Source organism: Euphorbia lathyris, chromosome 10, assembly GCF_963576675.1.
Source record: "Euphorbia lathyris chromosome 10, ddEupLath1.1, whole genome shotgun sequence".
Taxonomy (NCBI): Eukaryota; Viridiplantae; Streptophyta; class Magnoliopsida; order Malpighiales; family Euphorbiaceae; genus Euphorbia; species Euphorbia lathyris.
This window is the reverse complement of record NC_088919.1, coordinates 36,457,337-36,529,425: the sequence shown is the minus strand read 5'-3', so window position 1 is coordinate 36,529,425 and position 72,089 is coordinate 36,457,337. Positions and strand designations below refer to the sequence as shown.

Genomic DNA, 72,089 nt, shown 5'->3' with positions numbered 1-72,089 from the left:
ATAAATTGAAAGAACTTTAATTGATATTTTCCTAATTAATAATATATATAATATATAATGTTATTGATAATTACATTTCCATTTGAAAAATATGTATATAATAGAAGTTAGAAAGGAAAAGAGATTCATATATAGTAAATTAAGAACTTAAAAATGAAGAATGATTAATATATGGCCACATGTTAGGACATGTGTAAATTAATTATAATATACTTAAGACATGTGTAAAAAGAATTTATTTTTATTTTTTTTGGTAGAAACAAGAAAAGAAAAAAAAACAAACAAAGAAAAACTAACATGGGATCAGCTTAGGAAAGCTAACCCCAATCCTATCCTCTAAAAGAAGAGAAGAAAGAAAGATAGGAGGGTCCGAAAGGGTAGAAACGCCTAACATCCCCTCATGACCAGCCGCCGCTAATCGATCTGCAACCCGGTTTTGCTATCTGAAAATGTGGCTGAACTTTAAGAACTCAAAGGAAGAGCAAAGCCTTTTAATAGCTTTGATAAGGTTGCGACTATTAAGACAAATAGCATGATCATCATAGATCATTTTAATGGCCTCCATGTTATCAGACTCCACAGATAACCTTTTAACCCCCAGACTCTTGGCCAGCTTGATACCAGAGAGAATACCCCAAAGCTCCGCAGAAAAGGAAGAGCCCAAACCCAGATTCTGGGTGAACCCAAACAGCCAGGCCCCCCTTGCATCTCTAAGAACACCTCCGGCGGCAATCTTTCCATTTTTAAAGCAAGAGCCATCTGTATTCAGCTTCACCACCCCATCACTCGGCTTGCTCCATCCAACAAGGTGGATATCTCTTTTCTGGGTAGATCTGGCCAGGGAATCCCCTTTGAAACTCTCAATAATAATAGAGAGTTTTTTCGAGAAGAACTCAACTAAGTTAGGAATAAAAACAGTTTTATCCCCAAAAATCTCCTCGTTCCTCCACTTCCAAATTTGGTGACAGATGATAGCAAAGAAAATGTCACCATGCTCCATATAAGCCAGTAAATTCCCACTCACACCATCAGAAAATCAGTCATTCTCAGAGTGGGCAAGGAAGGAAGAGAGGATATGGTCTGGAAGAATTTTCTTCCACACCTCTTTACTCTTAGAGCAGTCTCTAAGAGCATGGCATAAAGTTTCATCCTGGCCTCTGCATCTACTGCACGCTTTAGAATCCACCAAATGCCGTCTGTACCTATCCGAATTAGTAAGCAACCTGTCCTTAACTCCCAGCCACAGGAAACTCCTAATACGGTAAGGGATTCTAAGGGCCCAAATGGCTTTCCAAGTATCAGAGAGAGGATCTGACCTGTTTAGGGTAAAAGCCTCAAAGGCCGATTTGCAGGAATACGTACCATTATTAGTCAGGGCCCAGCAATGTCTATCCCTGTCTTCCTCTTGATTACTAATCTTTACTCCCCTAATTTTAAGAAGAGTATCCAGGCTGAAGAAGGAATCAAACTTTGACCAGATCCAGTGCCCTTCAGAGTCCACCACATCGGCTATCCTCCAATTACGGATACTACAAGGCGGGGGGAGCTACAAACTTCTAATAACGGTTTGTCTCCAATCTAGGTATCATTCCAGAAGCTGATGGACTTGCCATTACCAACCTCCAGGCCAATCCCCGAGCAGAACTCTGCAAACACGGCGCTAAGCCCTTTCCAGAGGAAAGAACAATTGACAACTCTCTCCTTAGGGCCCCCAAAGATTTTGTCTTTTCGATACTTACCACAGAGAAGACGAACCCAGAGAGAGGAGGGGCATTGCCATATTCTCCAGAGAAGCTTCATTAATAAGACTTTGTTATTGTCCTTAGCTTGTCTTATTCCAAGACCCCCCATACTTTTGGGCTGGCACACCTCCTTCCAAGGGACAAGGTGGATCTTTTTCCCCTCTCCGGATTCTCCCCAAAGGAAACGCCGGTTAATTTTGTCAAGCTCATTGAGAACAGGCTCAGGCAGTCTGCAGGCTTGCATGATATGATTAGGAGCCGCGCAATTGACAGACTGAATTAACGTCAGACGGCCTGCCAGGGAGAGAGAACTAGCTTTCCAATTAGCACATAACCCATTGGTCTTATCTAGAGTCTCTTTAAAAGAGGCTTTAGAAACTCTGTCACTATGGAGGGGGACCCCAAGGTACTTACCCAAAGAGTGAGTAAGAGGAATACCAGATAGATCACTTAGCCTTTTACAAACTCCTTTGTCCATGTTCTTAGAGCAAAGCATCCGAGATTTTTGGATATTGATCTTCTGGCCAGAAGCAGTACAGAAACAGTTAAGGATATCCATAACCACACCAACTTGCACCTCATTCCCTTCCACAAATATCATCACATCGTTAGCGAAGAACAAATGAGAAATAGGAGGGCAAAACTTGTTAATGGAAACAGGATGGAAAATCCCCTTGCTCACAGCCTCTTGGATCAGGTGAGACAACCTCTCCATAGCAATGACAAAAAGGAAGGGGCTCATAGGATCCCCTTGACGGATACCCCTGGAGGGAGAGAACTCATCAGACATATCTCCATTGATCAAAACCTGAAAAACAGGAGAAGAAATGCAATCCTCAATCAATCTCCTCCAGTTATCCGGGATGCCAGCTTTCTTTAAACTATCCATAAGGAAACTCCAGTTTAAACGGTCATAAGCCTTCTCCAGATCTAGCTTAAGCGCCACAATCCCTTTCTTACCCTTCTTCATCTTCATGGAGTGAACCATCTCCTGGGCAATAACCACATTATCCATCATTTGCCTGCCAGGAACAAAACTACCTTGATTCTGGCTAATAATCTCAGGAAGAATACGCCGGAGTCTATTAGCCACAATTTTGGTGATAGCTTTATATAACACATTGCAAAGACTAATCGGCCTCATTTGTAAAAAGGAGGAAGGTTTCTCAACTTTAGGGATCAAAACTAGGAGGGTTTTATTCACCAGACTAATATAATATATATAATATAATATATATATATATATATATTATATATATATATTATATATTATATATTATAATATATAATATATATATATATAGTGTTTTGGGGGATAGGTGGGGGTTCTGGAAAAAAAAAAGGAGAGAAAAGAAAAAGAAAAGACCCCCTTAATGTATTTTCGGCGACGAAGTCGAGGTATGTCCGATTTCATACTGTTAGTTTCCGATAATCAGAATTTAATAGACGATTTTATACTGTTTGTTTTCGATAACCAGAATTTAACAGACGATTAATTAGAGGTTTCGGTCACGGTCACGGAAAAATTAGTTGACGCTAGTTAATTATTGAATTGTCACGGTCTAAATCATTATATATTGAAAAATAATAATAATAGGAAGATGTTGAAACTAAAAATTTGTATGGATAGACTCGTAGCAGTATCACGAGTCTAACTGAACCTTAAGTCGGGATTAACGATAGTCTAATTGAACCTTAAGTCGGAATTAACGATACCGTTTAGTGTTACACGTTACAATTTTGGCGACAAACATAAATAGTCTCATATGGTGACAAACATAAATAGTTCCACAAAAGTGTTTGGTTTAAAATTTAGTTTTATATAATAATTAAGTGAGTTTAATTTGTCGAATTAAAATAAGAAGGACTAATACCGATATTTATCAGTTAGAGTCGGTATAATGTAGAATATAAAATTGTACAAGAGTTTGAATATAAAATTAGTCCAAGTAGAGTTTATTATTAATATAACGAGTATAACGATATATTCGGTCTAAAATAACTATTCCGGTAACAGATAAAAATAAGTTTCAGTTTTAAATTATATAAGTGGCTTTGACTACGTTTTATTGAATTGTTTAAAATATTTATATACTTTTGATTTCGATTATTTGAATAATAATTATTTATTATCGTGGTATTTTGAAAATTGGGTTGGAAAATGAATTTGACTATATTATGCGAATTGTTTTTGGATTGAGAAAGTTGTTGCGATTGTTGTTGTTATTATGTGATTTGGATTGAAGTCCAAATATGATTTTCATTTTGTGATATTTTGAAAGATCGATAAAATGGTTTTGTCCATCTAGGATTGCCCGGGATAGGAGTTGTAAGTTGTAAGACCATACCTAAGGGTGGTATGGCCAGAGTGCACGGCTGGTAGTCCTAACGTTAGGCAATGCGAGATATGAATGAGATATCTCGATTATTGATATGATTGATGTTATGATAAGCTACATGGGTGGAATTCGAGGATGGACACACACACAAATTTTGTATTACGTTTTGATAATGTTTGATGATTTGAATTATAATGTTTTACGATTTATTTGATTATGAGCTGGTTTGTAAAAGCGGTTTATTTGATTTGATTCGTTTTGATAAAACGTTATTCGATTTGATTCGTTTTGATAAAGTAATTTATATATATTAAATTATATAGTAATAAAGTGAAATATACAATTAAGTTATTAGTGAATCAATCAACGTGTCAATAAGGTAAAATGAGTTCATAAGTTAAGAGAACTACCTAATTAAGAGAACTACCTAAAATAGGTAGAACTACGTGGCTTTGATTCCCGATTTAAAGATTCAAAAGACGTTCGGGATACGTAGGAAGCTTGATAGAATTATCGAGTCCAAGCCAAATAATTAAATAAATTTTAGGGAGTCCGAATAAATTTTTTATATATATATTAGAATATAGGTTCGGGTTTCAGGCTGTTTGAAGTTCGTTATCCTATATTCCGTTCATACCCGATGCCGTTTAGGATCGGGTGTGACACATATCCTAACCACCATAATAATAAGGATAACGGGTGGAGACCTCGATACCAACATCCTAATCTGTCATACGATAATAACAATAACGTATTGAGGCCCCCACCCGAGTTCCACCAAGAATATAGGGAGCACGGGCTAGGGCAATCCCAAAGCGCCCCCGACGGTCGGAATGCCCAATCTCCCAACAACGTGCAAAGCCAATTGGTAACTTCCTTGTTAAAGGACATTCTAACCCGTCTTGCCAACAATGAAGTGTTTTGCAGGGATTTAAGTCACCAAGTGACTCATTTAAACCGACAACAACAGGAGAGACAGCTAGGAACTCTCCCGACCAATACCGAGCAAAACTCGCGGGCTAAGAATAGAGAATCCGGGCAAGCAATAACTCTTCTTAACAGTCACAGCTTGGATCCATCGGGCTCCGGTTCAGATATCTTGCAATAAGCACACCCGCCGAGAAAGTCGAGCTACTCCGACTATAAACGTTGTACCGGTTTGCATCCTTCAAACCTTTTGTCTATATGTATCATATATGTTTTTCAAATTATTTCTCTTCGTGTGCATCTTCTTTACTTTTTGCTCATTTCAAAACCAAAAATAAGGTTCACGCGGAGCGCCTCTTTTGGCCAGCCCCGCGTGAACCACCTTCTGCCTTACACAATGGCCGGAAACTCGGATCACGCGGAGCGCCCCTCTGGGCATGCCCCGCATATCCGAGCCACTGTCCGTAATTCCCCATTTTTACATTTCTTACGTGGAGTGTCCCCTTGGGTACGCCTCGCGTAAGAACAGACCTTGCGACGTCTTTGGAATACACGTCGTTTTAATCACGCGGAGGGCCGTGCAACCCCGCACTTACAGTTTGTTTTGCACTAACAAAACCAAAAATAAAAATAAAATAAACAAAAATAATTAAACTCATTTATTGGCTCACAAATTACCCAACACACTACCTTCTACGGACAATAATTAAAAGTTCCATTATTTGTCGTCAAAGGTAAATACATCGAAACATAAAGGATCGGTTTAATTAAGAAATTTAAGTCTTGATTTCGAAGTTATGGAATTTATGCAAAGCCAAGGTTCGTACTGAACAAAAGCATTGAGTCCTAACCCACAAGTTATCTCTATAATGAAATTTAAAAAGGCAATAAAAACGGGATTTTTGAAAATTTTACGAGAACTTGAAAGTACACAATTTAACCTGAAATTCATGTGAGGTATTTTTGAGCCTAAAAGAGTTCGTACGAGAACTCTATTTCTTTCACAACTTTTCGAGAGCTTTGACTTCACTCAACTCATAGAGTTTGCATCTAATACCGGGTTAAGTACACTTATTTTGGTAAGAAGGGTAATAGATGATAAAACGAACCCACTTAGGCTAATTCCTTTCGTAATTATTTTTCTCGTTTTCATAAACCTTTAGGAAGCCCCCTCGAGCCTATTAACCGACTTTTTTGCTAAAACCCTTTTAACATTTAACCCTTTTTCCTCTTGTTCAAATACCAATAAAATCAATCGCATCGGAATCACCCGAAATGGCCTTAACAAGTAAGCACAATAAATCTCCGAAATCATTTTTGTGCCGCTCTCAAATAAAAAGAACAAATGAAGCAGAAATAAAGAGCAAAAAGGCATTCTCAAGCTCCACCCGAGCAATTTCAAGTTATATTTTACAAGCTTGCTAAGGCCAAAATGAAAAAACGATGCGATCATCAAAATGGTGTTTGGACTCGAGTTTCTAAAAATTAACCACTAAAAAAGACACCCACATTACAACCCCCCTCTGGGTTCATTTTTAATATTGCCTAAACCATAACATAGGAGGAAAAACCCGGATGAAAATGCAAACTCAAAGTGACTTCGAGTAAGTACAAAGGAGAGCGCAAAAACACCGACCCACCAAAATTTGAGCGTAAGAGTGAAATCCCTTGGTGAGGTACAATCGAGTTCTCAAAAGATAATCAATCCCCGTTAATATTGCCTATTAAGTTTGATCATGGAGGTTTCAAATAAGTTTTGGTCACTCATTCGCTTGCGTAAGTACTTGTCAAAAACTTTTCGTAAAACTTTAGCTTCGAAATCACGCACTTGGTAAAACCAACCAGAAGTTTGTTTCTTAATTGTCTCAATCCCTTGTCTTTCGATTTCTTTTACTTGAGGACAAGTAAAACTTTAAAGTCCGAGGAGGTTGATAGGGGCATTTCGTCCCTATCTTTTAGCGTGAATAACGGTTTAATTATGGACTAAATAAGTGAGTTTAATTGCAAAAATAATGTGTTTTTAATAAAATAACAAAATAAAAATAAATTTTATGCTTTTGATTAATTTCCTTTGTTTTCAGTTAATTTCGGAAAAATAAACGTCAAGCTAACTCGGTTGTCGAGAATTGTATTTCGCAGGTACGAGCAAAGGAGTAAAATCCACCGACACACGCGGGGCGCTTCCACTTATACGCGGGGCGTACAGGAGCAATTCTTCAAATCTAAGTTTCAGAAGCTCAGGTACACGGGGTGTGTCCCAAACCACGCGGGGCGTCAAAGGCATGATTCAAGCTATTAAACCCCAGAGGCTCAACCACGCGGGGCGTGGTTATGACAACCAGTCTGAATCTGATCCACACACAGTCAATTATCAATGGAATGAGCAAACACGTAGGGCATCTGTCTATCCACGCGGGGCATGTTCATGACATCAGGCCTGAATCTGATCCTCATGCAGGAAATTATCAACGGAATGGGCAAACACGCGGGGCGCCTTCCTGTCCACGCGGGGCGTGTCATGGGAAAACTGCAGAAATAATGCAACTTGTGTATTTACGACTCTACCCCAGAGCTTGATGTATAAGTAAGAGTGATTAGCACCCATTTCAGTATTCAATTTTCTATGTATTAGAGTTCCTCACACCTTGAGAGCTTGATAATCCTCCGGTTACTCCGCCGAAGTTCCGCTCCATCCGCATTCACCAAGCTCGAGAGTTCCACCTCCAAGTCCTAAGAGACGACTTTGAGTCCAGTTAGCTAGTCTTAAGGGCCGATTCTTCTTCCCTTTCTGCTTGTTAATTAGCTTGTACTCTTTCTATGTACTAGGTTTGGTTGTATCCCGTATTTTCATATTCCATATTTATAATACATGATTTACGATTCCGTTTTCACTATACGTGTCAATGTTTATTGCTTGCTTTGATACTTATAATTGATTATTGTGTAGGTCATTTATGAGCTCTGAAATCTATTAGGAATCACATAGGTGTTGCCTCACCGGAGTTGACAAACCGAAAACCATAGGAATTGACGAGCCACGGAACTTACGGGCCCTAGTTTCTGATCCTAAGAATTAGAGTCGCCTTAAGGGGAAATCACGACTCTAGAACCTCACGGAGTTGTTCGGTCTATAAATAGTCGTCTTTGTAAGAGTAAATCATTAATCGTATGTATTTCGTGTTGTTTATCATAGGTTATAACTTATCATCACCCGTATCACTCTAAGAGGGCTTGAAATACATGAAAATTGTCTCACCCGTAGTTTAGGAGTAGTTTATAGTTGTCACCCAACCAAACTAAAGTATTCACCGCTTAGATAACGTATAAAACCGAGTAGTTTAATACTTGTAGTTATAAATCTCGTGGATTCGATACTCGGTCTTAACCGGATTATTACTTGATACGACAGGGTACACTTGCCCCTACGTAGTAGCGTCTAGTAGAGTTAGAGCACTTAGAAAGATCATATCCATAACCCTAGCACACACTTATCATTATATTTTACCGCTCTACCGGACACGCATCAGTTACGCAAAAGCTTCATCCCTCTCATCCCTCTCTATCTCCATGGCTGATTTGAACATGCAATCACTGGTGAGCTATAAACACGGTACTGATAAGTATTTATTGATTTTCATTGTTCCTTACTCTCTCTTTTCCTCATCCGATTTACTTTTGTGTATGTCGATTTCAGCAGCTGAAATAAGGATCTATTGATTTTCAGAGCTATGATTTAAAGGGTTAGATCTCTTGCTTAGATACTGATTTTATTGTATTCATTGTTAGATTCACCGCTGAAATTCTTAGGTCATTATCTTTTTTGACCTAGGGAATACAGTGCCGGTTGCTGAAGATGTTCTGATTTCTTTTTATTTGAACATAATATTTGCAGGGATAGTAAGAATGCTACATGCAAAGGCTGAGTGAAGAGATTGTCAATCAGTTTTTGCGTTTAGCATAAGGGAAGATTTCTTTAACTTATTGAGTATATATTGTTGTTGTGTTGGTTTGAACTAATTGGTTACATGTATGATGTTGTTGTGGGTGGTGCTGCTGAGATAGGTTTGCAATATATCTTCCACTTGGATTGTTATCTGAATGAGTATGTGTATGTATATGAACATAGAACTCATTGATTTAGGAAACTAGCCTGATTTTAAGTATATATATATTGTTATGTGGGTTTGAACTGAACGATTACATATATGTATGATGTTGTGGGTGATGATGAAATGATTGGTATGAACTGATTGGTTAGATATAATTGTTTAGGAAGCTATGACTCATAGAGTTTATGTATGAATGATCATTAAGCATTTGGATGATTAGGCATACTCTAAAGCTTTGAATGTTCATTGTGATTAACAATACTCTTACACCTATGAGTTATAATGATAGAAGTGATTGAGTATGTGTATGTGTATGTGTATGTGTATGTGTATGTGTATGTGTATGAAACATGTTTATGTTTGATGTTCTGTTGATGTTTATGTTTGAGGTTCTGTATTAAAGGGTAAATTTAGGCTAATTTCATGTACTGATATGGCTTGCAAATAATAAGATATCACCATACTCTTTTTTATTTGAACATGACCTATGATGATAACTAAGGAATAAGTTGTCTTCTTGTTATAGCATGTTCACTTGAATATACATGCCTGCTTGAATAAGTTGTCTACTTGTTATAGCATGTTAGGCATACTCCTAAATCTCCATTACTATGTATCATGTCACTTGGCTTGTTATGCTTATGGAAAAGTGTTTAACATGGTGATGAAGTTGTATGATTCTAACAACACAAGTTTATGACTAAGCTTGTGGTGACAGTATCATAAACTTCATCACCATGCTAACTTCATCATGAACTGTACAATCCAAGTGGCAGGTACATAGTGGTGGCTTTATGATATTACGAGAACAAGTTTTAGACATGCACGAATAAGTTGTCTATTTGTTATAACATGTTAGGCATACTCTTAATGCTGAAAATGTTATGAAACCATTAAGGATGGTGATGAGATAAGTTTACAATATACCTTCCACTTGGCCTGTTATCTGATTGAAACCATTCAGGATGTTGATGGGTTTTCGATGCTATCAGCATAACTTATGAACTTGATATTATGTTTAGGAAGGTAGTTGATCATGCATACTCTTAAAGCTGAAAATGATGAACTTGCCTGATTCTTTTCTATTTTAACATGAGTTATGCTGATGAGACATATGTTTTATGTTCTGTTTATGAAGTAACTGATTCAGGAATAGACATATGTTTCATATCAATTTAGCATGTTATGTGTTAGGAAGTAGAACTAATTCAATTTAGTAGACATAAACGAATAAGTTGACTACTTTGTTATAGCATGTTATGATCCACTTGAATATACATATATATGTCTACTTGAATAAGTTGTGTACTTTGTATTGCCTATAAAAAAAGGATAGCGTGCAAGGGGGGCATTATGATGTGACGTGCGAATAGCGTACAAGGGGGGGCGTGATGCGCAAATAGAAAGGAGATTTTGATGCTAAAGAAACACTGGAGCTGGATGGATGGAGTGGAGTACTGGAGGGGTATGGAGCCAACATTGAAGATCAGATTGATTACCAAGTACATTTGTAATCAGTAATCATTCTGTTCTTCAAGAATGGCTCTATGCCCATCCAGTAGTCCACACCATCCAGCTCAGTGTTTCTTTGGCATCCAAATCTCCTTTCTTCAAGAATGTGCAGATGGTAAACAATGATATCGGGATGATGGGGAACCATTAGAGTTAAATGGTGTCGAATACTGGAGGGGCATGGAGCCAACATTGAAGATCAGATTGATTACCAAGTACATTTGTAATCAATAATCATTTTGTTCTTCAAGATTGGCTCTATGCCTATCCAGTAGTCCACACCATCTAACTCAATGGTTGCCCAGCATCCAAATTTCCTTGCTATTCGCACATCACGCCCCCCTCCCCCCTTGTATGCTATTCGCACGTCACATCATAATGCCCCCTTGCTTGCTATTTGCACATCAACTAGCTGGGGCATAGAAACATGCCCCAAGGGACCGATATTAGGATGGTAAATTTTGGTCCTGAATATGACCTGCAAACAATAGTAATATCATGAGTGGATTTACAAATATATGAACTGATTTATGTGTGTTAGCAAGTTTATGCATGTTCTTACAACTGGAGGTGTGGAGGGGAAATCGACAGGGAAGTTCATGTCGACTATGAATACACCTCCTTCATAAGGGGTGTTTGGAGGGCCATTCATCACGGCAGTCCATTGCCGCCAATCAGGATCATATATATTGACAAGCCACCTGGGTGCCTCATATCGGAGTTGGTCAATCTGAAACTCAACATTACGACAGAGGTTCCTTACAAGTCTATCCATGCTCGAAATAACAAACTGTAAGTATAGTGTTAGGTTGCCCTGGGTGACTATTGAGAACTGGTAAACGCTTCCTATTTATAATGTGGGTGGGTAAGTGAAGGGTCTCAGAATGGAGACAGGGTAAAAGGAGATTAATTAGGTCTATCTGTATACGGTACGTAATTAATGAGCATCATCAATTGGTTTTGCAGATATCAAGACTTTGGGGATTCTAGGAGATGATGACTTAGATATGCTTCAGTTCAAGTTGGATTTGGCTTTCCAATCAACACCACCACGCCTCTGAAAGAAATTGACTACATATTGACAGATTTGGAGATGTACATTAATTGCTTTTTTTTATCTTACTACATTCAGAAATTTGTGTAGTTCAAATGTAAACAGATTATGCGTATTAGTCTCCAATAAAATTAAAATCATTGATATACAGAAATTCTTGTTCATTTCATTCTTGTTCATTTCCAGAATCATTCGAAGAAGGAGGCAAGGAGGGACATTTACGTTTAAAAAAAATATCATCTAAACAACAATAAAAATACATTAAAATAAAAGAATCTGTCATCTAAAATAAATCTTTTGACATGATTGATTAAGACCTATGCCATCTGATACAAGTTACTACGACATAAATTATTATAAAAACTGTCACCGCGAATACCAATATGCCAATTTTCCATATAGCGACTTGACATTTTTAATTATTATTATGTCATGTGATGACATTAAAAGTGACGTTAATAAATAAAAAGATGCATAGTAACAATGTTCATATGACAGTACGAAACTACGCTGATGTCATGTATAGTATCTTCAAATGACAGAACCTAACCGTCGTCTGAAGGTGCAACGGCAGCGAGCCCTATGACAGATTTATATCTCGCGGGACGACGGTTTCTAACCGTTGTCTGAAGGGGGTTTTGGCGTAGTGCTAACTAAAGAGATATTGAAACATGGTAAGAATCCATCACAAAACCAATATAACTATATATATATATATATATATATATAGTTGGAAACATATTGGAAAAAATAATTAAAGAGATATTGAAACATGGTAAGAATCCATCACAAAAAATATGTAAAAATCCATTCGAATTCCATTCATTTAACTTTAATAAATAACATTAAAACCAATATAACTATATATATATATATATATATATAGTTAATAGCTATAATAAAACAACTTATAAAATATCCAAACGAAAACAAATTATATAACGATAAAAAATATGTAAGGATCCATTCAAATTTCATTCATTTAACTTTAATAAATAACATTAAAATTAATATAACTGAAAAAATTATAACATATTTAATTTTTCATTGTAATAATAAACACAATATTTAAACCTCCAAACTACTATATAAACCAAATAAAATTTTAAAAGAAAAACATGCTTATTTCAAATTCGTAGATTTATCAAAGATTTTAGAAAACACCAGAAAAAAGAATTTTGAGGAGAGCTAGAATCTGATTGAAAAAACATCGCAACAAAGTGTGGTAAATATTTTAAAATTGCAAGATTATATAGAAAAAATATTATATAAGAACAGAAAGTAAGGACCCTTGCAAAAATGGATAAGAAAATTATTATTTCAAAAACTTCTGGACTATTGTCAAGCAATTATAAAGGTATGTTTGTTAATTTACAATTTGTAAAAATTTAAATTATTTTAAAATAAAATACTAATATCACTATATGTAAATAATATAAAAATTAAAAATATTAACATGTCAAATTTCTGTTAAAAAATTATCGACCCGCGCAAGCTTGAGCACAATACTAGTTTTCTATATTTTGAAGTGTTATTTCATTATTAAAAAAAAAAAATTTTGAGGCCTCAAAATTCTTGAGGCCTTAGGCGTCGGACTAGGGGAACTCCCCCTAAAGTCGGCCCTGGTTTGGGTCTATTAAGTGCCACATTGCGAGTTTATATTCGTCTCATATCATTTAGGATCAAGTCTTTAAATTTTCATAATTTTAAGAATTGAGTTACTTATTAGTTATTTTTGGCTTAATAGATCATTTGCCCCCTGAACTTGTCCAAAAAGCTTGATTGGCCCACTAAACTTTCAAAGTGCCCCGATAACCCCTGAGATTGTATAAAATGTTCAGTTAGCCTGCTGAACTTGCGCAAAATATAATCAATTGATCACTCAGTTACAAAAAAATAAGTTAAATGCGTACAAAAAGTGTTTTAGAGGTTTTTTAACTTAGTTGGCATCGTATGAGCAAAAATAATAAATGGGTTATTGAGTTTTAATTATCTCTATATCATAAATACTATATTAACAAATTATTAATTGTCAATTACTAGCCCGTTAATTAAAGTAATAAAAGAAAGTAAGAGTTACAGGAAAATGAAACACCATAAAGTGAAGGAAATTCAAAAGTCACAAATAAACCTATATATAAAGCATGATATATAATATTCCATCATTATGTTTGTTGGCCACCGAAAAGCAAAGATCTCATCGACTTTTAATTTTGATTATGTATTAGTTCTGTTCTTCATCTTATAATTTTTTTTCTTACTTCATTAAGTGATTCAAATTTATTTAGGAGTAGTTTTCATTGATAAACTGTACTAACAACATTTTTTTCATGAATTGGGACAATTTAGACTTTGATATCTCAAATTTAAGAAATCCGATGGAAATATAATAGACATAAACAACTGAAATCGGGAAAAACAAATGTGTAAAAAATTACAAAAAATCGTTATGTTTCTCAAGGTAATTATTCGATTTTTTTTCATATGTAGTAGTTATTTTATTCTCAATTGTATTGTTCCACGCCTCTCGCTATCTTATCTATGTTTTTTTCATTTGTCTTTTTTTCTCAAAATGACTAAATAAAGATTTTGTATATTTTCATTATTTTTTAGTATAAGTTGTTAGGTGCAATCGTTTCAATTGTTAACTCTAACTAAAATTTGATTTTTCGGCTTTATATGAACTCAATTGTTAGGTTTAATTAAAGATAGATTAATTTTTAAAATTTATAATCTGGTAAAGTCCATAGAGTTTGATTTTTTTTAATTTAGGTTTATCTAAATCATATGGATTGAATTTTTTATTTTTATGTATTTTTTGTACGAATAGGTACAAAGTTTCACACAATAGTTGTTTATTGAAGTTGGAAACATATTAAAAAAAATAATTAAAGAGGTATTCAAAGATGGTAAGAATCCATCACAAAAAAATATGTAAGAATCCATTCGAATTCCATTCATTTAACTTTAATAAATAGCATTAAAACCAATATAACTGCAAAAAAAAATTATATTTATATTTAATAGATATAATAAAACAACTTACAAAATATCCCAAAGAAAACAAATTATATAATGATAAAAAATAAAACATATAATATGGCGAAGGAGCGTGAGAAGACGAGACCTAGGGCGATTTCGGATTTGGGTGGCGCGGGCGGCCGATCGGCGAAGGAGGCGGCGGATCGAGCGGCGGGAAGGGGGCTGGACGTGGATCCAGAGCCGGATGGGAGGATGGCAGAAGAAGTAATAGGTCGAGCGGGCGAGATCGGCTTGTGCATATGGAGGGTGAGGGGCTGGATCCGGCAGCGGCTATTGATGGCGAAGGGATTCGTGATATGGAACGTGGCCGTGAGCGGATCGTGTCATCTGCGGTGCACGGGTTGGTTGGAGGCGGCAATTTGGTTGCTGGTTTGTTTGGGATGCCGATAGCGGATGAGGGTGGGCAGGAGCGGGGCTCCGGCTCGGGTACGTTTGTAGTGGGGCTTCCTGGCCCTGGTGTGGATGTGGCCTGCGCTGCAGCAGGTTTCGCCCCGGCTGGGGAGTGCGGCAGCAAAGCGCCTGGCGCTAGTGTAGCAGCAGGCAGCGGTGTCGCGGGGGAGCCGGCAGTTAGGGAGGCTGCCCAGGTGAGGGCCCCGACGGTGCCCATTGATACCAGGGCGATTAGGGAATTTGAGGTACCCCCGTTGTGTGGGGCATTGGTCCAGGGGGCTGCGGGTCAGTTTGTCTCAAGTTCTATTGCTAATCATGTTGATTTTGTCAACCCTGGAATTGGCCTGGCGAAATTTTCCTGGAGAGATAAGGTGATGGGGGTGGTCGAGGAAGAACCCATGATTGAGGATGACAGTATCGAGGATGAGTCTGAGGAATTCTTTTCCGACTCTGATGTTGAGGATGGTGAACAAGAGGACCCGATGTGTCCTGTGATCCGTCTTTCCTCTGAAGATAAACGCATCCTCAGAGCGAAATGGAAATTAGCCTTAATTGTCACTGTGCTTGGGAAAAGGATTAGCTTTAATTACTTTGCTCAGAGGATCCAGGCACAATGGGCAAAGAAAGGGAAGGTTACCATTACGGACCTGGAGAATGACTACTATGTCATTAAATTTACAAGGGCAGAAGATTTTAATGCAGTTGTTAATGGTGGACCTTATATCATTTCCAATCATATTTTGGCGCTGAGGCCATGGGTCCCAAATTTTAATCCTCATGATTGCTCTGTGAATAGGATCCTTACTTGGTTAGATTCCCAGGATTACCCATTGAATACTATAACGAAAGATTTCTGAATAAGATTGGTGGCCTTGTTGGGAAAGTTCACCATGTAGACAAAACTACCGTTGGGGCAGTGAGAGGCAAGTTTGCTAGGGTTTGCATTGACATTGATCTTGCTAAGCCTCTTCTGTCTAAATTCTGCGTTCAGAATAAGGTCTTTCATATTGAATACGAAGGTATTCACAATATCTGCTATGAGTGTGGTATGTTTGGCCATACTTATGATGGCTGTCCTAAAAGAAGGAAAGTGATTGAGGAGGTGGTGGTGCCTAACATAGGTAGAGCTGAGGAGAGTCAATGTGAAGGGAAGAATTTTGGTCCTTGGATGCTGGCCAAAAGATCGGTCAGAAGGAAGCCACGAGCAAATGCTGCTCGGAATCAATTTCTAGATATCAGTAAGGAGATGAATTCTCTCCAAATTGCTCCTGAGATCAAGGCTAGGCCACCTGACATTAAGATTGGTGCTAGTGTTGATTCAGCATCCGGTTCAGGGTCAAGGTTCGGAGTCCTGTCTCTTGAGGATGGACAGGATTCGGATTTATCTAATGAGTATATGGAGTTAAGCATGCCAGGCCTTGAATCTGCCGAGCCAGCTACCATCCTAGGTGACTCTATTAATCCTGTTTTCGACTCCAAAGCTGCTGCCAAGGGGAACTCCCAGATCATTGGCTCAACAGGAAAAGTGAAGACTAATGAGGTTAGTAATTTGAAAACTCTTGTTGATGTCCCATTTGGAAAGTCTATGGGAGCCAATTAGTTGAATATGAAGAAACCTAAGGCTAACCATAAAAAGAACCATAGTTCCTTGGATTCTTAGGATAAAAGAGGGCCTGCTGGCACCTCTTCAAGGCTCTCAGGAGCCCCGAATAAATACCTGGTCTAGGGTATGGGCATGTGGTCAGTAGTCTTCCTTCTGATGGACTTTTTTGTTTGGAATGTTAGAGGTGCGGCTAGCAAGGCTACCCGCATCCATGTTAAAGATCTAATTAAGCAATTTAATCCTTCTTGTTTTGCTCTTCTTGAAACCAAGGTTAGTGGTTCCAAAGCAGATGTGGTGGTTAGAAAGTTTAAGAATTGGAGTTGTCTCAGATCGGGGGCTACTGGTCGGGCAGGGGGGATTTGGCTTTTTTGGAAGCCAGGTCGTGTTAATATTGATATTATCAGTATGGATAATCAATTCATTCATAGTAAGGTTTGTTACCCTGGTAATAAACCTTTCTTTGTCACCTTTGTCTATGCCGATCCTGTTTTGACTAACCGAAAAAGGCTGTGGGAGATCATGTATTCTATTAGTACAAGAATGGTGGATGCTTGGATGGTGGCTGGGGACTTTAATGATATTGCCCTTATGAGTGATCAGAAAGGGGGGGGGGTAATCATTATGTCAACCGGTGCCTTAACCACAAGCAGAATATGGATTTATTCGGGCTGTCTGACCTGGGAGCCGCTGGTCACAAGTTTACTTGGAAAAGGAATAGCGTGTTTGTTCGGTTGGACAAAGTTTACGCGAATGTTGCTGCGATTTATAGATTTCCCGAGGTGAACGTGCTGAATCTCCCTTTCCGTCATTCTGACCATTGTCCTATCCTCGTTAATCTGGTTAAATGTCATCGGCTTAAAGGGAATAAACCTTTTAGGTACCTTGTTGCCTGGGAATCCCATCCTGAGTTTAAAAATTTTGTTAAAGATAATTGGCAACCTCATTCTAATGTTCTCCTTGCCGCTGAGGGGTTTAGAAAGAATGTGGTGGGATGGAATAAAAACATCTTTGGCCATATTATCAGACGAAAAAATAAACTTTTAAGAAGAATTGAAGGCATTCAACGCTGTTTGGAGATCCGTTTTGATCACAGTCTGAATTGTCATCTTAGATCTCTCCAGAATGAGTTGGAAGCTGTGCTTAGACAGGAAGAGCTTCTTTGGTTCCAGAAATCTAGAAAGGCTTGGATTATGGATGGAGACCGAAATACCAAGTTTTTCCACCTTTCGACTATTGTTAGGAGGCAGAGGAATCAAATCGATGCTATTAAAGACTTCAATGGTGATTGGGTCTATGAGGATGAAGAGATTCGTTGCCTGGCCCTTGACTTCTATAAAGACCTTTTTAAAGAGGATGAGGTGGATCTGGATAAAGCCCTCTCTGGGATTTCCTTTCCTAGGTTGGAGGAGGATGCTATTAAAGAAGCTTTCCATCCTATTGACCAGAAAGAAATTGATCTGGCTTTCTCTAGTATTGGAGCTACTAAGGCTCCGGGGATCGATGGTATTCCTACTAGTTTTTACCACAAACACTGGGAAACTGTGAAGGAAGACATTTACAGTTTTGTTAAAGGTGTTTTCGGCGGATCCAACGATATTAGGCTGGTGAATAAAACCCTCCTGGTTCTGATCCCAAAAGTTGAAAAACCTTCCTCCTTTTTGCAGATGAGGCCGATTAGTCTTTGCGATGTGTTATATAAAGCTATCACTAAAATTGTGGCTAATAGGATCCGGCGTATTCTTCCTGAGATTATAGGCCAGAATCAAGGCAGTTTTGTTCCTGGCAGGCAAATGATGGACAATGTGGTTATTGCCCAGGAGATGGTTCATTCCATGAAGATGAAGAAGGGTAAGAAAGGGATTATGGCGCTCAAACTGGATCTGGAGAAAGCTTATGACCGTTTAAACTGGAGTTTTCTTCTGGATAGTTTAAAGAGAGCTGGTATCCTGGATAGTTGGAGGAGATTGATTGAGGATTGCATTTCTTCTCCTGTTTTCCAGGTTATGATCAATGGAGATATGTCTGATGAGTTCTCTCCCTCCAGGGGAATCCGTCAAGGGGATCCTATGAGCCCCTTCCTTTTTGTTATTGTTATGGAGAGGTTGTCTCACCTGATGCAAGAGGCTGTGAGCAAGGGGATTTTACATCCTGTGGCCATCAACAAGTTTTGCCCTCCTATTACCCATCTGTTCTTCACTGACGATGTTATGATCTTTGTGGAAGGGAATGAGGAGCAAATTGGTGTGGTTATGGATATCCTTAATTGTTTCTGCGCTGCTTCTGGCCAGAAGATCAATGTCCAAAAGTCTCGGATGCTTTGCTCTAAGAACATGGATAAAAGCGTTTGTAAAAGACTAAGTGATGTATCTGGTATTCCTCTTACTCACTCATTGGGTAAGTATCTTGGGGTCCCCCTCCATAGCGACAGAGTTTCTAAAGCCTCTTTTAAAGAGACTCTAGATAAAGCTAATGGGTTGTGTGCTAGTTGGAAAGCTAATTCTCTTTCCTTGGCAGGCCGCCTAACTTTAATTCAGTCGGTCAATTGTGCGGCTCCTAATCATATCATGCAAGCCTGCAGACTGCCTGAGCCTATTCTCAATGAGCTGGACAAAATTAACCGGCGTTTCCTTTGGGGAGAATTTGGAGAGGGGAAAAAGATTCACCTTGTCCCTTGGAAGGAGGTCTGCCAGCCGAAAAGTATGGGGGGTCTTGGTATTAGACAAGCTAAGGACAATAACAAAGTCTTATTAATGAAGCTTCTCTAGAGAATGTGGCAATGCCCCTCCTCTCTTTGGGTTCGTCTTCTCTGTGTAAGTATCGAAAAGACAAAATCTTTGGGGGCCCTAAGGAGAGAGTCGTCAATTGTTCTTTCCTTTGGAAAGGGCTTAGCGCTGTGTTTGCAGAGTTCTACTCAGGGGTTGGCCTAGAGGTGTGTAATGGCAAGTCCATCAGTTTCTGGAATGATATCTGGATTGGAGACAAACCGTTATTAGAAGTGTGTAGCTCCCCCCCCCCCCCCCCGCCTAGTAATATCCGCAATTGGAGGATAGCTGATGTGGTGGACTTTGAGGGGGACTGGATTTGGTCAAAATTTGATACCTTCTTTAGCCTGGATACTCTTCTTAGAATTAAGGGAGTGAAGATTAGTAATCAAGAGGAAGACAAGGATAGGCATTGCTGGGCCCTGACTAAAAATGGAGCTTATTCCTGCAAATCGGCCTTTGAAGCTTTTACCCTCAACAGGTCTGATCCTCTCTCTGATACTTGGAAGTCCATTTGGGCCCTTAGAGTCCCTTACTGTATTAGGAGTTTCCTGTGGCTGGGAGTTAAGGACATGTTGCTTACTAATTCGGATAGGCACAGACGGCATTTGGTGGATTCAGGAGCTTGCAGTAGATGCGGAGGCCATGATGAAATTTTGTGCCATGCTCTTAGGGATTGCTCTAAGAGTAAAGAGGTGTGGAAGAAAATTCTCCCACCCCACATTCTCCCTTCCTTCCTTGCCCACTCTGAGTATGACTGGTTCTCTGATGGTGTTAGTGGGAATTTACTGGCTAACATGGAGCATGGTGACATTTTCTTTGCTATCATCTGTCACCAAATTTGGAAGTGGAGGAACGAGGAGATTTTTGGTGATAAAACTGTTTTTATTCCTAACTTATCTGAGTTTTTCTCGAAAAAACTCTCTATTATTACTGAGAGCTTCAAAGGGGATTCCCTTGCCAGATCTACCTAGAAAAGAGATGTCCACCTCGTTGGTTGGAGCAGGCCGAGAGATGGGGTGGTGAAGTTGAATACGGATGGCTCCTACCTTAACAATGGGAAGATTGCTGCCGGAGGTGATCTTAGAGATGCGGGGGGCGCCTGGCTGTCTGGGTTCACCCAGAATCTAGGGTTGGGCTCTTCCTTTTCTGCAGAGCTTTGGGGTATTCTCTCTGGTATCAAGCTTGCCAAGAGTCTGGGTGTTAAGAGGTTATCTGTGGAGTTTGATAACATGGAGGCCATCAAAATGATTTCTGATAATCATGCTATTTGTCTTAATAGCCGCAACCTTATCAAAGCTATTAAAAGGCTTTGCTCGTCCTTTGAGTTCTTAAAGTTCAGCCACATTTTCAGAGAGCAAAACCGGGTTGCGGATCGTTTGGCGGCAGCTGGTCATGAGGGGATGTAAGGCGTTACTACCCTTTCTGATCCTCCTATCTTTCTTTCTTCTCTTCTTTTAGAGGATATGATTGGGGTTAGCTTTCCTAGGCTGATCCCAGGTTAGGTGTTCTTTGTTTTTTTGTTTTTCCTTTCCTGTTTCTACCAAAAAAAAAAATATAATGATAAAAAATATGTAAGAATCCATTTAAATTTCATTCATTTAAATGAAAAAATTCGAACACATTTAATTTTTTATTGTAATAATAAACACAATATTTAAACCTCCAAACTACTATATAAACCAAATAAAATTTTAAAAGAAAAACATGCTTATTTCAAATTCGTAGATTTATCAAAGGTTTTAGAAAACACCAGAAAAAAGAATTTTGAGGAGAGCTAGAATTTAATTGAAAAAACATTGCCATAAAGTGTAGTATGTTGGTCCCGTGTGATTAGTTCCAAGGGAGGGGGTTAGGAACTAATGTAACTTTTTCGTTGTCAATTATGCTGACTTAATCAATTCTTTAAGTTACTTAACTTAGTTTATGTCACGACCCGAACCTGGCCATGACCGGCGCATAAATTAAGACTACCTTAACCTATGCTGGCCTCAAATTCAAAGTGCAAATTAATACTTGTTTAACTAATAAAGGCTTCTAACCTGATGATACAACTTAAACTGTGAAGAAGTATATACCATAAATTTATCCAAAAGTCTCCAAATCAGTATAATAGTAATATCTAACTAATAATATCCTCCTTCAACATCGAACCCAAATGTTTGCGCATCTATAGAGATCTTAATCTGAAAAATATAAAATCAACGTGGTATGAGATTTCGTCTATACGAGCGAAAATCTCAGTGAGTGATAATGATAGCACAACAGACGAGGAACAGACAGATATGCAGATAAGTTTCAAATTTGTTTTCAGAATTTGCCAAAACACGATGGTGCAGAGATATCAAATAATATTGTGATATTTGCTCAAATCAAGTAAATCGAATAATAATAATTAAATTACAGATATGATCAAAACCACGGTACAGTAACATCAGAATAATGATATTCCACATTGCCAAAGGCCAGATAACAGATATAGATGGTAGCGCTACCAGATTCAGATACAGAATGTCTTCACCGACCTTATGCATGATTCTAATACAACCGACACAAGACAAACAGATACACAGATAAAACAATAACAAATAATGCAAGCCTAATATGAAGGTCAGTGAGACATGAAAACAGATACAGATAATACTGAGCACATGTACCGGTTTCAAAGTGTGTAAATTATATCTCATAATATTTTTCAAATAACTTAAATATTCAGATGATAGAATTCAAATAAAATTTCAGATTTTCAATACAAACGGAAACAGATAAATCAATCTTAACAGAATTAAATATAACCTCAAAATAGTTTTTACCTTTCCAAATAAAATAAATGATATAAAAAAAACTAAAAGTATAAAAGGCATGTTCCCAGAAGCCTAAACTCTAATGCAGAGAATATTTGACAAATAAGTTTAAGCTCAAGAAAATGTTTATCATCTAACTAAACAATGGCTATTTTGAACAAATAACATTTTTAGGAAAATTCATCACAATTGTTTTACAGGAACGAAAATAGGAGATAAATTTCAAATCGGATCGAACTATATTTATCAAACGTTTTGATATTAATCACTAAAGGACAGAAGATGTTTTAAACGAAATACAGAAAGATGTTTTAAACGAAATACCTTTATCAAACAGATTTCATGCCAGAGATTTTAAAATCAAACAAATGGTGTCATGAACCATAATTACCACTCACCTAGAACTCCGAATAACAGGCTTGATCCGAACCTTAGGTAATTATCGATCTTCTGAATCCATCCAAAGGATATCAAATCCCTATTCCATAAACGAAGCGAACCAAATTACTCCAATTCTTTGCAACTAAACTAAATTGAACATTATAAATTTAAAGATTTTGGAAAGTGTCCTTAATCCTTAAACTTAAAATCGAATTAAGCTAATGGAGGTATGGAATTATAAAAGCAATTTAAAAGTTGTAAAATGATAATTGAAAATGGAAAAATCAAAAATACCTTTTGGTGCTATATGAATTTCCAGGAAAAAGAAAAGGAGAGGGTGGCGGCACTGTTACTTAGGAATGAAAAGAAACAACTTCTTTGTATTTTAAATGGAAGTATAGTTATGCTATAAGTGGTTGACTAGGTTAACTTAATTTAAAAAAATAAATAATTAATAGTAACTTGAATTTAGGAGGAGATAAAACTATAAATAAAACCAAATTTCTATTTTCTTAAAATAATATTTTTAATAATAAGAAAAAAAAAACAAGCATTTGAAATGCCAATTCTCACGGTGGTAGAAATCCAATAAAACCAAAAGTTATTATAATATATATAAATAACAAAAGCTAAAATTACTTAATTGACTAATTCAATTTAGCATATAATTAAATTAACATTTGATTATTACATCCCTCATTTCTAAAAAAGAAAAGAAAAAAAAAACTTTGATCCTCAAATTAAAATACTTCAAAAAAACGGGATATTACAGTTTAGGTCAGCACGGCCGAGAGATGTAAGACAGCTTTAGTCAGATTCTGACTAGAACTGTTTTACTTGTGAGTTGGGAATTAACACTTGAGGTTAGCTTCCAACTCAGCACCAAGATTACTCAGTGTCAGCTTTTACAATTTATATCCTGAGCAATTTTAATCAAGCAACACATACATATATATATACTAAGAGAGAGTTAGAAATTACTCAGCAGATTTATCCTAGTTCGACCTCTCCGCCTACGTCCAGTCCCTAGAATCCCTCCGGGCTTTTTCAATCCAATACTGAGCTCTTTAAAGGTAGAGCACAAACCGTTCACAAGGCAATTGATATGCAAGAGTACCTTCCTCTATTCGTCTACTCAACTCCTACTGAGCGCTATAACGGAACACTCAGTTTCTCTACCACTGAGTACTAAAACCGAGTACTCAGCACCACTCTCTCAACTTTACAATTGATAGAAACTTGTCCTTTCTAGATGAAGAACACTTTAGATGAATACAAATTCGATCTAGCTTTTACACAGAAATGGAAATTTGGTGTAAGATATTTTTCTTGTTTGAATGTTCTTTGTATGTATATCTTTTTCTCTGATGAAGAACACTTTAGATGAATACAAATTCGATCTAGCTTTTACACAGAAATGGAAATTTGGTGTAAGATCTTTTTCTTGTTTGAATGTGCTTTGTATGTATATCTTTTTCTCTTGTATTTTTCGGCAAAGGATCCAAGAATTGTACTTGTCCTTTTATAGTTGATTCTGAAGCTCTAATCATTTGAATCCGGAAGTATCCGTTGGATTCAAACGGATCTATTTCGTCATTTCCTTGGCCAGCATTCAGAATTGCAGGCCAATCCTGTCGTCTGAATTTATCAGGCGTCGGGCTTGTCTTCTTCCGGCAGGTTCGTCTTCTAGCGCAAGTTCGTCTTTTAGCTAACGGACAGTTGACCCATGCATCTCGAAATTGACTCTGTGCGTAATTCCAAAGCTTCTGTTATTGGTGCAGACAGTTGTCGGATCTTATCTTCTAGCAAACGGATCAATCGCGCTGTCCTGACGAACACTTAGCTTGACTTTATTGACGTTGCTTTTGTTCTTTGTTTCTGAGTCATAGTCTTACTCAACTTTCGTGGTCAGCTTCGTCTGCAAGCTTTAGTTTAGAGGAAGACTTCTCTTCTTTGATACTGAGTTGCGTTCCACTCAGCTTCATCTTCAAGCATTTGTTCTGAAGATGACTTTTCTTCTATTATGTTGAGTTGCACTCCACTCAGCTTGTGCTGTGTTCTCATGCTGACTTCGTCATGTCTTACTTTTCATTTGTGTTTTCATTTATACTTATACTCAATATTGAACAAACATATTAGTACAATTAAATCAAAGCACTTAAATTTAATTGCCTCTTAATCATGGATTAACTTAAATGATTTTGTCAAATCAAAATCATGTGGAAAGGTGTTTCAACATAGTAAATATTTAAAATTGCAAGATTATTTAGAAAAAATATTATACAAGAACATAAAGTAAGGACCCTTGCAAACATGGATAAGAAAATTATTATTTCAACAACTTCTAAACTATTGTTAAGCAATTATAAATGTATGTTTCTTAATTTACAATTTGTAAAAATTTAAATTATTTTAAAATAAAATATCAATATCACTATATGTAAATAATATAAAAATAATATTAAAATGTGAAATTTCTGTTAAAAAAATTATCCAGCCGCGCAACGCGCGGACAGAATATTAGTTTTCTATATTTTGAAGTCTTATTTAATTATTAAAAAAAAATTTTGAGGCCTCAAAATTCTTGAGGCCCTAGGCGACGGACTAGGGGAACTCCCCCTAAAGCCCGCCATGTTTTGGGTCTATTAAGTGCCACATTGTGAATTTGTATTCGTCTGATATCATTTAGGATCAAGTCTTTAAATTTTCACTATTTTAAGAATTGAGTTACTTATTAGTTATTTATGGCTTAATACATTATTTGCCACTTGAATTTGTCCAAAAAGCTTGATTGGCGCACTGAACTTTCAAAGTGTCCCGATAACCCCTGAACTTGTATAAAATGTTCAGTTAGCCATCTGAACTTACACAAAATGTTACCAATTGATCACTCAGTTGCAAAAAAAAGTAAGTTAAATGCGTACAAAAAGTGCTTTAGAGGCCTTTTGATTTAGTTGGCACTGTAGGAGCAAAAAAAAATGAGTTATTGAGTTTTAATTAACACATTATTTATTGTCAATTACTAGCCCATTAATTAAAGTAATAAAAGAAAATAAGAGTTACAGGAAAATGAAAAAGCATAAAGCGAAGGAAATTCAAAAGTCAAAAATAAACCTATATATAAAACATGATATATAGTATTCCATCATTATGTTTGTTGGCCACCGAAAATCAAAGACATCATCGACCTTTAATTTTGATTATTTCTTAGTTTTGGTCTTGATCTTATAATTTTTTTTCTTACTTCATTAAGTGATTCAGATTTATTTTGAAGCAGTTTCCATTGATAAACTGTATTAATAACATTTTTTTCAAGAATTGGGAGAATTTAGAGTTTGATATCTCAAATTGAAGAAATCCGATGGAAATATAAGGGACATAGATAACTGAAATCGGGAAAAACAAATGTATAAAAAATTACAGAAAATCGTTATGTTTCTAAAGGTAATTATTTGATTTTTTTTCATATGTAGTAGTTATTTTTTTCTCAATTGTGTTATTTCATGCCTCTCACTATCTTATCTATGTTTTTTATTTGTCTTTTTTTTTTCAAAGTGACTAAATAAAAATTTTGTATATTTTCATTCTTTTTTAGTATAAGTTGTTGGGTGTAATCGTTTCAATTGTTAACTTTAACTAAAATTTGAATTTTCGGCTTTATATGAACTCAATTGTTAGCTTTAATTGAAGTTAGATTAATTTTTAAAATTCAGAATCTGGTGAAGTCCACTGATTTTATTTTTAATTTGGGTTTATCTAACTCATATGTATTGAATTTTTTAATTTTATGCATTTTTTGTACGAATAGGTACAAAGTTTCACACAAAAGTTTTTTTATTGAAGTTGGAAACATATTGAAGAAAATAATTAAAGAGGTATTGAAACATGGTAAGAATCCATCACAAAAAAAAATATGTAAGAATCCATTCAAATTCCATTTATTTAACTTTAATAAATAGCATTAAAACCAATATAACTCGAAAAAAAAATTATATTTATATTTAATAGATATACTAAAACAACTTACAAAATATCGCAACGAAAACAAATTATATAACGATAAAAAAATATGTAAGAATCCATTCAAATTTCATTAATTTAACTCTAATAAATAGCATTAAAATTAATATAACTGAAAAAATTATAACACATTTAATTTTTCGTTGTAATAATAAACACAATATATAAATCTCCAAACTACTATATAAACCAAATAAAATTTTAAAAGAAAAACATGTTTATTTCAAATTCGTAGATTTATCAAAGTTTTAGAAAACACCAGAAAAAAGAATTTTGAGAAGAGCTAGAATTTGAATGAAAAAACATCACCACAAAGTGTAGTAAATATTTTTAAATTGCAAGATTATATAGAAAAATTATTATACAAGAACGGAAAATAAGGATTCTTCCAAACATGTCAACATGGATAAAAAAAATTATTCTTTCAACAACTTCCAAACACTATTATTAAGAAATTATAAAGATATGTTTGTTAATTTACAATTTGCAAAAATTTAAATTATTTTAAATCAAAATATTAATATAGTAAATAATACAAAAATTAAAAATATTAAAATGTCAAATTTCTGTTAAAAAAATTATCCAACCGCCCAACGCGTGGGCAGAATATTAGTTTTCTATATTTTCAAGTCTTATTTAATTATTAAAAATAATAATTTTGAGGCCTCAAAATTCTTGAGGCCCTAACCGCCGGACTAGGTGAACTCCCCCTAGAGCCCGTTCTAGTTTGGGTCTCTTAAGTGCCACATTGCGAATTTATATTCCTATGATATCATTTAGGATGAAGTCTTTAAATTTTCACATTTTTAAGAATTGAGTTACTTATTAGTTATTTTTGGCTTAATACATCATTTGCCCCCTGAAGTTGTCCAAAAAGCTTGATTGGCTCCCTAAACTTTCAAAGTGTCCCGCTAACCCCTGAACTTGTATAAAATGTTCAGTTAGCCCTCTGAACTTGCGCAAAATGTAATCAATTGATCAATCGGTTGCAAAAAAAAGTAAGTTAAATGCGAAAGCTGTATTACACGCGTTTAAAAAAAAGTAAAATGACCAAGATCGGGGATATACAGTTTTAATATTAGTGAAGACAATTTTTATAGTTAAACAGGTAATAACTTTGTTTTTAATCTATTTTTGAATTATGTAATAACATTCTAAGATGCGCGGAATACGTCTTCCGCATTTAATTTACTTTTTTTTTGCAACTGAGTGATCAATTGATTACATTTTACCACTGTTCGAAACAAAGACCGCCTAGACCGTATAGGTCCCGCCTAGTCGTTCGAAATTGAGAATCAGTCCTGATTTTCTATGATTAGTCCCTCTAGGCGTTTTATTGACTCCTAGGCGATTTTCAACCGCTTGGACTCCGCCTAGGTCGTCTGGCACCGCCTAAACGACAATGAACAAAAATATTTTTAATTGTCAATTTATTTTTTGCTTTATTATAATTCACTTTTAAGTTGTTTCAATAATATTGTTGTTGAAATGTTAATGTTTGCACAAATTTAAAGATATATGTTACAAATATACGTGTTTTTCTATATTAAGTAATTTAATATTATTATTTTTAGATAGTATAATATATATTTTAATTGAATTTATACAATAATTTGTTGATTAATAAATAAAAAAATAAAACAATAAAAAAAATACAAATCCGATTATTCCCTAATTAATCTCCGACTAATCCCCGATTAATCCTCGAGGGCTAACTGAACATTTTATACAAGTTCAGTGAGCTATCAGAATACTTTAAAAGTTCATGGAACCAATCAAGCTTTTTGACAAGTTCAGAAAACGAATAATATATTAAACCTTTATTTTTCCAAATAAAGCCCTTAAATTTTAATGATCTTAAGGATTAAGTCTATGATCTTTAATTTTACATGATTAAAGACCATAGACTTAATCCTAAAATCTTAATATTTGATAGAAACAACTAAAAAGATTATAATGAAAATGTATCCCTTAAAACTAGGGATTCTATTGATTTTTTCTATTGAAATACGGACCTAGCCCAACGGGAATCCCAACGAAGTTGACACCCCCGAAAAGACAAAGAACCAAATATCTAAATGAAGAGATGAAAAAAGTATGAAACCAGTACAAAGAATGTTTTAAGAAAATCTAAACATATCCCTACCAAGGGCATTATCTCTAGCAAGAAGGGAGCAGAAGTCTGGAAGGGTATTCCACATTTGTAAATCTGAGGCCAGGCGTCCGTAATTAGCAAGAGCGTCCGCCACTTGATTTCCATCACGGAACACATGGGAGACAACCACCTGAATATGCATCATTGAATCTAAACAATTTAACCAATCCACACGCATTGTCTAGGGAATGATCTGCGCACGGGCACAGAAAATTCGAATAACGTAAGTCGAGTCACTTTCAATCCAGAGACGAGTCCATCCACATGACCTCGCAATTGAAACTGCAAAAATAGCAGCTTACAATTCCGCCATGTATACCAAAGCACAATCAAGGGGGAAGGCAAATGACCCAAGAGGATGCCCCTGACTATTGCGAAAAACCACACCGCAACCAGCTCTACCCGAGATCACGGAGGCATCAGTGTTAGCTTTAACCTAATCAGACGGAGGGGGCTGCCATCTAACTTCAATGATTCGAGGGGCCCTATGACGACGAGCGTTTAACCCGAGATTATAGAGAATAGATAACTCCACAATAGAATTCCATACCGATCCATTGCTGATTCTATCAGAGCTACGAATTGCAGACCAAAGATAGCGTAATTCCTCATGAATGTTTGGTGGCTTGCTCTAAAAAATAACAGCATTTCTTACAGACCCGATCAACCAAACAGCGTTGACAAGCGCGGCCTGCCATAGGGAAAGGACTTGCAAACTGAACTTGTGTGAGAAGGCATGTTGCAAGAGGGTCTGTAGAGAAGAATCAAGTACAAGTCTTCTACCAAATAAAGACGATATGCTAAACCAGATTTCGGAAGCAAAGGGGCAATGAACAAGCAAATGGTCACTCATCTCATAAGCCATTAAACAGACCGGATAGCGAGATATTAGAGGAAGACCTCTAGCACGGAGCGCATCATGAGTTGGTAAAGTGCCCCAGTATGCATGCCAGCAAACCATGGAGTGTGACAGCTGAATAAAAGGTTCCAAATTGACTGAAAACCAAAGGCAAAGTCAGAGGAGCACGTAGCCAGTGATAGAATAACTTTACCGTGAAGAGGCCATTGCTCGCATGTCTCCAAAAACATAAATCATGTTCAGAGCCATTTCCATGCATATTCCGGATGTGCTGGTGCAACGGACTAGCCAGCATCGGAAGATCCCGCCAGTTGCCATTTTTCATAAAAATCTGAGATTCTATGAGTGAGCTTCAAACAGTCTGACATAGAAATCCCAAGCTGTTCAGCCAGGGGTGGCAAAATCCATTCCGAATTCTAGAATGACAACTCAGAAGATGATCCAAATGACAAAAAATAATTCTCTCGTAACTTTAGATAGGCGGTGTTGACAGACCATCAAACAAACGATCGCTGCAACCGAAACTTTGGCAAACATCCCTCAATTGCCTCTTTTGCAGAAACAGTTCTTGCAATGTCATCACTAGAGGTGCATCGCCAAGCTAAAGGTTGATCCGATCCAAATAGAAACAACGATTGTTGACATCATGGGTGTGACAGGTCACACTGTCCAGACCAAGGGCCAGGTAACTTTGGAATGCAAGCTGGCGGATGATGATCAAGCGTGGATTGGTGATATGGAGTTCTCTATTATGGATGGACAATTAGTTTATAACATCATTCTTGGGCGGCCGTTCACCTCAAAGGTTGCAGCCCTAATTTCCATCTTCCGTCTGGCAATGTACGTTCCCACCAGCAAAAGAGGAGTAATGATTAGCGGGAACTAAAAGGTGGATCAAAAGACCTACTCGGTGTCACTATCGATCCACCCATAATCCAAAGATGACGAAGGTGAGGAAGATGAACTTGTCACTACAGCTTTGGGCGACACGGAAATGTTCCTTATTGCTGATATGGAAAGCGGGTGCGGATCGCCAAAGGATTAAAACCCAAGATCAAGGAGGATGTTACGAAAGTTCTCATTGAGTCTGAAAGCACGTTTGCATGGGAGAATGAGATCCTCATAGGAGTAAGCCCAGATGTGATTACTCATAAGTTAAACATCGCTGAAGGATGCGGTTCTAGTGGCTCAGAAACGATGGAACCATGGGCCTAAAAGGCAAAGAGCTATAGAAGAAGGAATAGCAAAGCTAAAGAAGGCAGATGCAATCAAAGAGGTGATATACACCCAGTGACTGGAGAATGAAAAGTCCCACCGGTGGATCAATTTACCTCAAAGATAGGAAAAATATTGGTCACCACCAAGGGCGGGTTAAAATTATCTCAAACATGAGAAAATTACACCCTAAACTCTCTCCTCAAAGATAGGAGAATGAAAAGTCCTACCGGCGGATCAAGTTACCTCAAAGATAGGAAAAATATTGATCGCCATCAAGGGTAGTTTAATTTCCTTAGGGAAATAAAACTCAGAACCTTCTAAAGGTTCACACATTGGGGAACGGCTGGCCACCTGCCCTAAACAATCGGATAAATCCCAAGTAAACTAGGTTCTAAAAAGTTACTTGCTAAAAGATATATGCTAAGTAAAAATAGTTCTGGAAAGAAAAGGGTTCATCCAAAATAATGAAGCCTCGTCTTCATCCATAATAATGAAGCCTCGTCTTTATCCAAAATAATGAAGCCTCGTCTTCATCCAAAATAATGAAGCCTCATCTTCATCCAAAATAATGAAGCCTCGTCTTCATCATCAAAAATAATGAAGCCTCGTCTTCATCAAAGATAATGAATCCTCATCTTCATCCAAGCAATGAAGCCTCGTCTTCATCAAAAATAATGAAGCCTCATCGTCATCAAAGATAATGAAGCTTCGTCTTCATCAAAGCAATGAAGCCTCGTCTTCATCAAAAGTAATGAAGCCTCGTCTTCATCAAAGATAATGAAGCCTCATCTTCATCAAAAGCAATGAAGCCTCGTCTTCATCAAAGATAATGAAGCCTCATCTTCATCCAAGCAATGAAGCCTCATCTTCATAAAAAATAATGAAGCCTCATCTTCATCAAAGCAATGAAGCCTCATCTTCATCAAAGATAATGAAGCCTCGTCTTCATCAAAGATAATGAAGCCCCGTCTTCATCCAAGCAATGAAGCCTCGTCTTCATCAAAACAATGAAGCCTCGTCTTCATCATAGAAATAATAAAGCCTCGTCTTCATCCAAGCAATGAAGCCTCGTCTTCATCAAAGCAATGAAGTCTCGCCTTCACAAAAACGAAGTAAAGACACTTTGGAAAATGAGTAAAGGCTAAAAAGGCAAGTGTTTAGAGTGCCAAAACCCCCCACAAGACGCGCAAAAAGTCCCTAAATGGCGGATCATTCTTACTAATCCCTAAGGGCGGGTCATTTTCCTTAATATAACGGAAAAGCAACCCATTGAAGAAAAGAAGTCCCTAAGGCGAATCATAATCCTATGCGGTAGGAACAAATGGTCCCATAAAGGGCGGGTTATTCCCTTTCTAAAGGAAATATAACTCTCAAGAAGCCCTCAGAGGCTAACAATGGATACGACTGGTCACCTATCCATGAAGAATCAAAAGCCCCTAAAGGCACATCATATCCATATATGATCCCACACAGGGCGGACCTTGTTTATAAGATCCCGCATAAGGAAGCCCCTAAAAGCGCATCATATCCATATATGATCCCATCTAGGACAGGTCCACTTTCCTCAAAGATAGAAAAATAAAACCCTAAAAAAGCGAATAAAGCTTAAAATGGGGAACAAATCCTAGAGTGACTAATGTCTAAAACGAGGTAGAACTACGTGGGTTTGATTCCCAAAAAATTAATGGGGTACGTAGGAAGCTTGACAAATAAGAAATTATAAAGTCCAAGGCAAAAAGATTAGTATATTTTGATAAATCGAGGCATGAGAGTTCTTTAAGTTACACTCCCGAGCACTTTCATTGGCTTATTTGATGCTTAGAAAATTTAAATGACGTGTCCCATTCCCACTGGTCTGGGGAAATATGCGTAGTGGAAAATCATTAAATATAAAACACCCTTTAGACAGCCCTAAAGAGCTTTTTATACCTTTTAGGGGGGGCTTCTGATAACAACCCAAATTATTCTAGAATCATGAATAAGGGAAAATTAATAGAAATAATGGCAAACCATTATTCCTTCTAAAAGAGAGATTTATACATGATTAATATGGAATTAATGAAAATTATTGCAGGATTAATGCAGGGGTGAATATGCAAATAATGAAGAAAAGGAAGGAGTTTCTAGCATTATGTCACACCACGTGGACCATGGCGAGATACGCCATAACGAGATACGCCCGATGAGAGCGAGCAGTGGAGACCTGCCATGGCTCTCAAGGAGAGCGTACATACGCCTTGACGGATCTAAGAATACCAAAAGGCGCCTTTATTACCATCTATGAATGGGAATAAATACAATTAAATGGCAATTAATAGCCATTAAAGGGGAATAAAGACTTGACTGTTTGAATACCCCAACTCTGAGGTTTTCAAGGATAAATGTCGGGATTAATGGAGAATTAATAGCAATTAAAGATGAGTAATGACATGACTCTTCACCTGCTTCCCCATTAATGCTCAAGGTTACAGAAACCTATATAAATACCCCAGCTTCCTAGGATCAAAGGTACACTTACTGATTCTCTACTTTTGTGCTTATAGTTTATTCTCAGAAATATTACTGACTTTGGCATCAGAGTGTCCCCGGCTGATCCCAACGGCGCCTCACATGGAAGTGCTCCGATCAAGGATTTTTTCACAAATTATCAGTCCCGCTAACCCCTGAACTTGCACAAAATGTAATCAATTGATCAATCGGTTGCAAAAAAAAGTAAGTTAAATGCGGAAGATGTATTGCACGCGTTTAAAAAAAAAGTAAAATGACCAAGATCGGGGATATACAGTTTTAATATTAGTGAAGACAATTTTTATAATTAAACAAGTAATAACTTTGTTTTTAATCTATTTTTGAATTATGTAATAACATTCTAAGATGCGTGGAATACGTCTTCCACATTTAATTTACTTTTTTTTTTGCAACTGAGTGATCAACTGATTACATTTTACCAACTGAGAAATATTACATTTTGCAACTGAGTGATCAACTGATTACGTCTACGCGTTCGAAATCGAGAATCAGTCCCGATTTTCTATGATTAGTCCCTCTAGGCGTTTTATTGACTCCTAGGCGATTTTCAACCGTTTGGACTCCGCCTAGGTACCGCCTAAACGACAATGAACAAAAACATTTTTAATTGTGAATTTATTTTTTGCTTTATTATAATTCACTTTTAAGTTGTTTCAATAATATTGTTGTTGAAAGGTTGATGTTTGCATAAATTTAAAGATATATGTTACAAATATACGTGTTACACATATTAAGTAATTTAATATTATTATTTTTAGATAGTTAATATATATTTTAATTGAATTTATACAATAATTTGTTGATTAATAAATAAAAAAAATAAAACAATAAAAAAATACAAATCCGATTAATCTCTGATTAATCTCCGACTAATTCCCGATTAATTCTCGAGTGCTAACTGAACATTTTATACAAGTTCAGTGAGCTATCAGAACACTTTAAAAGTTCATGGAATCAATCAAGCTTTTTGGATAAGTTTAAAAAACGAATAATATATTAAACCTTTATTTTTCCAAATAAAGCCCTTAAATTTTAATGATCTTAAGGATTAAGTCTATGATCTTTAATTTTACATGATAAAAGACCATAGACTTAATCCTAAAATCTTAATATTTGATAGAAACAACTAAAAAGATTATAATGAAAATGTATCCCTTAAAACTAGGGATTCTATTGATTAAGCAACAAACAACCAACATTTTTGTCCTAAAAGGAAAACCAAAGGATTTTGGGAAATACTATTTTAGTATAACTGATTCGAATAATTCAGTCCATTTATAAATTCAAATAAAATCAATTGATTTTATTGTGAATTACTTTATTACTTTATTACTTTTTGTGGTTGGTCATTTATATTTTGATTTCCAATTATCTTTGCAACTCTTAAAGTGCATTATTATTCTGTAAGAATGAGTTCTGATTGTTGTTTTTAAGACGCAATTAACCATTGTATATATATACTGCTATTTATATCGAAATTGAGAGGATAGAATGGATGAAAAGATTTTTTTATTTGTTACAAAGACTATTTTGCCCTCAAGTAATTGTAGGTAACTCCTAAACGTGAATTGGATAAAAAGCCTAACAATAGAAGGAAGCTTTTATTATTTTTAATTAAATATTGGAAGTAACAATTTAGACTCAACGTGTAAAATAACACTAATATAAGTTTAACATTTAAAAAATGGTACCAATTTAGGTTTGATAACACAACGTAATATGTCATTTATATTACTCCGTTCAGGAATTTTCACATGCACCTTAATGAACAAGTGAATTTAACCGACCAATTCTATATTCACCACTGCTCACTTTCTTTATTAAAGTCTGCTTGATTTACATGTTGTTTACTATTGCTATTTATTGTTAGAAAAGCATCCGTATTCTTTACTATTGAAAAAACTAATTTTCATATATTGAAGGCAAACTCCTATAACTTTTTTTTTTTTTTTTTTGCCAAAAAACTCCTATAACTTTACTATGAAAAGTAGAAAACATAGCAGAAAATGGAACAAATACCCTAATCTGTTAAATATATACAGCATAACAATTGGCAATTAATAAGCCAAAAAAACAATATATAAATCAATTACTTTTTCATTTTTAGACTTAGGTTTTTATAGACACATCTTTTTAATATGATATGAAAATAATTTAGTTAAATGTCAGCACAACAATACCATATATAAGTTATAGATAATAATTGGCAATTAATAAGCCAAAAACAAATATATAAAATCAATTACTTTTTCGTTTTTAGCCTTAGGATTTTTTTTAATCAAAAAAATGAATGAATAGATTAATGAGCCATTGCTTGGCAATAATGTAACAAATTGGTAGAAATAAAATTCGGTATCGAATTAAATACACTTGGGCAAGAGTTGAATCGTGATGACCGTGCAATAGCATGGGCCACTTCATTTGCTTGCCTTCAGATCTATTTGATTGAGTAAGAGTCATTTGCTTCAAGTACCGCTCGACACTGAGCGATTAAGTCTCGAAATTCTGAATCGTCTGCCGAATTGGAATTAACTGCATCGACAACCTGCTTGGCATCAGATTCAAATACCACCTCTCTGAGATTTTGATTACACGTCCATTGCATCACACTAAGTAATGCCTCTGCTTCATATTCTCTGATTTGAGGACAACATAATAATTTATCAGCTCGACCAGCTACAAATCTACCTCTGGAATCGCGGATAACATCACCAATACATGTAGTGTCCGTAACTTCAAATCGAGTCGCGTCTGTACAACAGGATATAAAACTGGGTTACGGGGGGTGCCATCGGGAACACGAACAGATAGCAGCACCCATGTTCACTGAAGTCGCAACAGTAGCTTTCTTCATTCGCTGGGCATGAGTCCAATTGTCAAGGCAAGAGTCTGTAATCACCGCTATTTGTTCCGATGTGGAGACAGTAAATTGCCATAGTTTTATGTTTCTAGCGTGCCATATGCTCCAAAGCCGCATCAGAAATGGACTGAGGGTACATGCAACAATTTTACTTAGGACACAGAAAAACCAGTTAGTGAAATTAACAACATTCTGTGCCGATTCAGTAACCAATTCCAGCAATCCCACCATATGCCACACTCTACTCGCATAATCACATTCGATGAACATGTGCCAATCATCCTCCCACGGTCCATTAAACGCCACACAATCAGTAGGGACCAGTAACCCTCTTCGTTGAAGATTCACACAGGTAGGAAGGCTTCCCCTAGCCAGTTGCCAATCGTACTTTATACGGAATTTCTGCAGACCATAATTTACGCCAATCCTTTCGACATGATGTCGTTCTCCTCCCTCGAGAGCCATCGCCAGATGATACACACTTAGTGTACCTACCAGACGGATGGGCCTGCCAGATTAAGGAGTCTCTATTGTGCCATGGTCGATTCGGTAGTTTATGCATTTCCCTTATATCCATGGCATCAAATATCCCCTCTAGTAGTTCGCAATCCCAATCTCGGGAATTCGAAATGAAAAGGTTACACACTTTAAGTTTTTCGAGACCTTCAATTATTGGTGTTTGGAGAAATCCGTTACTTTCATCCCTCAGCCATCAATCTTCCCCTTCTCTTATGATCAATTGAGAACTCCAAATGCTTCGCCATATAAAGCTAGGAGAGTGCCCTAGAGCCGCTCCCATAAAATCCCCTCTAGGGTAGTATTTAGCTTTGTAAATTCGACTAACAAGCGAAGTGGGATTGGAAAAAAGGCGTCACCCTTATTTTCCCAACATAGCAAGATTGAAGGCTGTGAAATTTCTGAATCCAAGTCCCTCGAACAGCTTCAGAGCACACAAGCTATCCCATGACATCCAATTCAGACCCCCATTCTCCTGATTTCTTATTACCCCACCAAAAGGAGTTTAACATTTTTTGTAATTCATCCGCAGTGGAAACAGGAAGAAGAAATACACTCATAAAATATGTCGGGATAGCCTGACCTACAGCTTTGATTAATGTAGCTTTCCCAGCTTTTGAAATACCTTTACCCCTCAAAATAAACAAACCAAAGAACCAATGCTTGAATGAACCTCAAAATAAACTCATATAAGTACATGTAAGGCAAAAATTTCAGTAGGCCGAATATAATATATCAAAGTAGTCATGCAACTGATTGTATCACATAATGTTCAATCAAATGCGCATAATACAGTTAGAAGAACAGATTAAATTATACACATTTCTCTAGAGCTATTTTGGTCTCCTCCTCACTCTAACCCATTTTAGCGAGTTGAACAATAACAAATGGGAGCTTAAAGGTAAGGGAATGTTCAAGATAAGATGGTAATAGTATATTCTAAATTGTTAGAGCAAAAGAAACACCATTAGGATCATCTACTTCAGAAGCACGATCATTGTCCACTCGGGAAGTTCTATATGCTCTAATGGCCTCTTATTCACCACCTGTGAGTTCCTTCTCTACTATGCTATTGTAAAGCTCTATTTGAAAACATACTTCTCCATTAGATACCTAACAAGCTTTTCAAGCCTAAAAGTACTACCTATTTTCTAAAAAACAGTTTAGATGACTCCTTCAGCAAATTAACAATCAGACTTAGCATATAGAAATGGACATTTCCTTATGATAGGAAATATAGAATAAAATCTGCACATAATTGATAATTCAAACTTCATCATACCTCCTTATTGGCAAAGCTAAAAAACGTTTCACGTCCTCTGCTGACATAGTGCAAGATTAGATAAAGAAAAATAAGAATCAACTTATACAGAACATCAAAACCATTGTTTCTAAAATTGCATAATAAAAAAAGCCTCTTTATTTCTTTATTCCTTCTCTTTTTGGTTCTACAAAACAACATGTAACCATAAAATCTTATTGGTTTTCATTTGTATGCCATGGGAAGCAGGTTTATACCACCGGAATCTAAGGTAATCAGTATGGTGAAGGAATGAAAGGCCTTTCCCAAAGCATCCTTCAAAAATTAACAAAAAAAATACAATTGAAGTCTTACAGATGGTGAAGCTAAAACTGCAAGTGCACGACTAAGTTCAGAGAGCTGCTTTGTTTATCTAATGTTCTTGCTCTAGCAAGTTATTGGGCCTCATGTTCTACTGGTGTCGTCATCTCCTTCTATGCCACATCCTTTTCACTTTTTTTAGATTACTTTATCTTGCCAAGCTCTTTTGCCTCCTAAAAATTATCAATTGCAAACTGACTTAGCAAATAAATTTGACAAATCAAACAAGTTGATGACTAAAATTAATTTGACTATAACTGAAAACCCTAAATTCATCAAGCAAACCACGAGCAAGGGAAACCCTTGAGGAATCAACCTGAGAGGAAGTAAACAACAAATTGGGACCAGGAGCTGGGCAGGTGAAAGGGTTTCAAGAAGTACCTAATTCTCCAGTGAAACACTTTTCTTCCTTCCCGTTGTCGGATGAATTCCTCAGCCCAAGTCCTTACCGACTGAATTCGTTGGGACACGATACGGTGAAGTCTTCCAACTCCATCGTCGAGCTAGACAGATACACCATTGGAAGCAAAATGCGAACTCCGACTAAGAGAAAAGGGAGTGAAGGGAAGGAGACAGACTCGATTTGGCAGGGAAGGGAGAGCGAGAGTCCAAGGAAGGGAGAAAAAGGGAATGACGATGAGAGATAGGGCTAGGTGGAGAGAGAAGCAATACTCGTGATATTTTACAAAATGACCCATAAGGTATTTCTTAAAAAATCCATTATTACTTAGATTTTATTTTGGTGGGAAAAATTGGAGCCAAAATTTTTGAGAAACAGTAATAAAAGGGAGACTTAAAAGTTTCCACAAATATTCATGATAAATATGACCTTCAACAAAAAAAAAAATCATACAAATTTATTTAAAAAATGTATTTAATTTAGAAAAAAATATAAATATAAACTCTTAGATTGATTTTTAAACACAGTCTTATGTTTTAGAAGTTGACAAACGGGTTTAATTTATCAACTTTTAAAATACAGAACTGTATTTGAAAACCGGTCTAAACACATAGTTTATTATTATACTTTTCTTTTTAATTTAAATGTATTTGATAACTATTTTTTCTCTGTCACCTAAATTATTCAATTAAGTTAAAATTCAGTTATTCTTTAAATTAAATATTTAATTTGAAATTCATTATTAAAATATTTAACTTGAAATTTATTATTTATTTTTTCATAAATTAAATAGTTTTCTATTTTTATTATAAGCAACACTTGATAAATGTAGCTTTAGCTAATTGTCAAGTCAAAATGGCAACATTGAACTGTAAATGTTGCCTTAGCTCAATAGAACAACTAAAACTTTACGGAAAAGCAACATTTTTTTTAAGAACAGTTGCATTTGATATAGATGAATAGTATCAATCAAATCAATTTAGCTAAGGCAATACTTTCTAAAAAGTGGTTGCAATACCCAATCTATGGTGTAGTGACCGCTGTAGGCGCTGCCAGAGTTTGTCCCGGAAGTGAGCAAAAATGGCCTTTTTGTTTCTTCCCACTAATGAAGGAAGTCCCAAATAACGACCAGTATTTAATGGCTTATCAACTCCCATAATAGCCGAAATCCCCTACGCCAATTCAGGTGCCACATTTTGACTAAACATTATGCTCGACTTCGCAAAGTTAATAGCCTGACCGGATGCTTTTTCATAAGTAAGTAGAACTTCCTTGAGAACTCTAGCTTCAACAATATTTGCTTGGCAAAAAAGAAAGGTATCATCTGCAAATAGTAGGTAAGATACCGATGGAGCCCCTCTATATACTTGGCAACCATGAAGTACTCCTCTCATTTCTGCATCAACAAGCAAAGTAGAAAGACCCTCTACACAGATAAAAAAAAGTAGGGGAAAGGGGGGTCTCCCTATCTTAAACCACGGCCAGGGATAATTGTACCAACCAGCGAGTCATTTACTCTAACCATATACTGAACTGAAGATACACACATAATAATCAGGCTTACCCACTTCTCAGTAAACCCCAATCTTAACATAAGCTCATGCATATAGTTCCAGTTAACCCTATCATAAGCTTTGCTCATGTCCACTTTCAAAGCAACATTACCCTTCTTTTTAGTAACATTTCTATTTATGTTATGAATTGCTTCAAAAGCAATTAGAACATTATCATGTATAGATCGACCCTTAATAAAAGCAGATTGGGTGTCAGATATAATAGATGGCAAGATAACTTTCAATCGATTTGCAAGGACTTTGGAAATTATTTTGAACAAAACGTTACGCAGAGCAATAGGCCGCAGTTCAGACATATCAGATGGATTTTCACATTTGGGTACTAATGTAATGATTGTGTTATTTAAACCAGCTGGGAGCATACCTTATTCAAGCCATAAAGTTCCAGCAGAAAAAATATCATTCCCGATCAGGTCCTAGAAGTGCTGATAAAAGCCAGGATTGAAGTCGTCAGGTCCCGAAGCTTTATCCGGATGCATATAAAAAAGGGCCTCTATGACCTCTTCCTTTGTAAACGGTTGTAAAAGAAGTTCATTATCTTGGTCTGACACATATCTCTGAATCAGATCCACTACTCCCTTCCACTCACTGTTACTAGCTGAAAATATCCCTTCAAAGTAAGCCTTTACTATTTCCCCAATATCAGCCGTGTTACACATCCAATTCCCATTTGAATTCCAAATTCTCCCAATGCGGTTCTGCTTGCGTCTACCATTGGCGAAGGCGTGATAAAATCTGGTATTTATATCACCGCCTTGAAGCCAAAGTAGCTTTGATCTTTGCCGCCAGTGGTGTTCCTCTTGCAGCAGAATCTGGACAAATTCAGTACTTATTCTCTCGTATCCATTTGGATCAGACCTGCTAGTTCCCTCTCGAAGTATCTCTAACCGACTCCTTAAGCGGATAATAGTGCGGCGAATATCCAGATTTCTATTATGACCTCACTAACCCACGGCCCCCGCCACTCGTTGCAACCTCAATACCACTGGATCAGCCATATTCTCCCCCCCCAGACAGAGTCAACAATCCCTTGAAGACCTTCCTCACAGACCCATTTCTGTTCGAATCGCAACAGGCGCGGTACTGGAGGTTTAATGGTGTCGGTTGGCAGGATTATAGGCGAGTGGTCTGATGTTGGCGCAATTGAGTTAATGATACTACTACTAGGAAACCGTGCAAGCCATTCATCTGTACAAACGCATCGATCTAACTGTTCTTGTACCTCGTTACTTTTCCCGCAATGTCTTATCCAAGTATAAGGATACCCGATCAATGGCATATCATTAAGACCACACTCAGTTAGAGTATCCCAAAACCTTCTATAACACCATTCAAGATGGTCTATAAGACCTTTTTTTATCGCTGTGATACAGTAAATCGTTAAAATCTCCCAGGATAGCCCATAGGAGTAAAGAGGCGGCAGCAAGGTTTCTCAAAATATTCCGAGAAACCTTTTGTCTAACACTCTCTGGGCACCCATAAAATCCAGTCAGTCGCCAATTTCCTTTAAGATGCTCATGAATAGTCAGATCAATGTGATTTATCGAAAAGGAAATCGGGGAGCAGTTATTCGTCTTTCTCTAGAACACACAAATTCCTCCACTATGCCCATTACAATCAATAGAATAACAACTTTCAAAACCAATCCTAAGGCGAAGAACTTCAATGCGTGACTGACAAACCAACGTTTCAAACAGGAACTGCCTTAGAGTTGCCCAGGCCTTGACAGTTCCAGCTTGAAAGAAAATAGGCAAACGTTTGGCAGAAGAAATATAAAAATTTTAACATATTTCCTTTAAACCAAGATCCGTTAATCGTTATTTCATATAAAGAGGAATAGAAGGAAATACCTTTTGATGAACTATCTACTGTCGCAAGCGAAGTGCCCTCAACTCTTAATCCAAGTTCACGAGCACAAAACAAAATACAAATCAAAACAATATTAGAACTCAACCGAATGATAGCAATCAAGATAGATTGCCTCTAATTAATCGACACAAGATCAATGAGTAAAAGGAAAGAGATGAAATCAATTGATTCGGAAGCAAGCGGTGAAAGACGATCCACTACGGTAAGGGTCGAAATTCTCTCTCTCCGGGATAGCAGGGGTGGCCGAAATTTACAACTAGAGGGGGGTTAATATAGCCTCTTCCATCTAAACCCTAGTCAGACAGAATTAGGTTACTGAATAAGAGTTGTATTCGGAATAATACTCTTATTGTTATTATCTAATTATATCTAAATATAAAGATAATAATAACTTATTAATAGGATAATAATTAGAAGCAATTTAATCTCAATAAACCTCCTAACTTATTTATCCTATAATCAATTTAATACATAATCATAATCTAATTATAATTGTTTAAAATTAAATTAATTCCTTTATGTGTCACAACACATAAAATCGCCCCCCCTCTATTACTGGGCCTTAGTGGACTCAGTTGGGCTTCCGTCAATTAATTAACATTTGTTTCTCTTTTGGGTTCCAAGTCTTATGTGTGACCCATTAGGTTCTTATTGCTTCTAGCCGTATACAACTATTAAATTAATTTCTCAAAATTACATTCAATCTTTGTATAAGGGAATGAGTACGCGAACTGTGATTGGCAGATCCGAAACATTCCCCCAGAGCTATAAGAAGACAGGTTGATTCCGTCGTTGACCTTTCTGTATTAGTTACAGTATAATTCGATCCTTTCTCAACTACATCCTTGAACAGAATCTTATGACTATGGATAATGTCAAGTCACATATAGCGAGACGTTCATTTTACTTGTATAGGCCGAGTTAACTCCAATTAGATAGGTTAAGTGAAATCTACATTTCAAGTCTTAAGCTATCACCTTGTAAGGATTTAGAGTCAAGTCTTCCACAAGCGATCCTTGGACGTATCTCCTATTTATCAGGAGTGACAAATGCTCAATCCAATGTTAACTATCCTGCAATTACTTCCTGTGATACCCAACGTCTGCCGTACACACCCCAGAGTCATCCCTGTTATGGATCGTGTTACAACAGGATCAAAGCATCACATTCCATAATCCAGAATCACTAATTAACATTCCTTTGAGTCTTAGGATTACTTATACCTATTAATACCAATGAGATGAACAGGTGACAAGGATAAATCTACCCATCCTGTTATCTCAAGTCGGGCCCCCAATCCTAATGAACCCTTTCATTAGATCCATATAACTGTCCAGATATCTGCATATCTGAAGCTTGTGAGATCAGCTCTCTGTCTCGACAGAAAACATTGTTACATGCAAGTCTTAATAGTGTTATGTCAATCCCTATTCGAAACATATCACTTGACTTGGGGTGGTTTTAAGTTTATTAGTTTATTATAATGTTTTGTCTCACTTCATGCTTGTATGAACACTTTATAATCACTTTAAATAAACTTAGGGATTTCCTTTTATTTAGACTTATTCAGTTCTTTAAAAGAGGTTGCCTTTATACAGTTATGAAACCATATCCTATTAAAACAAATGACATAAAGAATAATTCATTTACAGTAGGTTTATATCCTGGAACAATTGTCTATAGAACACTAAACCCCAACACAGCTAAGTATCTTCATGTCTTAGGGCAGACCCTGAGTTTTGCCTTACTAGTGTTTGTCTGCTGAGTTCCTACAGGGAGATTTGGGTGTATTTGCTCCTGATCCACCAAATTACCATCCAAATTCGCACTGGGTGAGGGGTGGCTTGAGTCTACCTCCATTGAATGAATTGTCACTCCATACACTCTTAATTTAGCCACATCAGTACCACGTCTCCTCTTACGTTCTTCTACCACTTCCAGACCCATTTCTAGAATTGTCGCTGAGGTAGTTGAATTAGATATCTGTCCCTGGTAAAAAATACTAGTCCCAAAGTTTCTTGAAAGGTGTCTTAGGTTTTGTCACGGAAGTGGAGCTTGCTGAGGCATCGACCTGTTGTTGCTTAAGGAATTAGTATTACCCAGATTACTGCTCAATGCATACTCGTCTTCATCTTTTAGCCATATTTCCCCTCCTAATAGGTTCGAACAATGAATTGGTGCCCGAAGGGAAACATCCCAATTCCGAACAACTTCCTCTTTCTTGCATTGGAAAAAGATCTCACAGTGTCTATCAAGGTGACCAATAAGACGCAGATAAAACAGAATGTGGGTAGTTTTTCGTATCTGAATTTACAATTAATCCAATCTCCCCTAGCCTTCCTGTCTTTCTTCTCCCTCTGAAGAGGCTTATGGATGTCAATGCATACCCGAATTCAGATAAAACTAAGTTCATTGGTCCATTTGTTTTTTAGGTCGTAGGAAACAAATGTCCCAATGAAATTGCCCAGAGCTTGAACCACCACTTCAGAAAATAAGCCTGGCTGAAGGCCATACACTTGAACCCAAATATTTGCGTGAGTCATTGGAGCTTCAGAGTGGATTTCTCCATCCTGCAAAGAGTGCAACATTAACAAATGGTTGTCGAAGGTCCAAGGACTATTATCAATTACCCATTTAAGATTGTGGAGATGGTAGAACCGAAATAACATGAGCTTTCCTCCCAATTTTGTAATCGTAATTCCTTTCCCGGGTCTCCATAGGATTCTAATTCCAAGTTGTTGGAAATCCTAAAGACACGCCCTCCGCCATCTTAACAAATAAGAACCTTTGTCCCCAATTATGGATGTTTGACATCTTACTGTGAAAAGGTGAATAGAATTTCAACTTGGAGAAGGTTATATGGTCTTCTACTCCGTGTTTTGACATAGTATGAAGAGAGCGAAAGATCATAGTGCTCAAAACTAAGCCCAGATTTGCCGACGAGTATGAATCTAGTACAAGATCTAGCCACCCATTAGGATGCAGCTGGCAGATAGGTATGCCAAAGAATTCTAAAACGTTCCCAATCACCTCGGGGACTGGGTACGTAAACACCTCTCAATGTGACTCTAAAATACAACAAAATAGCCTCTTGGAGGCATGTCGGGTCGATGAGAGGGTCTCGGGATCAAGCATTCAGCCGCCCGAAGCAAAGAGTATAAACATTGAAGGGTCACTAGCAAAGTAAGATCTACCCTAGAAGGAGTTACCTCCATTTTAGGAGCTTTTTCTCCTTTCCTTTTTAGGGTCGAAGAACTAGCTTCTTCCCTAGATACAGGATTTCGTGCCTCAACCTCGGTGGTCGGAGTCACAACGGGCAAAGGCACTTGAAGAGTTTTTTGGTTTTGGGTATTTTCTATTTCTAAAGTTGTTTCTGAAGACGTAGAATCTGAACTCATGGTATACAAAGTGATAAGGAAGGAGATGATAACATAAATCAAAAAATCCAGAAAAAGAGCACTTACATGAAGAAATTCGAAGAAGATTGGAAGAAAAAATTTCCAGACACCGAAAGATCTAAGCAAGGAACTCAGAAGACGAAAGCAAGAAAATGGAGAGTGAAAGAAACCCATAAGAGTGGAAAACCCCACTTTTATAGGGCAAGTGACAGCAGAATTTAGAGATTCAAGCCCGTAGGTGCCACATGTCTCCATCCCCATGGTGTAAGAAAACATGCATGTCAGAAGCAGTAATGATGCCAACACGCGTACAATGCATGTCATAACATCCAGATATTATTCTTGGGGCAAATCCATAATATTCCACAAATAAAGGGATCAATTGGAGACAAAGCCCCGCCATAAGATAGAGATCCGCCAAAACAAGGTAGTGGCGTACGTTAGAAACTATACGCCATAGAAGGCCTTGCAACGTGGATACGTCCGCCAGGCAGACAGGGACACGCCATCCAAGGTAGATCCGCCCATGGTGTCACCAAGCCGTTATCAAGGAAACTACCGTCATTAATAGCATTAAATGGTTCTTTAAAGGCATTAACGGCCAGACATAAAGAATGTAGCATGAAACTACATTAAAGAGCACTAAATGAAGGATTACTTCGATAGTTATGGGAATCAGTATAAATACCCACACTACGAGATATTCTAGGTACATTGTTCGTGCTTATTGTTTATTCTCTTAAGAATATTATTGACTTTGGCATTGGAGTGTTCCTGGCCGCGCGCCTCATATAGACGCTTTCCGGTGAAGGAAAATCTGCAAGATATCGAACTTGATTGGTAAAATTAAATTAAATTTATAATATATATATATATATATAATTATTTTATAAAAATTAAAAATTAAAAATTGTAAACTCTTTTTCTAATCGCTTTTTGTAAATTCTAAATATTAAATATTATAAATTGAAAAAAAAATAATTAACCACAAGCAAAAAAAATTTAGATACTCCTAGACTAATACTCCCAATCAATGTATATAATAAATTTGTAACCAAGATGTTTATTAATATGAATATGTTAATGTCATGCTTATTAATATGAATATTTTACTATCATGTTTTTTATATATATTTTTTTGCTTTTTTATGAAGAAATATTTTTTTAATGTCATGCTTATTAATATGAATATTATAATGTTATGTTTCTCATATATATATTTTTTTCTTAATATTAACCTTTCCATATATAAATATCTAATTCATCCTCAAAACTATCAAAAATATCTTTTTTTTCTATCTCAATTTACCTAAAACAATATTCCCACCACCTCAGCTTCTTAAATTGCTACTCTCACAGTGATGCATGTAGTACACAAAAATATTCCTTATATTAAAAATAAGAGATAGTTCCAAAAAAAAAATAAGAGATTAATCAACCATTTAAGTAATTTGAGGTGTAAAATCCTTTTTAAGAGTTTGGAAAATTTCTATTTTTTTAACTTGGAAAAATTCTATTATAAGCCTATTAATTCACTATGTCACTTGTGAACTGAGCGAATAAAAATAAGACACATTGTACATAAATAATATTAGCTATAATAATTCTTCCAAAAAAAAATTAGCTATAATAATATTAATTATATGAAAATTAAAATTAACAGATTTATATGGTTTGAGCCGAAACCACTATTTTTTTTGTTAAATGCTAATAACTATATAAATATGAATAATCAAGACATATTATTTTATTTTATCGATAAATTTGTTTGGAATGTCTGATATGAATAACTGTCAAACCAGTTTATTTAAATTTTATATTAAATAAGAGTAAAATTAATCTTATTGGAAATGTTAAAGGTAAATATACATCATTATATGATAAGTTAGGGTCACTTTGGATTAAATTTAGTTATATCTCATTTCTTTTATTTTGAAAGAATCTCATTTCTTTTATAAACGTTGATTTTTCTTCATTTTATGCCTTGGTATGGAAGAAAGTAAACCATGTGTTTTATGCCAAAGATAAACCAAAAAGTCTCCATCACACATTTAAATCCATACACTAGAGAATATTTGTATACCATTTGAGGAAAAACAAAAACACAAGAAATAGGAAAGAAAATCTGAAACACATAATTATATAAACCAATATAAAATCAAAATCAAAATTAAACAATATTTCATGGGTACAAACATTCTGTTAGATAATCAATTAAAAAAAGAAACTAAATCTTAGATGCTTTCACCAAATCTATCAAGCTGCAACCATTGTGTCACTGCAATTAATTACCAAAAAGAATGGTCTACAAATTCATATATACTAACAGACACCAGAGACTCACTTGGAACACAGGTCTAAAAACAGAAGGCCATACAGTCTTAAAATGAAACAAATCTGTTACATCAATGGCAGTAAGAAGCCTAAAATTTACTCATTCAATCTGAATTTCCAGCAGCAAATCTAATATTGAAATTACACATCAGATTAATCATGTAAAATCAGAATTATTTCCTACTTTTGCTTCAAGAACAGTTGCAAATTCTTGGCCCCTAACCAAATCGTAAAAAACCATGATTGGTCATGCTTTGATTCCTTGAATATCCCTTCAAAACTTCCAACTGGATTAAATCCTATTGCATAATAATTAATTGTCTCAACATCTTTTTGCCCTAAAAGGTCACCTTGGAAGCAGGTAGTGTCAGATAGAGATGATAGATCAGACAGTTTAAAATCGTTGCCCAAGAGAAGGAACATAATCACCATATAGAATTCAACAGGTGAAGAGGAAGAAGGGCCAACCAATGATCTTACAGTGAATAAAGAACAGAAAAAGAAAAATAGACAGGAACAAAATAGCATAAATAATTGTAGTGTGTCTAAAAGGGTTGCTAGAAAATTTGAGTGGTTTGAAGGGATAAAATGGAAAGGTGCTTAAAGGGTAACATGCTAAAAATTGGGACACAAATTTGACAATTTCAATGTTACACTCTTTCACTTTGATAGTTATATGTAATGAGAATGAATATGTAAAATAAGAAAGATTATGTAAAGAGAAAGAAGTTACCTATTTTTTAAAAATAAAAACAAGGCACCATTGGAATTGATTTCTTCTATAAATACAAGGCACCATCCTACTAGCTAGAAATCATTCTTTGAGATCAGAATAGTTTTAAAATCATTCTAGGAACTACTCTACAAAAATGTATAGTGGAAGTGGAAGTGGCAGTGCGGGTGCTGGTGCCGGTGGAAGTGGAAATCGAAATGAATGGTATACCTGCACCATTTGCAACGCTCTTCTGCCTATGTCTTTCATTGACGGAAGAGCCCATGAAACTATTTGCAAGGTTTGAAAAGCTCTATTACTTCTCTTTCTATAGTTTGTAGTTTTGTTTTTTCTTTGTATTTGCTCAACATGACCTTTTCATTTTAGTTTTACAAGACTATGTATTAGGAAATATTTTTCACATCCAATTAACTATTTATTTAGGAATGCCAGTTCTACATTACCAAGATTCGAGTTCAAATTTTTGGTAACTCGGCAACTGGAAAAGCAATTAAATGATGAAAAAATAACAGAGAACTGGAAAACAAAATAACAATTAGAAAGTTAGGAGTTAATTTTGTAACTTTAAGAAGACCAGACTATAGCCATATGTTCACCTGCCCTCCCTTGGATCTAACTAAAGAAAAATAATTGTTAAAGACGGCTCTAAATAGAGTTTCCTTTTTAGCATTTTATAACATTTTACCAATTCTCTTGAACAGCCAGAAATGAAAGCCTCAAGCTCTTGCAATCAAATCACAGTATATCCTAAAATATGTTAATATGACCTTTTTAGACAATGAAGACATGAGGAAAGTTCAATTGATGAATGAAGCAGCATGACTTGGTAGTGTAACTAGTTTTACATCTTACCATTTGTAACCCATCTGAAATAATAGTTAAACATAACCACTGCAGCAATAAGTGTCTTTCCCAGTCCTGTTGGTAGTAGTGCTACTAATGTATTTGAAAATAATGCTGTCTTGGTTATAGCCAATTGATAATCACCAAGTGGAATATTAACTGAAAGATAAAACAAAAAGAAAGAGGAGAGGTATTCAGAGTTAACATTTCTTTTAGTTTTAAAATAGCATGTTTCAGTTCATAAGAACAAAAACCAAAGCACATACAGAAAGCCCCTAGCAAAAACCTAAGCAAGCATAATCAAACATATATATCTATTTCAGTATTTCAATGTGTATCAACTCCTAAATAGTTTTTCCACCAAATTATTTAAATAATCAACAATCTAATCATGAGTGGCTTATGATACATGATTAATTTAATCATGTTTGATATTGCAGAAGATATTCAGTATATAACAAGTATCAAAGTGAAAACTCTAAATAAAACAGGAAAACGGAAAAGCATTCTTGCTTCAAATTTCCACTAAGACACTTGCCCAAAAACTCCCAACTTAAAATTACATAAACAAAAAGTAGCATCACCTGGGTAAATCCAAGTTTTAGCTGCCTCGGCATCAATCTCAATGCAGCATGGTCTCTCTTCATAACTTAGGTGTATTGCTTGTCAATGCCAACAGTTATCGCATTAAATTAATAAGAAATAATTATTAACTGTCAAACATTAACAACTAGGTTGGATGAAATTAAAATGAAAAGTGCTGGAAAAAAAATGAATCATTAGTTATATATACAAATAACTCTACCCCTTTTCAGAGATGTGTTGTTTCCTTGATATTTTTAGTTTAGGTTTAGGATAGTTTGACATAATAAGAAATAGGTGAGTCTCATGTATTTATTTAGAATAATTGTACTTATATGTAACTAACCTTTTTTTCTTTATGATTTTATAGTCCATTGATATGAGGGATTTTTCCTAAAAAAAATGTTTATTTGGAAAATAAATCTGATAATGTTATAGTTTAGTTTAAATATTTTCTTTCTCTAATGCTTCTTTTTAACTCTAGTAAAAGTTAAGACAAATCAGTTCTTAAAACACTTATTTTGACAAAAAGAACCCGATGCATTATTCACCGGCATCACTTACAGTCGGACATAAGTATGTAAAACCTGATGTCAGACATCAAAAATCCACTTGCATTTTGCACTTTAATTCAATATTATACAACCCTAAATTCTATGTTGTGTTTGCATTTAGTTAATATGTGTTGGTTTTGTTGATTGAAATTCTAAAATAAATTTGCATTGGGTTTTAATTTATACAGAAAGATAGGGACCAGAAAAGAAAGGAAGCCCAAAGAAAGACAACCGTTGCAGCTAAAAAGGCTGCAGAGCTCGAAGAGTACAAGAAAAAGAAGAAGAAATAGGGTCCACTAAAAGAGTATTATTAAAAAAAAAAAACTTAGTATTGTGGTATTTGTTTTAAGTATTTTTATTTAATATTGTGGTATTAGTTTTAAATATTTTTACTAACAGTCAACTGGAATGTATTAATTATTAACTAGATTTCAACCCGCAATGTGCGGAATATAACATAGCATATTTGTATTTTTATAATTATTAACATATATCAATTATAACGTTATGTTCTCCTTCTGATTATCTATCTTCTCTTCTTTTAGAAGATATAATAGGGGTTAGCTTCTTTAGGCTAATCCCAGGTTAATTTCTTTGATTTTTTGGTTTTTTTTTTCTTTCCTGTTCCTATCAAAAAAAAAAAAACATATGCTGTCTGTTGGTTAAGAGCTTATCTATGACTGTAAAGGTTATGGGTTTGAATCACATTGGGGCGTGATGGGGGTCTTCATTTATCTTTAATTTAATTTTCTTTTATTCAATATAAGTGCATTGCGCACAGCTAAAAAAATATAATAATAATTCCTACAAAAAAATATATATATATATAATAATTACATATGCTTAGAATTTTATAATATATATATAAAAGTATGATAATTAATGCTAATAGAACTTTTAATATTTCAAACCAAATAGTGTTTTTTGCATTCTTTTAATTCAACATATAACAGTATATATGTTTATAAGAATTTAAAATTTTGATATATATATATACACACACACACAAAGGTATAATAATAGAAATTTCAACATTTTAAACCAAATTAAGTTGAAGATGGTGAAAGTCACTACAAGAAATTCGGTCTATAACGAGAGTTAATCTCATTGTTGATTATATAAATACCCTCGTGACGTTTGATGTTAAAGGTATTAGCGACAGTAAACTGTGTCCCGTCGTTAAAACTAAACAATGATTGTACGTAGGTCATCGTTGCTACTCAATAATTAGGACAGTAATGACCGTCGTCATTAACTGATTTCACCGTCGTTACTAAGACATTTTAATGAGCGAATAAACGATCATTATTTACATAATTCACTGTCGCTATTATGATATTTTAATGAGTGAATAAACGATCGTTCTTTCTATTCTTCACTGTCGTTACTATTAAATTTTAATGAGTGAATAAATAGTCATTATTTCTATAATTCACCATCATTATTAATACATTTTAATTAGTGAATGGATGATCCTTATTTTCATATTATATCGTCATTAGAAATTATATTTAAGATTATATCTGATCATTATTTCATTAATATACTAACACTAAAAATTATTTAAACATTTAATACAATAAAAGACAAATTCGATAATTGAAACATATATATAATAAATTCACTAAAAAATAAACCAATTCGTCTTTTTAATAAATTTGAGAACAAAAGTACATTGATATAAAGCGAAATATTGGTTCTGGTCCTTTTTATAATAACAAAAGAATTCAATTTGTTCGTCCATAACATGATATGAAATCGAGGCATAGTCATTCTCCATGATGCATGTAAAGCTACTTCAACAAAATTATTTCAAATCTCATCTCAGAAGAGCAATCCAGTAGAACAATTCTCTTTCACTGTTCCATATGCAAAGACAAATAATTAGGACAAGGATATACTAGAAAAGAAGAAGAAAAGATTTCTATATGTACAAACTAATTCTTAATTGTTTAGAATGTTCATATTGTTTTGGATGGGTTTCTTTGTGATGATTATATAATAATCATACAAGAAACAAGAAGTCCAAGACTAAATATATGTAACAAGAATTAGCCAAAAACTGTGCATTATTCCGAATAGGATAAAAATTTGTGCATTACTTTGACAAGCAACAAAGAGAGAAATGCCCAAAAAATTAGATGTGAACAAGACTGATAAAAGTGGATAAGAAATAAATGAGTGCAGCAAGTGTGGTTTGTAAAAGTTCAATTTTCAATTTCTTGTGTAAATCAACTAAGAGAAATCGCAATTCATATTGCAGCAAAGCATAAAAAAAAACAGATAAGCAATTTGCATCACACAATACATTTAGGCTTCATAGAGTTTTAGTGACTTGGAAAACCATAGAGAGCTTCGAATATTAGACATCTTTTAATCATCAGTTTTAATTTACATATATACCAAATTTCCAAAATCATGTAACTTAAATTGCTTAAACTGTCCCAAATGAAATATATCCATCCCTTTTCTATAAATAATATTCTAGCTAATAATTACAACAAAACATACGACTATTCTGATCTTTGAAGTTGTTTATTTGGTTATTCGTCTTATGTATTTGGTGTAATTTGGTTAATCATTACAAAATACAACTAACGCAGATATGAAGGCTAGTGGAAGCTCTTCACTGGTTCTGGTCAGTGAAGCATGTTACTGAAAAAAGACTTATTGAGCCACATCGTTGATTTTTAAAGATTAGTAGAAGCTCTTCATAGCTACAAGGAATTCATAACTAAAACTAAGGTGCTCTCAGTGAAAAGAAAACTAAAGTAGGATGCTATTTTGAGAACCAAGATTTTTCTTTTTTAAGAAACAGAGCACATATGACTTAAAATATATATTTGAAATATGTCCCTCATTTGGTTGAAGTCTCATGACGCCATTAGGCAAGTTCAAATTTCTGAATAATGAGGCTAATGCGCTATATATTAATTTAAGCTGTTTTTTAATACTAGCACTGTCCAAAAGCTTACCAGTAGGATATGACACAGAGCTACCAGATAATATGCAGCATGAGGTCCAACCTTGGTAAGAGTAAAAAAAAGACAATAAAAAAAAACAAGTTAGGCATATAGGAAGTCACATAACTGACGCTAAGAAGTCCTATGTTAGTAAGAGAAGGTTGAAAAAACACTTATATAAGCAGACATTTTTGGGTAGGTGTCTAAGAAGATTACTAAAGTAGCTTCGATCCAAAATTTTGCATTTCCTATTCTTTTGATTTCCTAGCTTCATTATATAACAACATTGCTATAGGGAATTTGAGTGACAGAGACCTGAAAATTCTTGTACGAAGACGTGAAGGTCATGCAGTAAATTAATTTGTTTTTATTTAAATAATACCTTGAGGACTGCTACAACTGTGCTTGGAGGCTTAGAAGCATCCGGTAACTGGAACACTACATTATGTCTGTCTGGATCAAATGGCTCATTACTTGATCAAACTTCTCTATTCTAAGTTTCCTAAATATCTGAAATCCACATCATAAAATTGTATCAACAACAAATTAATATAAAGAAAATGTCTCCTCCCAAGCACCTCCAAATGCACAAGGTCAGTAATTTGTCACCTAGTATGATTAAGGAAGCAATAACATATACTTACCTCCACAAGCTGCTTTTCAGTCATTTCAACTCCTTCCAAAAGTGTCAATGGAACTTGCCTAGTTGAGTCAATGGATGGGTTGATTTTTGAATAACTTCCTTTGACAACTGAAGAAGCTCTTCCCAAAGTTCTGCACCAAATTCATTGAAGATATGCTGTGTCAATTTTGCAAAAAACAGAATAACAAAAGAATTGTACAATGCAATCTGAGAACAAAATCAACCAACCATTGTCTTCTTTAAATAAATTCAAACAAAATAGAAGGCGATCATTGTTAGAAAGAAGCAGGTGCTACACAAACATGTATGGCAAAATTCTTTGAATTTTCTACTTCTTGTTTTGTCGTGTCCATGACATTCTCCATTTCTGTATATGGATAACTTTGTCCTGCATTTTCTCAAGTTGTTTGTGTTTTAACTTCAGAAGCTCTTCCTTTTCTTTGAGAAGCTTCACCAAATCATCCATGAAAGATCACCTTCATGCTATTCTCCTTCTTTTGACAGATTAAGACATATTTGGTTGAGATACAGGGTCTAAGCCTGATTCCATTGGTCTCTCCAAAAGCTAAATCTTCTGTTTGGTCAGAAGGCTTATCATCTCCACTAGTTTTCTCTGGTGCAGCATTTGCTGAAGCATCATCACCCTCTAAAGTTTTCCCCTGATCCTTCGCACTTTGTTCAGGGGATGTAGATGAAGTAAATCGAAATCATTGAAAAGGGTAGAAAGTGAAGGCTGAATGATGCAACGAGGATACATGGCTGCCAAGAAACTAAAGAGGACAAATATTTTTCACCCAATATTTTGTGTTAGAAATTTAGAAAATAAGGAAAATAAAAACACCAACTATTCACAATTTCTTCACTTGCAATAAGAAGTTCAACAATACCTGGACCAATTATATGCAACGTTTCCTTCTAATAGTAAGCCTTCCTTTCCAGTATCGAAAGTTGCTTTCTCCAAATGACTTATGTTTATTGATGACCTAGCTGATGTGACAATCATCAGTATTGATAACCAATCCTTATGAAATTCCTACTTGATGACAAGTTTCAACGCAATGGCTAACATGCTCATAATAAAAAGTAAATAGTAAAAATAATAAGAATAAAGATGAGCTTTCACTTAATTTATCACTAATTTCAGCAACTGATAAGTTCTTAAATAAGCAAACTCGCCAACTCAACTTTTGCTTCTATAAGAGCAATAGTAACTAGACAACTATTGAGGGAAAAAAAACTAATATGAATCTAAAAATTAAAATTTCACCGTGGAGTCATTTTGGACATATTTAGGCAATGCAAGCAAACATCCAACCCCAAAGTGGACTCCAGCAAAAATAAAGAAACCATGAACCAAAATAAAAAAGCAAAAAGCACATCTTCACCTAACACTTAGTAATCAACTTTGTATGAGAAATTCTTGTTATAAAAAGAATCATTAATTAATACCATCCTAATTTGTTTGATTGAAATCCATCAAACTTTATGAATCATATCCAACAAAGAACCATCATCCATCTACAATACAAAAACATCATAGCAGAAATGAGTTCACATTAAAGTCAAATTGCAATTACCACATTCGTAAATGCGACAATAAGAGGTTCAATCACAAAAATTAGGATTATGAGTGGCATCTTTAAATCCCAAATTAACTGAAAATAAGTTTTAGCAAATCTTGGATAAAAAGTAGACATGTGAAACAAGCCCATGAGGAAATAATACATATCCAACAACTAGAAGGCAGAGTTAAAAGGTACAAATGAGACATATTCAATATTTTCCAGTGTTCTAAAATCATGTAGATTGAATAACATGTCACTAACTATCACAGTTCATTGTGTATTGAGCTATGTAAATACTTAGAATTATCGTTTACCAGAAAGAGCTATATTGAAACCCTCAGACAAGCTTTATAACACCACATTTAATTGAGTTCTAGTTAAGTAGCCTCCAGAGTGGTTGTCCATAGTCAAATTGCCTTCAAAACAATTATTACAATATACTTGATATACCTCAATCAACTTCTGAAACGCCTTCTTCCTAACATAAGTTGGACAACCTAATTTTTCCATGAAGAATGGGATAAACATGTATCCCAATAATTGAACTAAAAGTATACAAAACTCTGAAAGAAAAAACATACCCTATTATCCCAATGTCTTATGTATACTAGCTTCTGATACAAGTTCAGGCAAAAAAAATCATGTTAAACCTGACAAGGTACAAAGTTTTTGTGGTTCTTTTAATAATTTTAGCAATGGTACTCTGGCCTTTTAAGTGCTACGGAACAGAACTCTCTTTCACTGTTCCCTCACAAACATGTAAATAAAACCATAAGCAAAATAAATCACACTAATAATAGTTTCTCAAGTAAAGGCTTCAAAGTAAAACAACCATAGAGGATCAAATTCTTTGACAAACAATCTATGCAGAACAAACATGAATGACAACCAATGGACATCGAGCTAAATACTCATAGAATTATGCTCAAAATAGAGTACAAAAGCAGTCAGTGTAAACCTAACAAATAATCAAATTACCTGAGTGACATGAATGTCGGCTTCAACTGATTTCTTGTGCTTTAACACTGATTCTTACAGACCTGCAAAAAGCACCGAACTAGCTCACTAATGCGACTCCAGATAAGAAATTTCAGCATAGGTTCGGTACAAGAGGAATCCTTCTTAGACTCCACTGAAGGGTAACTATGTCAATCTACAAAAATTCATAAACCTACTTCTTTTCTATGAGTGATTCTGGTACTTACTCGACGTTTCAAAATGAAGCCTTTCAGTAGTGCCTTCCTTAAAAGGAATTTCCCTGTAAAATCAACGGATAGATCTGGCTCAAAGGTAGGCCGGTGTGAACTGGCGAAGAGGGTCGTATCAGAGTTCTTATGAATAAGCAAGTTGAAATGCCATTCCCACTACTCAATCTGACCCTGAAAGAGGAGGTGAGAAAACTCAGTCGCGCGCCGGGCCGAATGGTTTCCAGTATCGATTAGCTTTTCCTATAGTTGGTATAAATCTAAAGATTCACAGCTCTCCAAAGGTTAAAAGAAAAAGGTAATGTCTAGAGTTTCCTAACAGGGGATTCTACCACACCTTCTTCAATTGCAAAGAGCTGGAGCAATTCCATTATTATCGCAGACCACCTGTTCCTGTTCAGAAGCGATCTTCTTTTATGCCAGACAATGGCTCTAGTAAATGGCAAATACCTCTTTCTTTTGAATGAAAGTCCAGTCGATAAAGGAGTTGCGGGCGGTGGGTGGAGATGGTAATGACGTGGCTGTCGTTGTCGGTGGAATCCTTCATGTAGGAGGCAAGGTCTAAGGGATTGAACAATTGATAAAAGGGATAAGGAATTAAACAATTGTTAAGAAACCAAACGGTTTTGGGATGGCAAATTTCATTAGCGCCAATGAATTTAGGGTTTGAAAGGGTTTGGGGTTTCCAGGGGCTCCTTATCTTAGATGAGCGGGAATAATTTCAACAAGGGGAATATTAATTCTGATTACCGCTAAGCCGGAGTTTGGAGGTTAATGGAGGTGAGAGTTAAAGGAGGTAATGGAAAGGGAAGGGAAGTGATGGAAAGGAAAGTTAAAAATGGGTGTTGTTAAACCCAGTCCCAAATTCCCACCCCTAGCCCCGTGAAAGGACGAAAATGCCCTTTCATGGGTTTTGGGGAGGGAAATTTATATTTTTTTTTTGCCAATCCGACACGCGAGCATGTGGCCATCACGCCTCACCGCGGGGTCGGGCGTATAGATATCACGCCTCACCGCGTGGTCGGACGTGATAGCCAACTGCCCGACCACACGCCTCACTTGCGGTGAGGCGTGGGGCTATCACGCCCTACCACACGGTGAGGCGTGATATCTATTCGCCCGACCACGCGGTGAGGCGTGATATCTATACGCCCGACCACGCGGTGAGGCGTGATGGCCACACGCCCGCGTGTCGGATTGGCAAAAAAAATAGCTTTTTAACCCCGTAAATAGGTCGTTAAACCCGTAACTACAGAATTGTACTTGAAACCTAAAAATACCATACAATTTAGTCCTAAAATCAGTAAAAATAATATAAGTTAATTAATAAATATTATTAATCACAACATATAAAACTAATATAATCTAGTCCAAGCCTCTCTCCTTTCAGCGTATAGATTCTCCAAGTGACGAACACTCGGATGACAATATAAACGCCATTGGGTGGCAATGGGCGGCACTGGAAACGTAGGATGTAAATAAAGACGTATGTAGTGATGATAACTCCCCAAATGACAAATCACAATCTCTCGCTCTGGTGGTCTTCCATCGTCCGAACGCATCGGCAGTATAGTGCAACATCCTAACTGTTGTGTAGTAAAGAGGAATATTACTGCGTTCAATACAGATGCAGCAGCATATAAGTCATCCGGACTCACCATCCAGTGGGACTCACCACAACCCGCTCCTGCCCATTTAATACGTGTGAGGGCAGCATCAAATCTGTTCCCGTACACTAGCGCATACAGATCACGGTTTGCCCGCATCTCAATCTCTATGAGCACTCTCATCAGCTTCCACTCCTCTTGGTTATAGGTGATGGCATCGGCTAAAACACAAAATCCACAGTTACCATCTGCTACAACATCATGGAATCCAGTAATAAATGGTACGATGAGACCTTGAACCCGATGTAAATGGTGGTAACCGGCGGTATCCGCATCAAATCCGACTGAAAATATTAATATATGAAATTCATCAATAAAAATATATTTACTTTAACTTCAACATATATATTAATGAAATAAAATATACCCGGCATCTGGCTGTTATGCACAGATGAGGATGAGGAACGGCCTCGACTATGACTACTCCTCGAACCTGATGACCGTGCTCGACCTCGTTGACTGTACTCCCATGCACTCGGATTTCGTTTCGTCGATGAATTTCCCTTTTGTCTACCCCTAACAGTGTCTTTGACCTCAGGTTCTTTAAAGCCACTCTGTTCCGGGTTTATCTGATCATGAATGTACATCGATATGCTACGCACCACTAAAGGATCTAATTTTTCAACCTTTTCCACAAGAGATTGAAAAAATCGGTGATCCTCAGACCCGTCAGCATATACTGGAGCAGTAACTGGTATGTCACTCAACCCTTCAAACGCAAGAGATCTCCAAAAAGGATGGATGCGGTCAACACGGACCGATTCATCTGTGTCAATATATGTTTTAAGCTCACATGCACACGGAATGTCATGAGTCATGGGCAACACGCATCCGCGTTCACTTACCACATCCATACTCAATCCGTGCATCCGCTTGAGCTCAGCATTTAGTACAGCCAAACAGTAATGTGAAACGTGTAAGTCGAGATACATGAAAGGTGCTGCACAGTGATTCACCGCAGATCTTCTTCTCGAGTCCTCGAGTGAGTATCTGATTATATACAGTGAAGGATTACAAAACTAATGTATTAAATTTTAAAAGATTAAAGCAAATAACAGAATAAATGTCTTACTTGATCGCCTCGATCTGAGCCTCAATGTCATTGTGCACCTTCGCCCACACTGTATCGAGTGCACCAGTAGATGAATTCAACCACTATTTCAACTGTGCATGTGAACTCTCCACTCGACAGGTTGTGGTGTTTCCTAAGTGCAACACCTTGTTCGTCCATGCTCGACAAAACTTCTCTTTATGCACTAGCCATGTGGTCTCCACGTACTCTATCACATGAGGCCAGTTGGCAGTAGTATTCTTCATGGCTACCACTGCCGCCTCATATTCGGCTACTGTCGGGGCTTCAATTATACGTTTCCATTTGGAATTCTTAAAAATTTCACCAAACCTCTTCATTCCACTCAACTTGCCTACTCTATCCTCCACATCTTTATTAATATGCCATGTGCACAATAAATGATGACTATGAGGAAATACCTCACGAACCGACCACATCAGTCCTAACTCCCGGTCTGTAGCAATGGCTGTCGGATGCACATCAGGTTGGAGCAAAAGCTTCAATTTTTGTAACACCCATATATAACTACCCTCAGTTTCATCCTTCATGATTGCATAGGCGATCAAGAAGTTTTTGTTTGAAGGCATCATTCCAATGATTTCAAAGAATGGTATCTTATACTTGTTTGTTTTATATGTTGAATCCATACCAACAAACAAGTAATAAGATCGGAACAGTGTGATCGATGTTGGATGTGCCATAAATAAGTGAGTCACAACATTGCTACCCGGCACCGTTTGCGTCTAATGTATATACTCCTTATCTATAGCAAGCCGATAAAACTGACCGATTACATCCCGACCCTCAAAGCTCTCAGTCTTGATTTTCTCCCTGTAATTATAGATATGTCTTTGTGTCGGGCAATCCTCCGGATGTTTTTCTTTGATTGCAGCAAAAATAGCACAAGGCTTAGCTTGAGCTGAACTCATTTCACGAACAAGTTTTTTGGAAGCCGGGCTTAGTCCGCTCATCTGTCTGTAGCCCTGACCATATACAGCCAACTAATGACAGTGCTGTCCTCTATCTCCAGGAATCCCATTCACCACCCAACCACCCAATTCAGCGATTTCCATAACCTTTATCTGGAATTTGCAACCACAATACTTTGTTTTTGTATTCTTCCGTAGTATAACATCCATATCCTTTTTCCTTTTATAATTCTTAACACCACGAGCACATTTAACCAATATCCACTTTGACTTGCGCCCCGTCTTGTGCGATGCTGTGGTTAACTCGAACCCGATCCCAATTGCCGTCTGTTTTGCCCAGTTAACAGCTTCATGATATGTTTGAAACGTTTGTTTGGGAAAAAACTACGAACTGTAATCTATGTCGTTTCCGTCAAATTCTTCCCACGAAACCTCCTGAAAATGATAAATAATGAACATTACATTCCAAAACGTGACATTTCTACAGCGTTTCGGTGTCTAAACCCGAAAACAGCCACAAATATGCTCGGGAGTGTGAGCATCACGCCTCACCATGTGGTGGGGCGTATGAGTATCACGCCCAACCATGCGGTGGGGCGTGTGAGCATCACGCCTCAGCATGTGGTGGGGCGTATGAACATCACGTCCCACCTCATGGTGGGGCATGTGGCTATCACGCCTCACCATGTGGTGGGGCGTGATACTCATACGCCCCACCACATGGTGAGGCGTGATGCTCACACGCCCGAGTGCCGAACCAGATTTTTTTTTAATTCAAATTACAGAAATGAAATGAAGTTCAATCGGGAAAATACCTCGACTTCAGACACAGCATCACTCCCGTCTCCTCCCGGTGATAACGGATTGCCTTCCATCAAACGTGTTGTCTTTGATTCGGATGAAAATGTATTTGGGAGACTTTGAGAGAGTTTGGGAGGGATTGGAATTTTCAGTTTTTGGTTAAAGGGCGGTTACGTCTTTTTCCGGGGCTGGAAGTGTGAAATTGGGGCTGGGTTTAGTAACCCACTTAAAAATTAACCTTGTTTGGGAGTTTATAGGATGTAAATGAGGTTAAATGTTTAACCTTGTTTGGGAGTTTAAATATGGAGGGGAAGGAAGGTTAAATTTACTCTGCAAAGACAAGAAATTTTTAAAAAGTTTACGTTACACCCATTAACCTCCAATTTGGAGGTTAGAGGAAGTAAACATTTAACCCCATTAACCTCCATTTACTCTCAAATAATAACTCCCAAACAAGGTTAACTTAATACTTAACCTTCCATTACTCCCATTTACTCTCATTAACCTCCTCCCAAACAAGGGCTAAAGAAAAGAATATGATAAAAAGGTTTTAAATTTTTTTAATGTACATATGCAGCCAAATTTTTTTTTTTTTTTTGAAATAGGATAACTGTATTATTCAAAGGTGGATAAAGTCATTACAAACAGAGCTCCACACGATTTCCGGGCAATCTCCCAAAAAAGAAACCGGTGACTGTAATTCCTTAGCCCATCTAGCTAAATTATGCGCTACCTGGTTCCCTTCCCGATACACAAAATGGAAGGAACATAACTCAAATGATTGTGATAGGTTAATCACATCTCTAAATAAGAAAAATAACTTTGAAAGAGGGGGGTCGTCGTTTTGTAGTATGTCAATCACGCTTTTCGCATCCGATTCAATCCAGATCCATCTTTCATTGAAGTGCTTTGCGAGGCAAAAAATTTCCCAGATGGCCATCAGTTCTGCTACTGCTACTGAGGAGCATGGTTTCAGTGGGAGTCCAGCAGAGAAGCGTATGTTACCTATGGAATTTCGAGCCACCACTCCGGCCCTAGCGGGTAGGTCATGGCCTTCCCACGAGGCATCACAATTAATTTTTGTAATGCCATCGGGAGGGGAACACCATCCCTTTTTAGGGTCAAGGAGCGGCTTATCGAAATGCGAGATAGGCATGAGGAGATTCGCACTTAGCCATTCGGATTGAAAACTTTTTACCTTTGATAAGAGCATCTCCGGTTCGATAGTGGTTCCCTCATAAACTAGCAGGTTGCGTTTGTACCAAATCCAATATAGTAGCAGCAGGCCGTAATTACGTTCTGAGCTGGTCGAGGTATGCCAACATTCTACCATCCAGCTTCGTGGACTGTCTGCTCGTATCTGATCCCAATGCATATGCATTTCATTTTTCCTCCATACTTGTCTAGCGAAACGGAAGTTGGCGAAGATGTGGTGCAAGTCTTCTTGTTCATCTCCGCACGCTAGGCAAGTATCAGCAATTGGGATTCCACGATGGCGAAGATTGCTACTGCAGGGTAGAAGGTTATTTGCTAGCCGCCATCCGAAATGGAGCACCTTAGGTGGACCTGATATATTCCATAAGGTTTTCCAGAAAAGAGCAGCATTAGATGTTGAAGCTGATGCATTGCCCTGATCCCGTCTGCACGATTCCGCCAAGTAATAGCATGTTCGTACTGAAAAACGGTCGTTGGTCGCAGGTCCCCAGTACATATCATCTTGAAAGCGCACGGGGCTGATGCGTATTTTGCCAATTTCTGCAGCATCTGAGTCAGAAAAACATTGATTAACCAAGTGAGTATTCCAATCCGTACCTGTATCGTTCAACAGCTCTTTGACAAGCACTGGGCGCTGGTCTAGACGGTAAACCAAAGGTCGTTTTGCATTAAGTGATGGTACCTACTTATCTTCCCAAATCCGAATCCTTTCTCTATCACCGACCCTCCATATAGTACCCACCTTTACCAAATCCTGCGCCGCCATTATACTCCGCCATAGGAAGCTAGCATTTGGTTTTAAACTTGCCTCGAGGATGGAATTCTGTGGAAAATACTTTGATTTTAGGACCATGTAGCATAAGGAGGATGTGTTTCGGTTTAATCTCCATACTTAAATGATTGTGATAGGTTAATCACATCTCTAAATAAGAAAAATAACTTTGAAAGAGGGGGGTCGTCGTTTTGTAGTATGTCAATCACGCTTTTCGCATCCGATTCAATCCAGATCCGTCTTTCATTGAAGTGCTTTGCGAGGCAAAAAATTTCCCAGATGGCCATCAGTTCTGCTACTGCTACTGAGGAGCATGGTTTTAGTGGGAGTCCAGCAGAGAAGCGTATGTTACCTATGGAATTTCGAGCCACCACTCCGGCCCTAGCGGGTAGGTCATGGCCTTCCCACGAGGCATCACAATTAATTTTTGTAATGCCATCGGGAGGGGAACACCATCCCTTTTTAGGGTCAAGGAGCGGCTTATCGAAATGCGAGATAGGCATGAGGAGATTCGCACTTAGCCATTCGGATTGAAAACTTTTTACCTTTGATAAGAGCATCTCCGGTTCGATAGTGGTTCCCTCATAAACTAGCAGGTTGCGTTTGTACCAAATCCAATATAGTAGCAGCAGGCCGTAATTACGTTCTGAGCTGGTCGAGGTATGCCAACATTCTACCATCCAGCTTCGTGGACTGTCTGCTCGTATCTGATCCCAATGCATATGCATTTCATTTTTCCTCCATACTTGTCTAGCGAAACGGAAGTTGGCGAAGATGTGGTGCAAGTCTTCTTGTTCATCTCCGCACGCTAGGCAAGTATCAGCAATTGGGATTCCACGATGGCGAAGATTGCTACTGCAGGGTAGAAGGTTATTTGCTAGCCGCCATCCGAAATGGAGCACCTTAGGTGGACCTGATATATTCCATAAGGTTTTCCAGAAAAGAGCAGCATTAGATGTTGAAGCTGATGCATTGCCCTGATCCCGTCTGCACGATTCCGCCAAGTAATAGCATGTTCGTACTGAAAAACGGTCGTTGGTCGCAGGTCCCCAGTACATATCATCTTGAAAGCGCACGGGGCTGATGCGTATTTTGCCAATTTCTGCAGCATCTGAGTCAGAAAAACATTGATTAACCAAGTGAGTATTCCAATCCGTACCTGTATCGTTCAACAGCTCTTTGACAAGCACTGGGCGCTGGTCTAGACGGTAAACCAAAGGTCGTTTTGCATTAAGTGATGGTACCTACTTATCTTCCCAAATCCGAATCCTTTCTCTATCACCGACCCTCCATATAGTACCCACCTTTACCAAATCCTGCGCCGCCATTATACTCCGCCATAGGAAGCTAGCATTTGGTTTTAAACTTGCCTCGAGGATGGAATTCTGTGGAAAATACTTTGATTTTAGGACCATGTAGCATAAGGAGGATGTGTTTCGGTTTAATCTCCATACTTAAATGATTGTGATAGGTTAATCACATCTCTAAATAAGAAAAATAACTTTGAAAGAGGGGGGTCGTCGTTTTGTAGTATGTCAATCACGCTTTTCGCATCCGATTCAATCCAGATCCGTCTTTCATTGAAGTGCTTTGCGAGGCAAAAAATTTCCCAGATGGCCATCAGTTCTGCTACTGCTACTGAGGAGCATGGTTTTAGTGGGAGTCCAGCAGAGAAGCGTATGTTACCTATGGAATTTCGAGCCACCACTCCGGCCCTAGCGGGTAGGTCATGGCCTTCCCACGAGGCATCACAATTAATTTTTGTAATGCCATCGGGAGGGGAACACCATCCCTTTTTAGGGTCAAGGAGCGGCTTATCGAAATGCGAGATAGGCATGAGGAGATTCGCACTTAGCCATTCGGATTGAAAACTTTTTACCTTTGATAAGAGCATCTCCGGTTCGATAGTGGTTCCCTCATAAACTAGCAGGTTGCGTTTGTACCAAATCCAATATAGTAGCAGCAGGTCGTAATTACGTTCTGAGCTGGTCGAGGTATGCCAACATTCTACCATCCAGCTTCGTGGACTGTCTGCTCGTATCTGATCCCAATGCATATGCATTTCATTTTTCCTCCATACTTGTCTAGCGAAACGGAAGTTGGCGAAGATGTGGTGCAAGTCTTCTTGTTCATCTCCGCACGCTAGGCAAGTATCAGCAATTGGGATTCCACGATGGCGAAGATTGCTACTGCAGGGTAGAAGGTTATTTGCTAGCCGCCATCCGAAATGGAGCACCTTAGGTGGACCTGATATATTCCATAAGGTTTTCCAGAAAAGAGCAGCATTAGATGTTGAAGCTGATGCATTGCCCTGATCCCGTCTGCACGATTCCGCCAAGTAATAGCATGTTCGTACTGAAAAACGGTCGTTGGTCGCAGGTCCCCAGTACATATCATCTTGAAAGCGCACGGGGCTGATGCGTATTTTGCCAATTTCTGCAGCATCTGAGTCAGAAAAACATTGATTAACCAAGTGAGTATTCCAATCCGTACCTGTATCGTTCAACAGCTCTTTGACAAGCACTGGGCGCTGGTCTAGACGGTAAACCAAAGGTCGTTTTGCATTAAGTGATGGTACCTACTTATCTTCCCAAATCCGAATCCTTTCTCTATCACCGACCCTCCATATAGTACCCACCTTTACCAAATCCTGCGCCGCCATTATACTCCGCCATAGGAAGCTAGCATTTGGTTTTAAACTTGCCTCGAGGATGGAATTTTGTGGAAAATACTTTGATTTTAGGACCATGTAGCATAAGGAGGATGTGTTTCGGTTTAATCTCCATACTTAAATGATTGTGATAGGTTAATCACATCTCTAAATAAGAAAAATAACTTTGAAAGAGGGGGGTCGTCGTTTTGTAGTATGTCAATCACGCTTTTCGCATCCGATTCAATCCAGATCCGTCTTTCATTGAAGTGCTTTGCGAGGCAAAAAAATTCCCAGATGGCCATCAGTTCTGCTACTGCTACTGAGGAGCATGGTTTTAGTGGGAGTCCAGCAGAGAAGCGTATGTTACCTATGGAATTTCGAGCCACCACTCCGGCCCTAGCGGGTAGGTCATGGCCTTCCCACGAGGCATCACAATTAATTTTTGTAATGCCATCGGGAGGGGAACACCATCCCTTTTTAGGGTCAAGGAGCGGCTTATCGAAATGCGAGATAGGCATGAGGAGATTCGCACTTAGCCATTCGGATTGAAAACTTTTTACCTTTGATAAGAGCATCTCCGGTTCGATAGTGGTTCCCTCATAAACTAGCAGGTTGCGTTTGTACCAAATCCAATATAGTAGCAGCAGGTCGTAATTACGTTCTGAGCTGGTCGAGGTATGCCAACATTCTACCATCCAGCTTCGTGGACTGTCTGCTCGTATCTGATCCCAATGCATATGCATTTCATTTTTCCTCCATACTTGTCTAGCGAAACGGAAGTTGGCGAAGATGTGGTGCAAGTCTTCTTGTTCATCTCCGCACGCTAGGCAAGTATCAGCAATTGGGATTCCACGATGGCGAAGATTGCTACTGCAGGGTAGAAGGTTATTTGCTAGCCGCCATCCGAAATGGAGCACCTTAGGTGGACCTGATATATTCCATAAGGTTTTCCAGAAAAGAGCAGCATTAGATGTTGAAGCTGATGCATTGCCCTGATCCCGTCTGCACGATTCCGCCAAGTAATAGCATGTTCGTACTGAAAAACGGTCGTTGGTCGCAGGTCCCCAGTACATATCATCTTGAAAGCGCACGGGGCTGATGCGTATTTTGCCAATTTCTGCAGCATCTGAGTCAGAAAAACATTGATTAACCAAGTGAGTATTCCAATCCGTACCTGTATCGTTCAACAGCTCTTTGACAAGCACTGGGCGCTGGTCTAGACGGTAAACCAAAGGTCGTTTTGCATTAAGTGATGGTACCTACTTATCTTCCCAAATCCGAATCCTTTCTCTATCACCGACCCTCCATATAGTACCCACCTTTACCAAATCCTGCGCCGCCATTATACTCCGCCATAGGAAGCTAGCATTTGGTTTTAAACTTGCCTCGAGGATGGAATTCTGTGGAAAATACTTTGATTTTAGGACCATGTAGCATAAGGAGGATGTGTTTCGGTTTAATCTCCATACTTAAATGATTGTGATAGGTTAATCACATCTCTAAATAAGAAAAATAACTTTGAAAGAGGGGGGTCGTCGTTTTGTAGTATGTCAATCACGCTTTTCGCATCCGATTCAATCCAGATCCGTCTTTCATTGAAGTGCTTTGCGAGGCAAAAAATTTCCCAGATGGCCATCAGTTCTGCTACTGCTACTGAGGAGCATGGTTTTAGTGGGAGTCCAGCAGAGAAGCGTATGTTACCTATGGAATTTCGAGCCACCACTCCGGCCCTAGCGGGTAGGTCATGGCCTTCCCACGAGGCATCACAATTAATTTTTGTAATGCCATCGGGAGGGGAACACCATCCCTTTTTAGGGTCAAGGAGCGGCTTATCGAAATGCGAGATAGGCATGAGGAGATTCGCACTTAGCCATTCGGATTGAAAACTTTTTACCTTTGATAAGAGCATCTCCGGTTCGATAGTGGTTCCCTCATAAACTAGCAGGTTGCGTTTGTACCAAATCCAATATAGTAGCAGCAGGTCGTAATTACGTTCTGAGCTGGTCGAGGTATGCCAACATTCTACCATCCAGCTTCGTGGACTGTCTGCTCGTATCTGATCCCAATGCATATGCATTTCATTTTTCCTCCATACTTGTCTAGCGAAACGGAAGTTGGCGAAGATGTGGTGCAAGTCTTCTTGTTCATCTCCGCACGCTAGGCAAGTATCAGCAATTGGGATTCCACGATGGCGAAGATTGCTACTGCAGGGTAGAAGGTTATTTGCTAGCCGCCATCCGAAATGGAGCACCTTAGGTGGACCTGATATATTCCATAAGGTTTTCCAGAAAAGAGCAGCATTAGATGTTGAAGCTGATGCATTGCCCTGATCCCGTCTGCACGATTCCGCCAAGTAATAGCATGTTCGTACTGAAAAACGGTCGTTGGTCGCAGGTCCCCAGTACATATCATCTTGAAAGCGCACGGGGCTGATGCGTATTTTGCCAATTTCTGCAGCATCTGAGTCAGAAAAACATTGATTAACCAAGTGAGTATTCCAATCCGTACCTGTATCGTTCAACAGCTCTTTGACAAGCACTGGGCGCTGGTCTAGACGGTAAACCAAAGGTCGTTTTGCATTAAGTGATGGTACCTACTTATCTTCCCAAATCCGAATCCTTTCTCTATCACCGACCCTCCATATAGTACCCACCTTTACCAAATCCTGCGCCGCCATTATACTCCGCCATAGGAAGCTAGCATTTGGTTTTAAACTTGCCTCGAGGATGGAATTTTGTGGAAAATACTTTGATTTTAGGACCATGTAGCATAAGGAGGATGTGTTTCGGTTTAATCTCCATACTTAAATGATTGTGATAGGTTAATCACATCTCTAAATAAGAAAAATAACTTTGAAAGAGGGGGGTCGTCGTTTTGTAGTATGTCAATCACGCTTTTCGCATCCGATTCAATCCAGATCCGTCTTTCATTGAAGTGCTTTGCGAGGCAAAAAAATTCCCAGATGGCCATCAGTTCTGCTACTGCTACTGAGGAGCATGGTTTTAGTGGGAGTCCAGCAGAGAAGCGTATGTTACCTATGGAATTTCGAGCCACCACTCCGGCCCTAGCGGGTAGGTCATGGCCTTCCCACGAGGCATCACAATTAATTTTTGTAATGCCATCGGGAGGGGAACACCATCCCTTTTTAGGGTCAAGGAGCGGCTTATCGAAATGCGAGATAGGCATGAGGAGATTCGCACTTAGCCATTCGGATTGAAAACTTTTTACCTTTGATAAGAGCATCTCCGGTTCGATAGTGGTTCCCTCATAAACTAGCAGGTTGCGTTTGTACCAAATCCAATATAGTAGCAGCAGGCCGTAATTACGTTCTGAGCTGGTCGAGGTATGCCAACATTCTACCATCCAGCTTCGTGGACTGTCTGCTCGTATCTGATCCCAATGCATATGCATTTCATTTTTCCTCCATACTTGTCTAGCGAAACGGAAGTTGGCGAAGATGTGGTGCAAGTCTTCTTGTTCATCTCCGCACGCTAGGCAAGTATCAGCAATTGGGATTCCACGATGGCGAAGATTGCTACTGCAGGGTAGAAGGTTATTTGCTAGCCGCCATCCGAAATGGAGCACCTTAGGTGGACCTGATATATTCCATAAGGTTTTCCAGAAAAGAGCAGCATTAGATGTTGAAGCTGATGCATTGCCCTGATCCCGTCTGCACGATTCCGCCAAGTAATAGCATGTTCGTACTGAAAAACGGTCGTTGGTCGCAGGTCCCCAGTACATATCATCTTGAAAGCGCACGGGGCTGATGCGTATTTTGCCAATTTCTGCAGCATCTGAGTCAGAAAAACATTGATTAACCAAGTGAGTATTCCAATCCGTACCTGTATCGTTCAACAGCTCTTTGACAAGCACTGGGCGCTGGTCTAGACGGTAAACCAAAGGTCGTTTTGCATTAAGTGATGGTACCTACTTATCTTCCCAAATCCGAATCCTTTCTCTATCACCGACCCTCCATATAGTACCCACCTTTACCAAATCCTGCGCCGCCATTATACTCCGCCATAGGAAGCTAGCATTTGGTTTTAAACTTGCCTCGAGGATGGAATTCTGTGGAAAATACTTTGATTTTAGGACCATGTAGCATAAGGAGGATGTGTTTCGGTTTAATCTCCATACTTAAATGATTGTGATAGGTTAATCACATCTCTAAATAAGAAAAATAACTTTGAAAGAGGGGGGTCGTCGTTTTGTAGTATGTCAATCACGCTTTTCGCATCCGATTCAATCCAGATCCGTCTTTCATTGAAGTGCTTTGCGAGGCAAAAAATTTCCCAGATGGCCATCAGTTCTGCTACTGCTACTGAGGAGCATGGTTTTAGTGGGAGTCCAGCAGAGAAGCGTATGTTACCTATGGAATTTTGAGCCACCACTCCGGCCCTAGCGGGTAGGTCATGGCCTTCCCACGAGGCATCACAATTAATTTTTGTAATGCCATCGGGAGGGGAACACCATCCCTTTTTAGGGTCAAGGAGCGGCTTATCGAAATGCGAGATAGGCATGAGGAGATTCGCACTTAGCCATTCGGATTGAAAACTTTTTACCTTTGATAAGAGCATCTCCGGTTCGATAGTGGTTCCCTCATAAACTAGCAGGTTGCGTTTGTACCAAATCCAATATAGTAGCAGCAGGCCGTAATTACGTTCTGAGCTGGTCGAGGTATGCCAACATTCTACCATCCAGCTTCGTGGACTGTCTGCTCGTATCTGATCCCAATGCATATGCATTTCATTTTTCCTCCATACTTGTCTAGCGAAACGGAAGTTGGCGAAGATGTGGTGCAAGTCTTCTTGTTCATCTCCGCACGCTAGGCAAGTATCAGCAATTGGGATTCCACGATGGCGAAGATTGCTACTGCAGGGTAGAAGGTTATTTGCTAGCCGCCATCCGAAATGGAGCACCTTAGGTGGACCTGATATATTCCATAAGGTTTTCCAGAAAAGAGCAGCATTAGATGTTGAAGCTGATGCATTGCCCTGATCCCGTCTGCACGATTCCGCCAAGTAATAGCATGTTCGTACTGAAAAACGGTCGTTGGTCGCAGGTCCCCAGTACATATCATCTTGAAAGCGCACGGGGCTGATGCGTATTTTGCCAATTTCTGCAGCATCTGAGTCAGAAAAACATTGATTAACCAAGTGAGTATTCCAATCCGTACCTGTATCGTTCAACAGCTCTTTGACAAGCACTGGGCGCTGGTCTAGACGGTAAACCAAAGGTCGTTTTGCATTAAGTGATGGTACCTACTTATCTTCCCAAATCCGAATCCTTTCTCTATCACCGACCCTCCATATAGTACCCACCTTTACCAAATCCTGCGCCGCCATTATACTCCGCCATAGGAAGCTAGCATTTGGTTTTAAACTTGCCTCGAGGATGGAATTCTGTGGAAAATACTTTGATTTTAGGACCATGTAGCATAAGGAGGATGTGTTTCGGTTTAATCTCCATACTTAAATGATTGTGATAGGTTAATCACATCTCTAAATAAGAAAAATAACTTTGAAAGAGGGGGGTCGTCGTTTTGTAGTATGTCAATCACGCTTTTCGCATCCGATTCAATCCAGATCCGTCTTTCATTGAAGTGCTTTGCGAGGCAAAAAATTTCCCAGATGGCCATCAGTTCTGCTACTGCTACTGAGGAGCATGGTTTTAGTGGGAGTCCAGCAGAGAAGCGTATGTTACCTATGGAATTTCGAGCCACCACTCCGGCCCTAGCGGGTAGGTCATGGCCTTCCCACGAGGCATCACAATTAATTTTTGTAATGCCATCGGGAGGGGAACACCATCCCTTTTTAGGGTCAAGGAGCGGCTTATCGAAATGCGAGATAGGCATGAGGAGATTCGCACTTAGCC

At 37.4% G+C, this 72,089-nt stretch overlaps 1 long non-coding RNA gene across 4 annotated transcripts; it reads right to left on the bottom strand.

Moving 5' to 3' along the window:
* Positions 1-52,356: 52,356 nt before the first annotated feature.
* LOC136209485 (uncharacterized) lies at positions 52,357-57,829 on the bottom strand. 4 transcript variants are annotated; one of them, XR_010677548.1, is made up of 9 exons: positions 57,444-57,829; positions 57,107-57,280; positions 56,880-56,941; positions 55,224-55,323; positions 54,565-55,106; positions 54,338-54,467; positions 54,076-54,203; positions 53,706-53,756; positions 52,357-52,589 (listed from the first exon to the last, which is right to left on the bottom strand). It is a non-coding gene; the product is annotated as an uncharacterized lncRNA (long non-coding RNA). The 4 variants fall into 4 exon arrangements; XR_010677549.1 differs by having other exon boundaries at positions 55,224-55,319; positions 57,107-57,829; XR_010677547.1 differs by having other exon boundaries at positions 52,358-52,589; positions 57,107-57,828.
* Between the last annotated feature and the right edge of the window lie 14,260 nt (positions 57,830-72,089).